At 40.5% G+C, this 65,777-nt stretch overlaps 1 protein-coding gene across 1 annotated transcript; it reads left to right on the forward strand.

Moving 5' to 3' along the window:
• Window positions 1-31,139: 31,139 nt before the first annotated feature.
• On the forward strand, window positions 31,140-60,701 carry stac (SH3 and cysteine rich domain). The gene is made up of 11 exons (XM_028818038.2): window positions 31,140-32,367; window positions 43,240-43,513; window positions 51,030-51,130; window positions 51,482-51,563; window positions 51,664-51,779; window positions 54,843-54,924; window positions 55,085-55,152; window positions 55,806-55,912; window positions 59,360-59,411; window positions 59,501-59,638; window positions 59,711-60,701. Exons 1-11 carry the CDS (start codon window positions 32,275-32,277, stop codon window positions 59,807-59,809), a joined length of 1,212 nt encoding a protein of 403 aa, XP_028673871.1. The 5' UTR covers window positions 31,140-32,274; the 3' UTR covers window positions 59,810-60,701.
• Window positions 60,702-65,777: the final 5,076 nt, after the last annotated feature.

Raw genomic sequence — 65,777 nt, forward strand, 5'->3', positions numbered from 1 at the left:
TCAATATTCTTTTGGCTGTGTCATTCTCAGGGGAGTCTGTCACCTTTCAAAAAGAAAGAGGGCAGGTTTAGCAGCAATTGGCACACTGTATAACTGCTGATGCAGCTCATCCAAATGTGCAGCACATGCTGGGAAAAAAAAAGATGAGAAAACTGGGCTTTTGACCACTTCTCATCTTGTGAGGCCCAGGTAAACCCACCTCATTGTTGAACGGCATTATACACCAGAGAGCTGAGTTCAGCAGAGCTGCAGTGGATGAGCCATATCATAGCCAAACCCTGGATAATATGGTCTGTCAATAATATCTAAAATAAGCAAAGATCTAAAAAGAGAGGCACAGTGGTCACTGCCTGAGGAGTAACCAGAAGAGACTGCAAACCTTTGGCAAGTACAGGATAGAGAGATCTGCCTAAAGCACAGTATATCCAAGGCTGTCTTAATCTATGTCAAATTACATGACTTTTCCAGTCATAGTCTTCGTGTACATAATTTTGGCAAATCAGAGGCAGTCATAAAGCTATTTTGACATAGCCAGGAACTAAGACCAATTAGTCTGCGACTAATTAAGATAAAATTTAAAATATTTTAATTTTGTCTCTAGTCGGAGGGGCAAATTGTGTGTGCCAGAAAGCTGACAACTAATAAATGCTTATTCAAATGTACATATGTAGAGACAAGGAATAACAAACAAACAAACATGTTCTGAACCTCAGAAACTGAAGAGATGTTCATATGTCTAAAGTTTTATATTTTACGTACAAAAACAGAATAAAAAGACTGACTGTGCCTATACTCAATGCAATGATTCATACAGCATTGGCTCTGTCATTTGACATGGGGACTGTGGCCCTCACAAACAGAAGAGGAGCTCCTCTGTCTAATGTCTTGTATTTTACATGCCAAAACAGAATGGAATAAAGAAATAAATTGACTGAGATTGCTGCTAAATTTACCACTGCTATTAACCCTTCAAACAGTGCCACCTCCATAAGGCAACAAGTAATTGGCTGTCAGAAAAAGAGGCAAGCATGACTGCACTGGAAGATCGGCATTCTGTCAGTAAGGTTGTGAATTTCAGACGTGTAATTTGACATGGTACAGCAACAAGATCAGTGACTGCATTGAGCAAACTGGACATACCTCCTGATAAAATGATGCGTAATGTGACATCGGCTTTAGCCAGAGAGATTTAGAAAAAAACAGGAAGAAAAGATGAGAGAATATTGGAGAGTGTATATATAAATATATATATATTGTCACAAAAATTAGACATACACAGATAAAGGTTTGGGGCAGCCACCCATATAATCTAGTATCCTGGCTGCAAAGTCGTTTTTTATCAAATAAAGAGCACTGATGTGCATACAACTGAGTCCAGAACAAGACTGACAAATAGGGAAAAGGTGTAGACTTTTAAAGAGGAAGACAGGAAGTGAGGTCATAGGGATCTGGCTCATGTTCTTCAGCCATTGGTTTGAGCCCGGAGGTGACATCACAGGGGCCAGAGCCGGTAAGGTCTTCTTCCATTGGCTCGGTCCCGGAAGTGACGTCAAGAGAGCCAGGTGAAATCTCCCGGAACTGGTCTACAGGTAAGGGAAAAAAAGAGTCAGTGCACTCTGCCACATCCCGGAAAGCCTCAGAACTGCCTTCACTCAAGCCCTTTACCTGCCTCCCATGCGCACGTGCGTGACAATATATACAGTATATACTGTATATATTGTAGCAGTAGAGGCCCCTATCGACCTCTTGAACCCTCAGGTACCACTCCAAACACCGGGTAAATGTACAATTATTATTTATTTTATAATAATAACGTGCACTAAGCACCCTCCACTCCACACTACTCATACAATACAATAATCAATCACTAATCACCAATCCTCCTCTCCCAGATGCGTTGCCACCCAGCTCAGCTCCTCACAGCTCAGCTCAGTGTCTGGGCTTTCCCACAGTCCTTTTATATCCCCTGACCCGGAAGTGGTTCCAACCCTACAGTACATGATTCGCTATCACTTCCGGGTCAGGTAAAAAGTCTTTTTCTTCATCCCGGAAGCACGGCGTTCCTTCCAGTCATGTGATCAGGACGCACTTCCGGGTTATAGGGCATGTAGCACTCTGCAAGCCTCCCTACAGCAGCTCCTGGTGGTCCCCATGGTATCCAGCAGGGCTGTTTATAAAAACTACAAGGTCCATAAGGCCCTGCTGGAATTCGGGGAACTTCCATGCTGTGGAAGGGCTCCATCTGGCGGCCTGGAGGTGTGGGCCGACAATATATATATATATATATATATATATATATATATATATATATATATATATATATATATATATATATATATACAGTATATATATATAAATATATATATATATATGTATTGTAACAAAGGCACTATATAGATGCTTGGCCTGGCACAGATTGGACACGGGAGGCATGTATAAAAATAAATAAACTTTTATTTTCTTCAGCTGGAGGCCACATCTTCCCCGTAATCCCCCCAGCCACAACACAGTCCCAAGCACAAACTAATACACCAAAACACGCCTCTCTTCTTCCACCACTCCTCCTCCACCTTCGTCCTCCTCGTCCCGACTCTGGACGTTGACTGGTGGTTGCTGGGTCCTTTTATGGCCCACCTGGAAGTACTCCAGGTGCTTGATCACCTGTTTCCGGTTGCACTCCCAGGTGGGGCTGAAGAGTCGTCCACTTGGGCTCAGGAGCCCATGCAGCGCCCCCTAGCGGCCACCCCAGATCCCAACAGGGCTGTGGAGAACTCCATCTCCCATGGATGCACCACTCCAACCCAGGGGGGTGGCCATCCAGCATCCAGGGGGACGTATTGCACCGTCCAGGGCTGCTCCCCCTGAATAAATAGTGAAGGGGTGTCCGGCCAGGTATGGGACCCAGCCGTCCGCCACAATATATACATATATATACATGATCAAGAGGAATGAAGCATGAAGGATGTCAAACCAAACTCATGAATGATCTTCAGGGCCATAGTTCTTCCAATGCACTAGATTATCCAGATATTCTTTGTGCCATCTAGATTTCAGTACATATTCTTCAGATACATCTCCCAATGCTGCTAGACAAGAAGAGGAGGCGAAATAAAAAGAACTGCAAAGTACAGGACAGTCAAACATATAAAAAAGTTGAAAAGCTGAAGTGGGCAGGGAAAGATAAACTATTAGAAATAGGATCAACCCACTTCCTGAAAACATATGAGCCAGTATATGTAGTGTGGGAACCAGCCTTGACAAGAACAAACACCAAGATAGCTTATGTCCAAAACACACATGTTTTATTTATTTCATCAAGTACAGTGCACCAGTTTTTTCACAGTCCTTCCTTCTTCTTCTTCTTTTCTTGCCACCTCCACTCCTCTCTTGTAAGCTTCATCACGCTCCCTCCCAATTCCGGCTCCCCGACTGGAGTGAGGCGGCCCCTTTTATACAGTACCCAGATGTGTTCCAGGTGCTTCCGGGAGTGGTGGAAGTGCTACATAAGCACCCGGGTGTATCTGCCTCCTGGCCTAGTAGCACTTCCTGGAATGTCTGGGCAGACCCTGGTGGTGGCCACGTGCCCCAACCGGGTGGAGCTTCCTAGCTCCGAACGTGTGGCCCACATTCACACCAGGGCGGTTGCCCTCTTGTGTCCCGGGGGAGGTATTGGTCCTCTGCAAGTCCTTCCACCTTCCAGGAATCCCAGCTGTGCAGACGCCTCAGCCATCTGTCACACTGCCCCTCCCCCAGCTGAGACACGTAGGGCGAAGTGGCCCATCCCGCTAGGGCTGGTTTCACCACTGCGGGGTGCCGGCATGTTGTCGTCCATGGTCTTGTCCTGCAACTGAAACCCAGGAAAAGGGTGCAGAGACATACCGATGCCACTCCATGGCATCCTCCAGATTACGGTATGGACAACTTCTCCACACGTGATCAAAGCCGTGGCACTCATTACATCGGCGTCCCCTAACCTGTGTCTGTGCCCTCAAGACGTAAAAGCCGGGCAGGTGCCTCTGCCCTGTCATTACCCCAACTAAGTTCAGGGCTTCTCTCTCCTCCTGTAAAGAGCGGCTTTTAAACATACGGGAGCACACAGGCCCCCGTCTCTCACTATCAGGAGACCCCGCCTTTTGCTTCCAGTTTCTCCTTCTCTTAGTCTGGGAAGCCTCGACGGTCTGGGTCTACCAACGGGAGAAGAAGAGACCCTATGCCATCTGCATCGCTGTAGAACAGTGTGAGGCTATTGTTAGCTCTTGGAGCGGAGCGCTTTGACATCCGGCACTCACCAGCCATATGTATGCGCCCTTGCCATTGCCACCCCTGCTGTACGATCGGTGCCCACCACCGCATCCACTGTTGGAGGTGTGGCTACTTGGCTACTGGAACGATACGCTACCGGTGCCCCTTTGCTCAGCCCTCCTTTATCATGCCTGTACTGCTGCATTCCTCCAGCTGGAGAATCCAGCGCCACAACACTGCAGCCACTCCTGTATCTCCTTCAGGGGTATGCTAGCCTTTTCCTCCAGCCCCTCAATCGTCTCCCAGAGGGTGCGTCGAACCTGTAAGAGCAACTGTATAGGCAGAAGGATCTCCTCCAGCCTACATACAGCTGAAATAAAATTCTGTGAACCAGCCAGTGGCAGACTCACAAAGCAATCATCCTTACCTTCCGGCTGGGAGCTGCAGAGCCTCTGCCTAGGCTCAGTCAGGACCTTGTGTTACCAATCAGCAGTGGGGGCACCACACACACCGTCCAATCCCCTGCCTGTTCTAGGGACGGTTATCTGATCCTCAAAGCTCCCCTCCTTCGTCAAGGCACTCGAGCTGGGAACGGAGTCCAGGTGCTTGTCCTCCTGTGTTCGTCATCCGCTGTTCTTCCTTGCTGTTCTCCTCCACCCCCTCCTCGCTATCGCTCCACGAGTCAGCGTGCTTCGGCCAGAGATGCGGATCTGGACAGTCCCCTTCTAAAAAGCATGAATAGAGGACAACAAGGTAATCTGCCTAGGGCTGACCACGCCTGGAACATCCTTTGGAATGTCTCCCCTCTGGGTGGCCTCTGTCACAGTCACGCTGACCTGGATGTCTTCGGCAACAGTGCGAGTCTTGGAAATGGCTGCTCTCAGGATCCGCCTGGTCTTCTTCCTCCCCATTAGCTCAGGTAGGGTCTTTGCGTGTGGGTATGCCATGATCTAGTGGCACGCGCATGTCTGGTTCTGCTGTGTCAGGCTGCCCATAAAATTATTTAATACTGGGTCCCTGCCTTTTAGCAGACAGAGAGTCCAATATGGGATGCCATTGTGGGAACCAGCCTCAACACGGACAGACACCAGAACAGCTTATGTCCAAAACACAAACGTTTTATTTCATCAAGTACGGTGCACCAATCACTCACAGTCCTTCCTTCTTCCTGTTCTTTTCTTGCCGCCTCCACTCCTCTCTTGTAAGCTTCGTCATGTTCCCTCCCAACTCTGGCTCCCCGACTGGAGTGAGGCAGCCCATTTTATACAGTACCCAGATGTTCCAGGTGCTTCCTGATGATCTTCCTGCAGCACTTCCAGGTGTGGCGGAAGTGCTGCATGAGCACCCGAAAGCACACTGGGTGTATCTGCCTCCTGGCCTAGCAGCACTCCCTGTTGTGGTGGAAGTGCTGCAGTCCACGTCTCCTGGAATGTCTGGGCAGACACTGGTGGTGGCCACGTGCCTCAACCGGGTGGAGCTTCCCAGCTCCGAACGTGTGGCCCGCATGCAAACCAGGGCAGTTTCCCTCTCGTGTCCCGGGGGAGGTATTGGTCCTCTCCCGGTCCTTCCACCTTCCAGGCAACCCCAGCCATCTGTCACAACAGATGCCAATTTGTGAGAAGGGACCCTGTAAATTAATATCCCATGTAGCCAACCACACCCTCTGATCAGCTTTGAGAACAGGTGCAGCCTTGTGTTTATCTATCTATCTATCTATCTATCTATCTATCTATCTATCTATCTATCTATCTATCTATCTATCTATCTATCTATCTATCTATCTATCTATCTATCTATCTATCTATCTATCTATCTGTCTATCTATCTATCTGAACAATAATATTTCTGGTGAATTTCACTAGAGCCAGAAAGTCAGCCCAGTTATCTTGATAAGCATTAACAGAACATCATACAGTAGGTACTTTTGAAGATTCCAGTTAACTCTCTTGGTTTGCAATGGCTTCTGGGTGATAACCAGATTTAAGATTTACCAAGCAACCAAGCCTTTCACAAAATATTTTCCAAAGAGAAATAAATTGTCCACAATCCAATAGAACAGAATGATCCAATAAAACAGAAGAAGAGAAGCCATGGAGATTAACAATTCTCTCTAAAACCACATCTGCTAATACTTTTACAGATAGTAAAACATTCCAAGTGAACATACTTAGAACATCTTTCTACTATTATTGAAATAGTTGTAAATCCCTCAGAAAATGGTACATCAGTAATAAAGTCCATGGAGCTATGTTTCCATAGACATTATGGTACCCAAAGGTAACTCAGTTTAAGACTAACCTAGAAGTTATCCCTAGTTATATTTTGCTCAACAGTAAGTTTCACAGGTAGTGATATAATCCCACATGTCTGTACATATTCCCCACCATAACATATGTTGAATAATACAGTATTTATGTTTTGAACAACCCCTGGGTGACTTAACATAGCACCTATCTTCTCAACTCAGGAGGAAAATGCAGTTTACCAGTTCGTATTTTCTCTGGCCTTGCTGCACAATAGTGAGTCTTAATCTGGGCCAACAGATTCTAGATATGACCAAGACTCCCAAACCTTTTTCACCAGGAAGAATAGGTTTGGTATGTAGTTAAGTTTCAACGAGTTAATGAATTCGAGATATGGCATCCACCTTATCATTTTTAATCACCAGTCTATAAAGGGCAATAATAATAGTAATAATAATAATAATAATAATGTATTTTATTTTTATAGTACCTTTCCCATGCTCAAAGCCCTTCACATAAACCCTTCACAAGTACAACTGTAATTTCTGCATAAAACACTACATAAAGATAAATACAGAATATACAAAGCATTGAAACAGAATAAGACAGTAAACCAGAATAACATTCAAAAATATCAATAGTACAAGAAAATCCCAAACAAATAACATCATTTATGGTACAAATACAAAATTTCCTGGGCATCTGGACAGAGTGGTTAAAATAATATGAAGGGTCATAAAGTTAGTGTAAGTTAATTGCTTTCCTGAACAAATGACTTTTAAGTTGCATTTTAAAAGAATGAATTGAATCAGTAGATCTAATCAGTTTAGGGAGGTCATTTCAATGTCTGGGCAGTGTAGAGGCTCTGTCACCCATAGAATGCAGATTAGTGTGTGGCACAACATGATTGCCAGAATAAGTGCACCTTAGTGGGCAAACAGGAACATAGTGATGAAGAACGTCACTGTAATCCAGTGCAAGGACATTTAAAGCTTTGTAGGTTATTAATAAAATTTAAAACACAATCTTGTAAGACACAGGGTGCCAGTGATGGCGTAGCAGGATGGGGGTTATGTGCTCACTGTGGCAGGTCTGTGTAAAGACTCTTGCAGCAGAGTTTTCATCTATCAGGATAGATAAAAGAATAGATAAAAGGAGTACATGCCAATTGGAAAGTACAGCAGTTGAAGCAGAATGTAATAAAAGCATGGACAAGCTTCCCAGCATTGGAAAAGAAGGGGAATAAGTGAACATGGGTATATTATGGAGGTGGAAGTAAGAGTTTTTTAATTCGATGAATGTGGGTAGAATAAGAAAGAGAGGAATAAAAAATGACAAGAAGATTCCTAGTATTAGAGGTTCTCATGACATCATCACCAAGGGTGATTGAGAATGAGCTCATGTTCTTAAGGTGAGTTTTGTTGCCAATTAGCATGACATTGGTTTTATAAGTTTAATTTTGAAGAGTTGTTAACTTCTCTGGACCAAGCTGAGAAATGAGAAATCAAAGACCTTTCACATATAACACTGAAACCGATTTAAGTATCATGTGCATATAAATGATAACCCAGTCCAAAGCTAGGAATGATATGGTCTGGGAGAAGCATGTAGATACAGGAGAGCAGATGGTCGAGGACAGAGACTTGACTCCTTGTGTGACTGGTGCTGAGCTACACCTGCATTTGCCAGGACTAACAAACTCTTTCCTATCAGTCAGATAAGACTTAAACCACTGGTGGGAAGTGTGAGAGATTCCAGGAATGTTCACAATTCTAAACAGTAACACATCGTGCTTGACGGTATCAAATGCTGCACTAAACTCTAATACAGTTAATATGCTGGTTTGCCCAGAGTCTACTACCATAAGCAAATCACTATTTACTCGAAGCAGAGCAGTTTTACAAGTGTGCTGTGTTCTGAAACCAGACTGAAAGGATTCCATGAGCTTATTGCAAGTTAAGTAACTGATGAGATGAGAGGCCACAACAATCTCAAGAACTTTAGACAGAAAAGGTAAGTGAGAGATGGGACAAAAATTGTTGAGAATGTCAGCATGAAGAGAAGACTTATTTAATATTGGGGTTACAGAAGCAATTTTCAAAGTAGCTTTTACAGAGCTGGTGTCAAGGGATATACAGTATTTATTATTGTCATAACAGTCAGGATAATAGCATGAAGACAGGATTTGAGAAGTGTGGAGGAGATGGGATCCAGTAAAGAAGTAGTGGGCCTATAGCAGACTAAGTCATTAATAAATGGAAAAGGAGCTGACAGGGAAATATACAAAAGGAGTATGGATTTGTATTAGTTGAATTATGTAGGTTTTTAATTTCATCATGGGAAAAGTGAAGGAATCTTTTACAGTCTTCAGTGGAAGATGTGACTGGACCAGATGCAGGCTGAAGTAGTTTAACCACAGAGAACAAAACTCACTGGTTATCATGGTCATTCTCTATTATTGTGCCATAGTATGTATTCTTGGCTGCAGTTAGTTCATCCATGCTAAGGTATAAAAAATGGCTAAAGAACAGTGTTCATTATACTTAATGTGCATTAAGACTCATAGTGGATTGGTGTAATAATAATAATAATAATAATAATTGTATTTACAGTATATAGCTAGTTAGTTAATTAGTTAGTTAATTCATTAATTAATTACATTTTGTAGCACCAGCTTTGAAGCAGCACAGGTTACAATTTAAGAAAACATGCCTCCCGCATTTATGAGACATCCATAAAATAATGGAATGAAACTAGAAATAATTATTTTATTACAGATTCTTGGTCCAATTTTTCTTGAGACAACAATGCATTTCCTGTTCACTTGTCTGCTCGCAGCCACTGTCATGACAACTCCAAAGGGTTCTTCAGTAGTTATGTGATGTGATGGCTTGTAACAACATAAAAACAGACAATGCACACTAAAATCATATGATTATTTTTACCTAAACTGTACTGACTTTTAGCACATTACGTGTTGTATTGGTTTTTTTCACAGCCTACACAAAGAGAGTCATGTTGAGTGGATGCAAAGTGAAAAGCGCACATAATGAGTTTCATTGTACAAGTAACAATAAATCTGAACTGAACTGATTTCGGTGCATTGTGTTTTTAATAAAAACCCTAGATGTTTGAAAGAGCCAAGCACCCTTTCTCTGAAAAAGGTAATATTTGTATTTGTAATAGAGCCTGAAACACCACTATCCAACTTTCAACTTTTTTAAATGTTTGATAAATCACTCTTTTTGAGGCTATGGTAATGAAAAAATTGAGGACCAAATATTTAATAAAGAAACTCACTGATCCTCACTCATACCATTCAATCTTTAAAGACACATGCAAATCTCATGCAGACCCTGGTGCTGTGAGGCAGGAATGACAGCTCTGCAATGTCACTGTGCCTTCATTAAAACACCAGTGCTGAACTTACTAAATTTCAGTCTGATTAAATATGGGTGAACTGAAATGTCTAAATTGACCATAGCCTCTGTGTGTGTGTGTGTGTGCGTGCGTGTGTGTGTGTGTGTGTGTATGCATGTGTGTGTGCGTGTGTGTGTGCGTGTGTGCGTGTGTGCATGGGTGTGTGTGTGTGTGTGTTCAACCTGCAAAGGACAGATGCCCTGTCCAGGGATCAATCCTTAAACTCCAAAACACTCCAATCTCTAACATTGATATACTGATATGAATGCACTCCAGTCTCAAAGGGGAGAATTAAATGTCATGTAAAATTAATAATGCATTGCAAGGATGACTGAGATGTCAACAACACAGACTACAGCTAGTAATTTTGTTTTACTTCAAGCACTGCCTTTAACATTGGTTCAGTTCTTATTACATCCTATGGGTTTGCCCAATATTCACTTTTAATGAAGCACATGAATCCATTATCAATCCAGCAGCAGTGAATTTTTGTGAAGTAATGAAATAAGCTTTCTTATACTGAAAGGCAGATTGTAACGAGTGACTTTTTTATTATTATTTTCTATTTGTTTATAGAACAGGGACCTCAATTCACATCTGGACTTCAACATTCAGTAATGTCATTAAAGGTGTTTTCTGATCAGCTTCTGAAGTGAATATACAGTATGCCCCTTGGACTGAAAGGTAAGCGAAGAGGAGGATGATGTAATGTAAGTAAAGTGCACAGCGGGTCTCCTTTTAAAATGGCAGAATATTTCAACAATGCTTTGCTTTTAGATTTTTTCCTTCTTAAAACTACATGGATATAACTTTTGCAATATGTAATCTTAAGGTGGGAATCAATAATGAATACCATTTTTTGTTACATTGTAAACTGCAAGAAAAGAGAAAGGTATTTTTAAACTTTATAAAAAACACTTTGCTTTAGGGCACAATTTCATGACTGTGAAGAAAAATATTTGACTTGAAAAATACCAAATTTATCTGGTAGCATCCTTAGCATTGTGTTTACCCATGGACAAACAAGCCAAAAACACTGATTTTTTTTCAACAAGAAAAAGTTTTATTATGTGTAGCATTAAAATGTAAATATCAAATCATCTCCATAATTACAGTAGGAAAAGTATGTCTAGTGTCCACTGCTGTACTGATAGAGATTTAGTGCACGTCCTTCAAGTGTTTTGAAAGACTCACCAACACACAACCCAATGTTGCAATCGGAACAGCATACATGTTTTTTTCTCACATTTTTCTTATATTTTTCTATTGCTTACACTTGAGAGGGTAGAATGACAGTGTCTGATTGAGACAATTGACATGCCCCCTGTGTTACTGTAGGCTACTACAGTCCAAGTCTTAGTGACTTCCACATTTCCCCTGACAATAACATTGACAGTTTCTGCATTGTAAACAGTGTTTAGGAGCTAACATCTTTCTTGCCCTTCTATTTGATTGCAAACATTTTGTGTTTTTGCCCACAAAAACACTTGCATCATGGCTAACCTTCATGTGACCAAATTTACCTGACATATCACGGTGTTTCAGTCGTCCAGTGTCGTGTGCATCACTTTCACTATCTTTGTTAACATCTGATTACCAATTCACATTTTCATCACTATCACTTTTTTCAACTACACAAATAGGAATCAGAAATAACTGTATTAATATAGAATTAAAGCCCAAGGGTCACTCAGAATAAATGCCAAAGAGGTTAAAGATACTTGTGGTATTTTTAACATGTATATCAATGTTCAGCTCATAACATTTTCTGCAGCTCAAGAATCAATTAACATTGTGACTGTTACATTATTGATTGTACAAGAAATTAATAATACATTTTGACAGAGGGTTTGACTACAAGAATATACCCAAGCAACTCAAACATAGAACAAGTTTTCTAGGTACTCATAACTAGCTGCCTGGAGCAGGGCAAAATCATACAGTATGTCCTGATTCATCAAACAGAACCATAAACATTCCTTTACTCTGAATTGTCTTTCCTTCAACCCAAATGAAGTTTTTCCTAATTCTATAAGCTCTGATGTTATTTTTGATTATTTTGGAAAGCTGGATGCACCCCTTTCAAACTTTTATTCAAGTTTTCTTGCATTTAGACTTGAACTAACTTTTCTGAACTGCAGCAATTAGTTTTTCCAAAGTATTTTCAAATTGCCTGATTTGTTAGCTCATCTTTTGTTTCAATGGACTGTCCCATTTTAAAGATGGAATTAAAGACACTTCATCCCATCTTACCTCAGCAGCCAACATATAAAATATCACTATTTACTTGTTAATAGGTTTTGACCCTTGGTGACAATTAAGCAGTCTATTATCAAAAATTTCAAATAAACTATTTTACTAAATTCTTCTACTAAACTCTTTCACAAAAGAGTCTAATAAATTACAGCATAGATGATTGATAAATCATACATGGTAGAAAACCATTCTAAAAGTTTTTTTATTTAGCAAAGACACAATGAACACTATACATGTATGACTATCATGCTGTAGATTGAGATTTAAAAATCATTCTGCACTGCCAAGGAACCCTTTGCAACTGTTAGGATCTTCTGCATACTAGTAGGATAAGGAATGGTTGGCAGGTATTTAATGTAACTGCAGCTGGCTATGATTTGCCGATTTGGAATGTTGCCTGCTTTCTGAATATAATAATTTGTAGCACCCACTATTTGCTTATACATTTGTTTTTATAAATCCTTTATTCCCTCCTGTAATGCCTGCATGTTGCAATAAATACACTTTATCTCTGAGTTGCTCATAATGTGATCTGACGTTTTGTTATATTAAATAGAATTTAGCAAATATTTTTACAGTGAGAGCAGGGGCCTCATATATAAACGGTGCGTATGCACAAAAATGTGTAAGCCCGTTTCCACGTTCAAATTGTGATGTATAAAACAAACTTGGTGTAAAGCCACGCACATTTTCACAGTAGCTCCAACCATGGCGTACGCAAGTTCTCCTATCGGTTTTGCAAACTGGCAGAACCCAGTGTCAAACCAGTGCTACTGTTCCAGTGTGGTTTCCCTTTCTTTTTTAGATCTGCATCCCTGATGCGGCTTTATAAATACACTGAAATGAACTGCATGTTATTTATTAGTTTAAGGCATCTGATTGTAATTAACCTGTAACAATATAATGGTCCACGGAATGGCCAAACTATTCCAAATACCATAGCTGCTTTAGCGTTGTTACTCTCACTGCACCTTCTTCTTTTACTTTCAGCTGCTCCCATTAGGGGTTGCCACAGCAAATCATCTTTTTCCATATTACTCTCACTGCATCACTTGGAGCAGCTGATCGGAAAGAGAATTATCGGTATACAGAATCAAGCACATGCTGCATCAGCCATTCGCTATTTGAACTGCTCTCATCCGACAAATGCTTGAAAGCCTTTCCTGTACGGTCTTCACAGTTCAGAAACAGTTTCATCCCAAGAACTATAAACGCACGCAATCAATCCATCAAGTGCTCCTTATAGAACTGTTTATATTCACAAGTACAATTACCTCAATGTAAACTTGCGATACAGTTATAATATTGCACAACCTGCACCACTTTATAAAGCGCATATTTACATATGATGACGATATCATTGTTAAGATGAAATGCAGCAAAATATGTTTATTACATTATACAGAAAAAATTTTAATGTCATTTAAATAATGTATATTGCTAATAATTAAACATGTGAGGACACGGTGTCGCAGTGCTAGCGACAAGCTGGCACCCCGACTATTCCTGTCTCACGCTGTATTCTTGCAGAGACTAGCGTGACCCTGGATGGATAGATGGATGGAATAATTAAACATGTACTATGGAGATATTTCAATGTTCCCTAAAAGTTTTGAAGAATCTGCGTTCTAAGCTTACAGATGGCTTAAAATCTATTACAGAGCTGATTGTGTGGCGATTGGTTACTTGGAGAAAGAAAAGGAAGGACAGGAGTTGGGGTTAGTATGTTTGAAAGAAACAGTACTGCTGCAATAAATTATTTCATCAAAGGTCGCACACAGGGCAGCAAGCATCTTGCGTGAGGCAGTCTCTGGACAGGGTGCCAGCTCGTCACTATCACTGCGCCACCGTGTTCCCATGTTTAATAACATGCTTTAATTCCTATCGTCATGAAAATGATATCAAGTATACTTCTCAGTATTTTAATTATTCAGAGAGCTGTAATATCACAAATGTAATGGATTCTGTGTCCTGTCGGAGGAAGAGAAAGCCCGTTTAAGAACAAGCACGTAGTGATTCACACACATAGAAGAACACATACAAACACAAAGCATTTAACGTGCTACTTTAGTTACGATGGTATTTGAGAAACTAGTAAATTAAATGATTTTAAGATGAAGTTTATGATGTTCTACTTTAATGACAAAATAAACTGCGTGATTGAAGTGGAAATTTCAAGATTAAAGTTGGCATTTCAAGCTTTTTCTCACTGTGTCCCTATTTTTTTTCTTTTCTTTGCACCCTAATAAGCTTTCATATGATACTCAGACGGTGGGCTTCGACTCGCCTTTTCACGGCGACTTTTATATCTGACCGCTTCTTTTTTTATTTCTGGCATTGTGCGACTTTGTGAACTTGAGCTTTCGAGTTTCTCGGATGCTCTATGTCACTCGATTAACTTTCTTTTGTTGATTATACCACTGTTTGAACCAACAAATAGTAAGTTTTTTCCTTGCCTTCACTTGGTATTCACTGAAATTCTTCTATTTTCCCCCATGCTTTGACATTGTCTTTTCACAGAAGGCTGAGCTTAAGGGCTATTTATATTGATTTGCATATTCAATTAGGTGTAATTCTGGGAGGAGTTGGGGCGGGACAGCAGGCACGTGCACATGTGTTACTTTTCACGCTGACCGGGATTTATGTAGCGGAAGAACGTGGAAGTTGGCGTACGCACAGATTTATGCATCTGGATTTTTTTGTGCATACGAACATTTCCGCTTTTGTCCGTACGCCATGTTATAGTGTGAATTCTACGCACAGCGTTATACATGAGGCCCCTCTGGAGAAGAAACATAGTTAAAAGTGAAAACAAGAGTAAAGGTAACAAAGCTAAAATGAGAGCAAAAAATCATAGTCAAAGAATGGAAGCAAGATTAGAAATAAAAAAAATGTTAAAATATGGTTTACACTATAAGGTTTTATAGCTATTAGACTATTAATAGGTCTTGTACTATTGTGTTCTATTTGTGAACTATTGGATTGTATCATCTTTGTGTACTACTGCATTATACAGTTAGGTCCATAAATATTTGGACAGAGACAACTTTTGTCTAATTTTGGTTGTGTACATTACCACAATAAATTTTAAATGAAACAACTCAGATGCAGTTGAAGTGCAGACTTTCAGTTTTAATTCAGTGGGGTGAACAAAACGATTGCATAAAAATATGAGGCAACTAAAGCATTTTTTTAACACAGAGTGTTTCCAGTTTTGGCGGAGCTTCCAGTTTTCAGTTCTTCCATGAGGAAGAGGAGGTTCAAGATGGATGGACACCGGAAGTGACATCAAAGGTATCATAGCTGTGAATCATCTGGTCTGCAGAGGAAGGAAAAGAGAAAAAGAATCAGGACACAGTGCAAACCCCTGGTGCAGCAGTAGAATTACAATCACTAGAGCCCTTCACCTATCCTCTATGCACGCACACGCACATAACACAGACTCCCCCTCACAACCCAGACACATCAGGTCAGGCAGCCCGAATCACAAGGACATGAGCCCAAGAAAGAGCATCAGCTTTGGTATGGAGAGAACCCTGTTAATGGAGGAGTTTGAATCGATAAGGCTGACGGTCCAAAAACCACCTGTTGATCCATGGGTTTGATTCGTGAAGTGTCATCCACTGTGGGGGTGCATGGTCAGTCACATAAGTGAACTCATGGCCCAGGAGTTAGTACCTCTGCTGGTTAATAGTACACTTTATCACCCAAGCTACTCTTCCAATACCCCCCCCCCCCACCCGCCCCACATAACTGCTCTCCCAGTCCATTAGTATCCAGCTAATGAGCATGACTGGGTGTTCAACCATTGACACTTTGGCTCAGCACAGCACTGGGACCTGTGCCTGAAAGGTTAGTCTGTAACATAAAAGGCAGAGAAAAGTCCTGAGTCATTAATACCAGGGCTAGTGTAAGGGCCTGTTTTAACTCACAGAATGCAGCATCTGTTTTAACATCCCATACCACTATATTAGTGACCTGCCTCCTTTTTCTCTTGGAGAACCAGGGAACAAATTGGCGGTAGTACCCCATTAAAATCCCAGCTTGGCCTTGCTGCTTGGCTTTCAGATTTGTTTTATGAGCAAAGTGTGTAACTTGGCAACCTTCTTGAATGTGTCCGAGGTGAAAGGCATCCCTTGATCTTTAGGACTTCTTTAATTATGCTGACATGTGCAAAGACCCCTGCCACTTCCCATGCAATATTTTCGGAATTGGCTACTCTCAGGAGGATAGCCTCTGCATATCCATCCATCCATCCATCCATCCATCCATCCATCCATCCATCCATCCATCCATCCATCCATCCATCCATCCTCTTCCGCTTATCCGAGGTTGGGTCGTGGGGGCAGCAGCTTGAGTAGCCTCTGCATATCGTGTAGCATAATTGATCATTACTAATATGTATTTATGGCCATGAGCTGAGGGTTCAAGGGGTCCAACAAAATCTACCCCTCCTTCCAAGGAATCTGTGTCAGTTGACATTCCGGATAGGAAGTGCAAAGGTGGCAAAGTTGACCTTCTCAGAACTTATTCTGCTCCAACATCTTCTCGGTTCCCAGGTGGGCACCTAGAAGATGAGCATGTGCTAGTTTGCAAACCTGCCACTGGTAAGTTTGTGATACTAACAGCAATGATCTCACCTTGCCGTCATGCTCAGCAACACGATACAATGAATAATTATTAAGTACAAAAAAAGACTAATTGCTAATTGTCTGTCTATCAGAACATCTACATTTCTGGCAAACTTCAAGGATCATCGTTCAATTGTTCTCTTTTAAAAGAGGCCAGTGTTTGCCAAAATTGAAAATGTAAGTCTGAGAGTGGGTTCTGGGTGACCTCAGTGGACGAAGCAATGGCCTGTGACAACTCACCATCCATCTCCATGAATATGTCTGTACGAGCCAGCGTTTCATTGCCCACATCATATTTATCCTGCTCTTCAGCTAGCTAACAGCAGGGCTTGGAGACATCTTGAGATTAGTTCTCACCATCTATTGCAAGGCCCAGTGTTTCAGATAGGGTGGTTTGTGCTTCTCCACATTTACTTTGTGACCAGACTCATCCCAGTATCACAGGTGGGCTGCATAAGAGAGCCACTTTGATCTTCCAAATTACTCCTTGATATGTGATTATACATGAGGCAGACCTGTACCATTGAGTTTCCCTGTGGATACAGGTTAGACTGGTCAATTGAGATTCCCATTGTTGCAGTAGCACATAAAATGTGTAACTTTGGAAATGTTGCTGCCAGAATCAACAAGTGCTGTAACATTGTGACCATTTATAACCACCACCTCATGTGTACTATCCAGATCCCTCCACATTCCCTTGTCAGTTCCTGGAGTCTCTTGAATCCAAAACCATCAACAGTCATGATTCTAGATGAGCCCAGCAAATAAGGACACACACATTCAGCAAGGGGTTGGTGTAAAAGTGCTCAGTGTTTTAATTTAGAATCCAAATAAACAAATGTGTTCAATAGTGCAGTGCAGCAAATGATCTTTAATAAATAAATAGTCTATAAATAAATAATCAATAAAATGTGGAGGCTTAAATGTCCAATAGATAATTCCAATAAAAAGAGGGTCAAACACAAGGGCAAACACTCTCTGTCAAAACCACAAGCCTTGGTGCTTCCTTCTAAAATCCAGCGTCTCCCCGGCTTACTCTTTTTGGATTCCTGTGCATGAGGAGATGTCCACCAACAGCTGCAGACAACCCTTTAATCCAGCTCAGGCCTCTTTTGCCAGTCTGTTGCCATTTACAGGGCACTGTGCCGAACTTTACTTCCTTGCCTCCCGAAAAATGTCACTGCACTATGGACCTCTTTTAACACCCCAGTGTAAGGAAGGGATAGGGGATTGGCAGTGAAACAATAAATCAGCTCATCAAACCAAGGATAAGTCTTGGTTGTATGGCTCACTTCCCCACACTTGTAACAGCAGAGAAGGGGCATGTGCTCCTCCTTTGGTTCTTCCAATGTTTCTGTTTCATGGTGGGTCGGCTTGGGAATTATGACATGTCCCATCCAGGACTTGTGGCTATCAACAGGCTATTCCAAGCACTCAACGTGTGTGGACACTCAGTGCTTTTCAAGGTCTGCAATGAGGCCAATGGTTGTTTTATATTCTAGGCACCAGACCAGCTGTTCGAGGTAATAGGGGAGGGCGTTCACCAGGAGGTCACAGGTTACCATCTCGACCACCGTTTTGGGATTGTGAATTTCAATGCCGACTCTGCCCCAGAGTTCAAATACTTGGGAGCAGGTTGGCCACTCTGGGTTGAACCTCCACTCCTGACAAAGCCCTTTCACACTGGACTGGACTAATAACATACCTCAGTAGAACATTTTAGTTAGTTATAACTAACCTTGGCAAACTGAGCCCGTTGTTCCCCAGCCCAGAGTTCTGCTACCATGGCCTGAAAAAGTGCTGCCACATCCTGTTGCTCCATCATTGTAGCAACAAATCCTGCTGACTACTGCTGTAACTGTAAGAGAAATGATACAACAATAATAAAGATTTGGGGTACCAGCCTGGTCACCCCTACCCTCCATATAATTCATTTGCAAAAAAAATGCAATAATTGTGGGGATGTTTTTTCAGAGTTCATAACAGAACTGACAAAGATGGGTGAACTTCCAGTTTCAAATCTTCCAGCAGGAAGAGGAAGAAAGAGAAAAAGCATTAGGACAGAGCACCAACCCATGGAACATCAGTAGAATTACAGTCACTAGAGCCCTTCACCTGTTCCCTATGAATGCCCACAACTCACCTCTAACAACTATGGAACATGTCCTGTTAAGGGGTAGATAAAATGGTGATATTCATAATATACATAAATGGTGGCAAAAATGACTTAAATAAATGTACAATTACTTTTTTTTTTATATATATTTTTATTTTATTAATTTTCATTGTAATCATTCCATACAAATAGATCAATTTATAACCCAGCAAAATTGAAGACAAATCAAATAAATATACAATTACTAAAATTCATATCATAGTAAAGGGCAAAATAGTAGCACAGTGGTAGTGCTGCTGAGCCACGGTAAGGAGACCAGGGTCTGTGTCCATGTGTGGAGTTTGTATGTTCTTCCCGTGCCCGTGTGGGCTTCCTCCTATTGTCCAAAGACATGTGGGATAGGTGGATTGGCAATACTAAATTATGTGTGGTTGGGGTATGTGTGTTGCACCCTGTCCAGGGTTTGTAACTGCCTTGCACCCTGTGCTTGCTGGGATAGGCTCCAGCACCCCCCCAACTCTGTTAAAGACTAAGCAGGTTAGAGAATGACTGACTGATATTGTAGTAAAGGACTGATGTCAGAAGTGAATTCCTGGACCTGTAAAAAACCATAACAAAAGCGTCAAATCACATAAAATCATGGAAATACATGTGTAAAAAATAATTATAGATAAATTCATAAAATCCCCAGGCTGCCAACTCCATGCTACTACCTACAGGCTTCTCTCTGCCCAGGCCTAAAATAGGAAGCTGGCTTTAAATGTTAAAAATATCTGAAAAATGCCTTATAAGTAAGGAGATAAGTGTAATCCTATTGTTTGATAAACAATATATAGACAAATAAAGAATCTTTAAAATTAGTTAATTCAAGAATAATTAAGAGTGAAAAAAACTACCAAAGAAAAAACTAAGCAAAAAAGGCAACATAAGACAAACAAGTTCAAATCTGTTAAACAAGACCAAAATCTGAGAAAAAAAAAGAAAAAAAAAGAAACCATGAAAATCAATAGAATATTCATGACAATATTTCAAAAATGATGAAAAATGTAATCTTCAGAACCAAACAATCATAACAGATTGTTTTGGCTTGACATGTTCTGGTGTGAGTTTTATATCTTATTTTCACTGTTGTTTGAATGTTTTTTTGCATTGGTTTTATTTTTGTTAATCATTTTTCCATTTTTTATGATTGAAACAATTCTTTAGCCGCACATAATATCCTAAAAGCATAAAGTATTCAAAAAGAAAACTACAAAGAAAGGTAACACAAAATTGTTTATATTAACAGGAAATGACAAACATTCCTACAACACTGGCTTTGCCTGACCAAAAACCACCTCACTCTACTAGCAAGAGCTGAAGAAAAATCATTTAACCATTGAAACGAAAATAAAAATAAGAAGATACCATATGTAGGGAAAGGGTGTTAGCAGTAATATACTTCATCCATCCATTTTCCAACCCGCTGAATCCGAACACAGGGTCACGGGGGTCTGCTGGAGCCAATCCCAGCCAACACACTTGTTCAGAGTTAATCTTTTTGTTATTGTTTCTTTGTTCCTTTTGTTTTTTATTTCCCCTTTATGTTAGACATTTACGTTGTTAGATTAATTTCCCTCAGGTGCTGCCCTCAGTCTTTGTGACAGTACTCAAAGGCTATACTAAGCACCTGCGTAGTCATTGCATTAGGATCATTTGTTCATATATCCACTTTGACAGAACATAACTTTAGATCATTGACAATGAATAGGTCCTGAGACTAACTGGTTCATTATGGACTGGAACATTTACATTTTAGTTTTGTAACTTTAAGAAGGAAATTCAGAGACATTAGAATACATTTTACCGATGTATGAAAAAATTGTGGGTTTGGCTCTTGAAATAAAAAAAAAGTTTCAATAAGTTTCCAAAGTTATGAAAACAAACCTTGGTCTTTTCCAAGAGTAATAAATTAAGTAAACTGGAATATCACAAACATATATTCAAAGGACTGTGTCTATATTTTGGGAAGTTAGTGTATTTTTCAAGGTCTTGTTCTAGTCTTAGGTTAAAAAAAATGATTGCACATCTTTCTTCGACTGGAGTTTGAAGTGGCAATTAATATAATGATCAAACCTTTAAAGGAATGTTTTTTTGCTGCCAATAAAATGGCATTAACAACTTGAGACCTTTCCTCCTTTAGATTTTGTTATGATTTGGTTTTATATTATTTCTGTACATTTGTGTATTTTTTCTGCCCTTCCTTTTTATCAACAGGGGCTTTGAAACCCTGCTGAACCACATTTTCTATTAGTTTTTAATTATGACCTAATTTTGAAAGTGTTAAAATATTGTTGCATCTTCCCACTGTGCCATCTTGGCTTTCTGCAGGTGCCAACGTTTTATGACTTGTCTTTTTAGATGTTTCTATGTAACTGCTATGCAAGAATGACAAGAGGGTACACAACACGTGACTTCATGAGAGCAATGGTATAAAGGTCAGAGCCATGCACTTCAAGTACATTTCTTTGTTTAATTTAGGTCTTCTGGTTGTGACCTTCATATTTCAAATTTCTAAATGTTTTGTGATTTGGCTTAGGTGGAATAGGCTTGATTCCAGGATTTTTAACTTAGCTAGACAATTGACTGCATCTTCCCTACTGGTCACTTTCCATTGTGTCTGCCTTTTCCCATTTATGGCAGAACATATTCAGGAGCTACTGAAAATTCATCAGCTCAGGTCTTACTACTCAACTATTTGTCACAAAAATTCCTCTTAAAGTCAATTTACAAATATTGTGTATAAATGGGTTTTTTAATGGTGGTGGGTTTTTAGAATGTATTACTCTCACCTTAAAGTTGCAAATACAAAACCTACATTTAAAAGATTTCATTTTCTTATAATTCAAAGCACATCCACAAGGATAATACTGGGTTACCCCCGGCTCAAGAAGCATAACTCTCAAATAAATTGTGTTTAATAGAAAACTGGAAGTCTACAGTTAGTCTTGGTTTAAGAACTATTGCTTACAGGGAATCAGTCAGTCATTATCCAACCCGCTATATCCTAACACAGGGTCACGGGGGTCTGTTGGAGCCAATCCCAGTCAGCACAGGGCGCAAGGCAGGAATAAATCCCAGGCAGGGCGCCAGCCCACCACAGGACACACCAAGCACACACTAGGGACAATTTAGGATCGCCAATGCACCTAACCTGCATGTCTTTGGACTGTGGGAGGAAACCAGAGCACCTGGAAGAAACCCACGCAGACACGGGGAGAACATGCAAACTCCACACAGGGAGGACCCAGGAAGTGAACCCGGGTCTCCTTACTGCGAGGCAGCAGTGCTATTACTGCTCCACAGTGCCACCCTACAGGGAATCATTTTTCCTACTTTTTGTTGCACTGTGGAAACATAGCCTTTGCACCACATACAGTATCATGACCTCATTGAGGTCTTCAGAATGAAAAAATCTATTGGAACCTCTAAAGTAGTTTATTTCCACATAGGCCCTAATCTGAGGGGTTTTTTTTTGTTTTTTTTGATTATTACTTTCTTTTGGACTCACTCATTTGATTCTCATTTTGCCATCTTTTTTTGAATGCCTTTCATTTAACATCTCCTGCCTTTGACTCTCTGCCTTTCTTGACTATGTATACATCTCCATGTATTTCACTTACATGTCTCTTAACAGGCTGTCTAGCATCCATGCCAGAGGGTCATCTTCTCGACTCACCTAATGTAAGTAGTACCACCCCAGGATAACAGGGGGTGTTGTCACCAACAGACCTGTCTTCTTCTTCCCTCGCAGCCTTAAGAAACCACCCCTTGAGGACAACAAAAATAAAGAAGCCCCACTCCTTCTGGTCTGAACAGTATAAAAGCAGAGCGACCACAAAGGATGGCATCTCATTTTGATGTGGATCCGGCTTCTGTGCTAATGCAAGCCTGAACCTATTTTGTGATCGTCCCACTAGGAGAAGTACCTTTTATTCAAAGTTGCACACTGAACTGCTTAATTTTCATAACTTTTTCTGTCTTTTTTGTTCAAATTAAGTAGGGTTTTGTTGCCCAGTTGGCTCCCAAGCAAATGATCTTGTCCTGTGCCATCATTTTACCCTGCTACATTGGCCTTGTCAGCATAATACTTTGGGGCAGAATGACGAACCTGACAAACATGCATAACATCGTTCAACAGCAGGCTGAGCAAGTCAACTAGCTAACCGCATTAATGATCAAACAACAATCAGAACTAGCGGATGTGGATGTTTGCTATGAAGCTGCAGAAGAGTCCTTTATGCCTAGGGTCCAAGGACTGGTGCAGCTACTCGTCCCGATGAAACCACAAAACAATGTTGAGAATGCTTTTTTTTGAGCGAACATCCAAGCAAAAACACTGCCTTCAGCACAATTGGGTGCATATAATCTGCCCATTTTTATAAGGTGGGGTGCAGAGCGCATATTACAATCTAGAAGAGCACACTGCATTTGACTACTAAACCCTGAAAAGGGAAATATTGCCTGTTATGGATTCAAAGCTACTTGCCAGGCCCTGCACTGTCAGAACTGAAAGTTCAACCTGGAGTGTTAGCCACGAGCCCAGGCGTTCAAGCACTCCCCAAGCATCATATGCTGTTACCGGTGTGGTGAAGTCACACAGAGACCATATAGTCATTAACTGCCCCGTCTAGCTGAGGCTATGGAGTGTGGATGCACCCTTGGAGACAGGTACTGTAATGTGGCCATGTCTAACCCTCTCATTGTTCCTTTCTCAGCTACAGCTTGTCTAAATGGACATAAAGTGTAAGCACTCTATGATATCGGCAGTAACATTACCATCATTGCTCGTAGTTACATCCCATTGCCACAATTTGATGGAGCCTGGGCCAATCTTACCTGTATGGTGTGGTGAGGGCCTACTCCACTGCAGTATGCTGGTTGTACAGTATGTACAAGGTGAGCTATGCAGGTTTCAGGTGATTGTTGCTCCTCTTTCACCATAGGCAGTGGTACTGGGAAGAGACTGGCCCCTAAGCAAAAGTGATTGGGACCTACTTCGACTGAAACCACTGGCAAGCTTGGCCCTGGACAGACAACTACTTCCCAAAGCTGACACCCCACCATGCAAGCAAGCAGGTAAAGGCATGGCAACCCAATATGACCCAAAATGACTTTGAGAATGATGACACTGACATCTTGACATTGATGATCTACAAACACTCATACACGTCAACATGTGCTAAGCAAGATCCCCTTGCCTCCATGTGACTTTGCTTTTGCTCCCTGTTCACTTCCTTTAACTGTGAGCAGTGGAATGGTGATATGCTAAAGTTTGCAAGGAATGGGCATCCCACTGGTGTACTATAGTGAGATATGTGACCTGGCTCACTCACACCTACTGGGGGCCCATCTAGTGGCTGAAAGAACTTCAGATTGCTTTACTGCACGCTTTTATTGGCTAGGCATGTATGAAGAAGTGTTCCACTTTTGCAGGTCTTATCCAGCTTGTCAGCTACCTGAAACACCCAGACAAGACCATGCACCTCTTGTCCCCTTGCCAATAATAGGCATCCCATTCAAGCAGATTGGAGTTGACATCATTGGTCCACTCAAACCCTCAGATAGGGGACATAAATTCATCCTTATCCTCGTGGATTACACCACTCACTACCAAATCCTGAGGAGGGTGGTGCGAGACTGGGACCAGCTCCTACCCCTTGTCTTTTTTGCTTTGTGGGATGTACCATAAGTTTCAACTGAGTTTTTCCCATTTGAGCTCTTATATGGTGAGCAGCCCCGTGGCCTGTTGGATCTGGTAGTTAGTTGGATCTGATCAGTTATTTGTATTTTCATGGTATGTTGGATATACTCATGTTATTATAGAGTTTATTGACAATATTTTGATTTTCTCCCAAGATATATAACAACATGTTTACAATGTTTAAAAGGTTTGTTCAGGTTACTGAAGTGCAGCTTTTTTGTTAAATTAGAAGAGAGCAAATTCATACACTTTCCATCATCTTTCTAGGAATAAAGATCTGATTTAAAGATTAAAGTCACCTCAATTCTTAATTGGTAGGTTCCAGAAAACCTCAGATATGTTCTATGGTGATTTTAGATTTGCAAAATACTATAGTTGATTTCTCAGAGATTTTAGTTCATTTTAGTTCATTAACTAAGTAATCTCAAATATTTACATGGATTTGCAAATATTTGCATTGCATAAAGTCCATTGAAACTTTTAAAGAATTATTCACCACAGCACTTATTTCATACTACTCGGATGTTTGGCTTCAAATGGAAATTGAAGTGGACACCATATGGATTTTCTGAGATGCCATTTTGTTACAATGATTTACAGACTCAGGATAACTATATGCTTGTGCCTATTTTTCTAAAATGTCAACCACAACCAAACAAAATTAAGATGTAGGTAACAGAAAACTTTTACCAATTCAAATCACACTAGAGAAATACTACCATTGGTTAGAAGAATTCATTATTTTTACAGACTATAATTCTCAAGGGGAATAGAAATCAGAAGGCAGAAATTTTATCAGGACAATCTGACTATGATGAAAGTTCTAGTAAACTGTAAATGTTCTATCCCTAGGAATGTTTTCATTGCTGCAATTATTGAAGATCTGGAAGATATTTTCTTTATTGTTGAAAGAGCTAATTGAGGTTAAAACATCTCAGTGAAGGCGTCCAAGGTCAAGTTATGCATTCCTCCATCTGAACAAGAAGTGTTACAATGGTCACATGACTCACTGGCCATTGCATGTTCCTAAAAAACTGTATTTGTAAAGCATTCTTTTTAGTAGAAAGGCATTTGTCAAGATATAAAAATATATATTATCACGTGAACTTTATAATCAAGAAGAACCAAGTCTACAATGATAAAAACTATCTATCTTTGGTACTGACCTACACCCTTTACTTGATTACACCACAGTATTGGTGATAGCAAAAAGCTGCTAAAAAAGCACCTATTTTGCACTTCTTAAAAAACTACCTGCAGGTAGGGAAACTACAAATTTGTTCATTAAAGAAATCTTTAATATTCTAAAATTGATCATTTCATATTGGGGATTTTAAAGGGTAATTTTAGTATTTTTCAAATTATAGCTATTTTTTAAAGCACAGCATATATTAATTTGCCACTTTTGCCATTTTTTACAAGTACCTTGCAGTCCAAAGGCAAAAGAAAAAGCCTTAAAACTTAAAAAAATTGCTCACTTTGAAATGACAAAAGTTTCAGTTTAAGAAAACATGCCTTCCACATTTATGAGGCATCCTTGTGGTAACAAGAGGAAATTTGAAATATACTGCATATATTTTTTTTAATCACAGATTCCTCGTATTATTTTCTTGAGGTAAGGATATGTTTCTTGCTTGTTTGTCTATTTTCAGTGACCGACATGAGCGGACTTGTGACAACTCAATGCTGAACATCCCTGTGATGATGCGGGTTCTACTCCAAGCTCCCATCTTGCTTCTGGGAGCTCTTGAACCCTACACCATTGGTAATGTCACAGATGAGCTGGACAGTGAGGCACAACAAAGCAAGGGGATGGTGCAAAAAGTGCAAGGTGCTTTTATTAAAACCAACAAAATCAAAGTGTCCAAATTAAATAAAGTGCAGTGTATCAAAATAAGTCATTAAATAAATAATCCATAAAACAGGTGAAAGGTGGAGGTTAAAATCCAATACAAAAAAAATCCTTTAAAACCCAAGGTTAAAATAACGGCTGGAAACAGTCTCTTTATCAACACAAAGCACGGTGCATCCTTCTTTAACTTGACATCTCCCCTGCTTCTCCCTTCCAGGCCTCGCAACAGGGTAGTCGCCCTACCAGCATATGAAGCTCCTTCAATACTGGTCCGATAGCCCTCCAATCCCTGGCTACATTGGGCTCCAGCCGGACCGAGACTTGGGCCTCCACGACTACGCACCTTTAGACAGCCAGTCATCTCCACTGCCGGTCACTCCAGCTACTCCCAATTGCTCAGCTGGAGCGACCGCTTCAATCTGCCCCCTCCGTGAGTTGGCCAAACTCCTCCAGGCCTCTCCTACCAGCTGCCTGCTATTGCTCAAGTGAGCTTGCTGTCGGTTGCTTGTTTGCACTGGCTCCCCACTTCTCTAGCCTTCTCTCCCTTAACCTCCGTCCTTCTCGCTGATCTCTTCTCTTCCCTCCTAGCTGCCTCGCACTTCTATTTATTACGAGGACGTGGATCAGATGTGGCAATTAGCAGCTCCCGGCACCAATTACGGATGCGGACGACTCCTCACCTGTGCACTTAAGTGAGGACAGTACGCATCACGCATCACCGCTCTGGCCACACATACCACGCCCCCTCTCTTAGCCACGAAGGCAGCGATTATTTATTTAAAAAGTGGCCTTTTTGACTTGAGCTGTGGACCCGCTACACCACAATCCCAAACCGATATCTTTTCATTACATTCTGTATTGTAATTTCACATAGTCTACAGAGTGAGAAGCACACTGAGTGGGAGCGCAGTGCAAAGTACACATATGAGTTTCATTGTACTTTGTAAATGTAACAATACATCTGAACCAAACTGATTACATTTTATTGTACTTTTAAAATGTCTTTTATGATTTTTGAAAAAGATAAGTCTCTTTTTCTATAGTGTGTCTTGTACATGCAAAAAAAAAAAAACTTTGAACATGAAAAAGGCAGAGTATACGAGAGAGCAGATTAAAACACCATAAACCAGTGATTTATTTTTACATGTTGAGTCACCCATACTGATGATATGGTAATAAAAGAACTGACACAATGTTTCTAAATGACTAAATTCACTGACACTAATGCCAATCAATCTGTAAGTACACAAGGAGAACATGCAGACTTCATGTATAACCTGGTGCTGTGAGACAGGAATGACAACCCACTCTGTCTGTGTTAAAAAATACTGAACTTTCTTAACTTCAACACGATTAAACTTAGGTGAGTTGCTGTTACTAAACTGTGTGTGTGTGTGTGTGTGTGTGTGTGTGTGTGTGTGTGTGTGTGTGCATGTGTGTGTGTGTGTGTGTGTGTGTGGTCTCCTACAATGTACTGGTGCTTTGCCCGGGTGTTGTTGTTGCCTAGCTCAAGATGCTTGCTGGCATAGGTTCCTGCTGCCTCATGACCCTTCGCTGGATATGCAGGTTAGAAAAATGGATGAATGGATAAATGGATTCCTATAATGTCTGTATAGTTCTTCTCACATGATTCCATGCTATGTGCAGTGCTTGAAGTGGAAACAAATAATTACCACTACTCTGTGTTTTTCTAGGTTGCTTGGTCCTCATCGTGATTTGTTACATCATTTCTTAATCAAGCAGGTGGGAAGGTCTCTTTCAGAGTTTTGACTGCACTGATAGAAGTATATCGATAAATCCAGTAATTTATAGTGCCTGGTATGGGCAGGTATGCAAAACAGGTACTTCACTGCTGATACAGAAAAATGCAGGTACAGTGTACCAGTGCATACCACTCCAATGCAAACATGCCTAAGTTCCTGCTCAATATTCTCTCCCATGTGTGCATTACCAGTCCAGTGGCAGCAGGCAATATGTTTGCAAAGTAAAGAAAAAAACTTTTGTATTTTTCAAAAATATAAATGAGTGAGTGACTTTCTTCAGTTAATATTTTCTAGTTGTCTACAGAACTGGGATGGAAATTCACATATGGACATCAACATTCAATAATGTCTATAAGGGTGCTCAGCAATGCCTTTCCAAGGTGAATCCAAGCCCCTCGCCCTGAAGGGCGCCATGGAGGAAGACAAACTTGGCAAAATCAAGGCACACAGCCGGTCTCCTTTAAAAATTGCTGAATCTCACAACAATGGTTCACTTTTTGATGTTTTCCTTCTTAAAATGAGATGTATATTCTGTTTTGGTATACTGTATATGAGCAATTTCAAGATGCTGATCAATACTCAGTAAAATAAATACTCAATAAAATGTTTGGCTTAAAAAATATATTTATTCTGTAACTTTTAAGGCTTTTCATCACATTGGGACTCTGGTATATAAGTCCATTATAAAGGAAGTGCTAGTTATTTTTTAAAATTGTGAAATAGGCTTTACATAAGAATGCTAGAGACTTTGAAAATGGCCATCATCGTGTTCCAGTGTCGATGGGCACATTATATGTGTATAGTTGATATGAGAGTTTATATTTTTGTTTTTAATTCTAATTTCATTTATTTCATGAAAAGTACTTTCTAATTTAGTTTTTTTTGATGAGTAATTGCTTTCCTTGGGCATAGTTGAATGTTTTCAATCTTTAATAAATTCTAAAGGGTCCCATGGTCATAACCTTTGTTCTTTTTGACTCCATTGAATACTGATCGGTGCAATTGACACCTGATTTTCAATTGTTTACAATTTAAAGTGTTTATGATTAAATTAAATATAACTACAACTGGGCAGCACGGTGGTGCAGTGGGTAGCGCTGCTGCCTCGCAGTTGGGAGATCTGGGGACCTGGGTTCGATTCCCGGGTCCTCCCTGCGTGGAGTTTGCATGTTCTCCCCGTGTCTGCGTGGGTTTCCTCCGGGCGCTCCGGTTTCCTCCCACATTCCAAAGACATGCAGGTTAGGTGGATTGGCGATTCTAAATTGGCCCTAGTGTGTGCTTGGTGTGTGGGTGTGTTTGTGTGTGTCCTGCGGTGGGTTGGCACCCTGCCCGGGATTGTTTCCTGCCTTGTGCCCTGTGTTGGCTGGGATTGGCTCCAGCAGACCCCCGTGACCCTGTGTTCGGATTCAGCGGGTTGGAAAATGGATGGATGGATGGATAACTACAACTAAGAGGCTTTCTTCAAGCACATCCTCAGTGGTTACACAAAAGCACTGATCTCATTTGTACCTCACCCACATGTGATGAGCAGCGACCACAATAAGAAACACACTGTCAAGCATTGTCCTAAACTTTGTTTCTGCCTCTTTTCTCATGTACCCCAAGACTTAGACTATGCCCATTTTGTTAAGTTTCCCAGTCACATGAGGTGAGTGGTATGGGAAGTAAAAGAAGAGCACTACCTTATAGAGGTGTTCTACAACTGATCACAAATGCAATCTCACTAAATAGCTGTTTAAACAAAAACAAGCTCATAACAACCTATATAAGCCACAATCCTTCTTATGACTATTTTATGTTATGTCCACAATTGGTAGCATGGATCAGATGATAATAGCAATTCACATCATCAAATTACAAAGGGTTATGTCTCTGAATGTTTAAAAACATGCTGAATATTATAGATGTTCCAAAATCAGAGCACATTGTATGACTTTGCTGAGATCTCTGCTGAAACTCAAGAGCAGACATATGTAGCTATTTTTCTCAGGAGAGAAATCTGGGAAGCAGGAAGCAAAAGAAAATGTCTCTATTTTATTTGTTTCTGATCTGACTGCCCTCTGGGAGAAACCAAAAAGATGTTACGAAGATCTGTTTTTTAATTTTTCATTCATATGGGCTGCCCAATCAGTTATGATATAGTTGAGACACCATTTGCACCTATGCTAGTCTATCCTGTTTGATTAAGCATGGCTCATCTCAGTCAGCCATTAACAATCTTACTAGTGGTGCAATTTTGGGAGAAGACAGAAGATTCATTTTCCATTTTACCTTGAGCTGCAGAACAGTTAGGCAGTGAAGAGCACAGCGTTGCAGGAAAGGGAAGAACATGACCTTCTATTTGGTCCTGGAGCAGTCTAGCCACAGCAGTAATTGGGCGGCCAGATGTCTATAAAGCCATTTACTATTGCAACAGAATATAGTTTGTTTGGTATTTTCTTGTTGAGTTGATCAGCTGTTGTGCATCGTCATATCCGATGTGCATTGTCCTCTGCACGTACTCTCCTTGTGTGAGGTGTTTTCCCCAGACTTAGCCGTCTGTAGCTGGTCGCTTTTGCCCAGCGTGATTGGAATGCTAAAGCGTCTGCGCCTCCTTGCTCATCTGCCTCTGCTTTGCATTCCCATGAAATCAGGCACATCGGCGGCGCTGAACAAAGCTACACGGTTAAGAGTGATAAGGTTCGCATTTCTAAAAACACAACAGCGACTAAATGTAAGGAGCCCTTTTTTGAAACATGACGTGGCTTCTATGCAGTTTGAAAATCATAGATCTATTCGTTTTCTGCGTCTGTCTGTATCAGTAACTCACTGCCGTGTTCGCTTATTTTTCACGCTGCACTAGGTGTATTAAAGCAGGTTTATGATTCTTCTTTGAACTGTAGAATTTCATTCCGGACATGGAAACAATGTTATATGAGAAGGTTTTGCAAGAGACTGGACAAATCCGAACGCCCTGGACGCCTGCCCTCTTCATCGAGGTACACGCAGATTTTTTGTCTGCTGTGTCAACTCGATTCATAGAAGTACATTTATGTACATTTAAGCGCCTTCCATTATACAGTACTAAACCTTGCTCGCGTAAATGAAGAGTACTCTTCCCCTGAGGTGCGGTCGGTTATTGGTTGCGTTTTGCTCAGTTCATTTTCACAGAGATGCCTGCACAGTAAACACTCAGCTATTATGGGCGTATTCTAGCCGATGGGGATAGACTTGAGCTCCAACACCCAAGGAGGGTCTTCGTGTGAACAGGGCAGTTGTAGCCATCTATCCGCTGCCTACCAGACTAATTTCTGGAACTTGAAGCACATTTGTGAACAGAAAAAAAGTTTTAAACGGAATGTCGGACTGCATACCAAAAGTGCGTTAGTGTGATATTAGAATAAAAGACAGTGTGTGAGCGCGTGCACGCAAGTGTGAAGTGTGGACGTCTGCGAGTGCATGCACTAACCAAGTGAGCGTGTATGTGCTGTTTAAATATAATAGACGGTGGGTGTGTGCGTGTGTGTCAAAGAGTCCCTGGAGCTCTGAGCGGGTGTACGTCTCTACCTGTGGGTACGTTTTTTATTCTATTCTATTTTATTTTCATTTGTCCCTCCTGCTCTCGTGACTGGCGGCTCGCACGTAAACACAGAGCACCGCTCTGGCAGCGACAAGCAGGCAACTAGGATTAGATCGACAGAAGAGTGGCACGAAGCCGAGGCAAACCCGAGAGGGTCCACAGATTGTGCAATGGACAGTGAGCGGATCCAGTCGTTTCCACGGAGGCAAGAGCAGCGGCAGCAGCAACAACAACCGGAGGAGAACTTTCAGATCTTTAGACAAATTCGCTTTCCGTCCGGGAAAACATTGTAAAGGACTTCGTCCGCGGTTCCCATTACAAAAGTCCAGATGATGCTTTTAAAGTAAAAGGAGTACAACCAAGAGAATAACGAACGGTCCAGCGGGATGTAAAGATCGACAAGCAGCGGACAGCGAGAGGAAAGGAGGTGTCCGGAGAGGCGACGAAGCATGAGCCCCACGGAGGATGAGAATGTGAAAAGGGAGAACGGGCAGGAGCAACCCTCGTCACCACGTTCTCCAGCAAGTCCGCATGAATCCAAGGTAAGAGCCGCCATCAAGGAGGTCAGGGTGCTGGAGCACCTGCGCACTCAGCAACCGTACACGAGGAGCAGGGATGAACAATAAACAGAGAGCATGGCACGTCGTAACAGCTAGCTGTGGGGCAGTGAGAACGAACATACAGCAGGCAGACAGAAACAGCCCTTCAGATGCAGGGGCACTGCAAGTAACAGGGATGAGGTAATCAGTATCACCCCCACCCCCACAATTGTCACTCTCGTACTTGAGCTTCAAAAGGCTAGATGTTAGACAAGGACCTGGCAGATGCTGCTCTCTCCCGCAATGGTCACCAATGTGTGATAGTTCATCCTTGCCGTCATCTCTGGGTTTAGACGTGGCAGGGTCAGTTAAGGCATTGCAGCTGCAATTTACTTCTGCTGGTGTAGAATGTGTGTCTAAAAATCTAAAAAATCTGTGTAAACAGTAAACAAGATCCTTATGCTAATAATGCAAGATGTACTCTTAAGAATATAATAACAGAAAGTGTTTGAGAAGATTTTGCCGTTTAGCCAAAGAAAATCACATATAAGTGCTGTTATTTCCATCTCTTCATCTTCAGATCTTCTTAATTAACTATGTGTTTCCTAGCTGCATCAAGCACAAGACAGGAGCTCCAGCCCATTACAGGTTGCCCTCTTGCACCCACGCTTATTCATTTTCATTTACTGTTACCAATCTAACATGAACTTTAATGGGATATGAGAGGAAAATTGAAATACCTTGGGGAAAATCCACATGGATTCAGAAGAACATGCATAATTACACAGGCCACTGGAGCTGTGAGACAGCAGCACTAATCACTGCACCACTATGCCACCCCACTACTATTCCACTAATTTTATGTTAAAATATATTTAAGGAGACATAAATAGGTCAACAGACTGCCACTCTCACTTACTGTAAAGGGTCTAAAGATGCATTCTTTTCTCCAAAAGTTACAAGGTGTCGTAGCATGTGAGGTCTGTAATGAGTTGTGGCAAGACATAACAGAGGGCAGCAAAAATCACAATGATCGACTTTCTAGCTTCATTTAAAACCAATGTGTTTTTTACCTGTCAAAATTAAAAAATAATTATACTCCCTGCCAATTTAAAACAAAAGCTTTGCTGTTTAGTCCAAGTTAAGTCTTCATGCTCCCATAGGTGCTCCTTTAACCCGCTCTGCTGCTTTACATTTCAATATTCTTTTAAAATTGCAACATGGAAGTGTTTTACGTGAAACTCCTGTGATGTTTTCTTGCTGATGATTTAGAGTAGGATCATTTCATTTATTTTTTTTAGAGTTTTGACCTTTTATTTCTGATTTTCACAGTTTGATTCATCAGTCTGTCTTGATAATGTAGCCATTGTGTACCACTGTAATGCTCTTGCTGAATGCGGATCTCCACTGACCCAGCATGACCAGATCTCAAAATTGCAGTATTACTGTTCTAGAGGTGCACTCTGCACAACAAATAGAAATCTGAGCATTCTTGGTAAATTTCTAGACACCTGTTAGGGTGTGCTGAGCTCAACGGTAACCTGACTAGAACAGTATGTCATGTTTTTCGTACTGAATCCCCATACAGTCAAACATTGTGATCCAATAGTCATACTTTATATTGAACTTCATTTATTACAAATCTATACGAATTACACCATGTGCTCATCTATTTATAAGGCAGGTGCTTCCAGCGTTTTTAATAAGCAACTACCAGAAATGAGAATGTGTAGGGTATAGCTACATGAGGACAAGAATGTATTTTTGCATGATATTATTCTGAAGGATAAAAACAGAAACACTAGAGGAGAACAGCATCTTGTAAATACCGTTATCTCAATCAATCAGATATACAGACTTGGAGTTTAAGTACCCAGTAGACCTTCTGGGATTCACAGGGGGTAATTGCTAGTGTAGAAACTGTATACTTGTTTCCTAACCAGTAGACATACTTTCCTGCCTCTGTTTTGCACAGTAAATGTAGAATTCCTGCTCATCACAGTTGTGTAATTAGTGAGCACATCAAAAGCTTTTTAAAAGTCCAAAGAGGTTGTATCAATTATCAAAAGGATGCCTTCTAATGAGTGTCTTAGGATCCTCAGTGTGACACCCTGCGCCGTCTGCTCATAACATTTTGCTGCTGCTTCACTGCTTTTCTTTTTCACATTGTTAAGTGGCCTGGAAGTTCCTGGTTCATTCCCAGTTCAGATATTATATAAAGGTACATTTGTGTCCAAATCTTTGGGGATCATCTAGTTTGGAGAAAGGGTCAAACAGCTGAAGTGAAATGTGGAAAGGTAATTGTTGGCGTATTTAAATAGAAACGTTTTTGCTCTCTTGTTTCTTTGTCCTTCTCATCTTCTGTAACAGTGACCTCTAAATTATGTAATATAACTTCATCACTGCCTGATGCTGCTGTTGTGCCTATGGCATCCTCACTTGTCTAGAGCTGTTTCGTTCTCATTTCTACAACTTCTCCTATACCTCTTTTACTGCCTAAATAGAAATGCAAAAATTTCGTTTAGTACTTTCTAGTGTCTGCTGCCATAGTAAGACATGTAATAAGTCATGTAAAAAGACAGATAGGCCCAGCTAGCAATGGATGCTTTGATGGTTTTACAGTGTCTTCCTTGAATGGTCAAAAGATTTAAAGAACCACTGCCCCCTGAAGAATGGATTGGTCCCTGTTGACAAGTTGGACTACTCTTTGCAAGCAGTCCCTGTTGACTGGTTGATTGTTCCCTGCTCACAGGCAGAATGCTCTTTGCTGATGGATACACTGAAGACTGGCAGACTGATCAGCACATGTCTTCATGTTGATAGTCAGCATCATGCTGATGGATGAGGTGGTCTTTGCTTACTCACTGACTGATAAATAACTCACTGTTGACAGACTGGTCCCCACTGATGAATGGACAGTTGTTTTCTGTACTCATATATAAAATGGTCCTTGCTGACAGCTGTTGCAAAAAACACACTGATCTCTACTAATGAACAGAGAGATGGTCAGTTTTCTGTTGACTGACTCCTCATTGTTGATTTCAGAGGACTCTTCACACATGGACCATTTTCTGCTGATCGACAGACAACTCCCAGCTGACAGACATATCACACTGACACATGAACAACATTCTGCTAATGAATTATCTGCTTTTGACAGCCTCCTTTCTTTTGATGGACAGCTCCCTGCTGTCAGGGGATTTTATTATCTCTCATTGGCCTTCCGCACTGCTCTCCACTGTACTGAAATTGCTCTTCTGGAAACATTTAGCACAGGCACTGTGCCATTAACCTTTTGTAGCCTCCCTCATTGGTCAGAGTGAGAGTGCATTCAGGTCAGTAATGTCAAAACATTACTCTTTTGCACTGAAAGACAAGTTTTCCAGATATTTTCCCGTTGTTGTGTGTGCACAGTTTGTCTTTTTAGCAGCTACTCCTGCTCATGTTGAAATCATCCTTCCCATGCTACCTACATGATGGCTAGAACATGTAGTTCCATCATTTTGAGACTTGGCTACATGTGGCATAACTAAAATTCAAAGGAGCAAAATATGTGCTTCCATGCCTGTTGTGGGTAGTGAGCCAAGTGAATAGTGTTCCATTACAAAGTTGTGTGTACGAGATGTGCTTGGTAGCAGAAGACAACTTCCTTTTAAATCCTTGAACTCGTCTTCATTGGTATACATTGTGTTTTGCTTTATAAGAGCCTGGCAATGATGATTTCTGAGAAAGGCACTCTATGTTTGTATATAAAAATGTAGGTACCTCTGGTCAAATTATGTTTTTATTTTATTTTATTTTTTTGATTTTCTAAGTGAAAAGAAGTTAACACAGTTTTTCCCAAGAAAAAATTTTATATTTTGCCTCAAAATGTAACTTTTAGACATTAATCTGAGTCAGATTATAACAGTTCCAGAGCTTAATCAACTTTCTGACCTTTCAAACATCTCATTCTTCATCTCTTCTCACTTCTACTGTATGTGGGGTTGATGTGTCTCATCAACATTCTCGGTCCTACACCTCTTCCCCAATCAAGATCCTTTTACTTTAAATCTTCTTTTACTTTCCCTATCCACCCCTGAGTCCAACTCCTCTCCTTTCTTTTCCCCTGTACTTCCATTTCCATCACTGTCATCTTCATTGCCTCTTCTCATTGTATGTTCATACTACTTCATAATCATTTCCTATATTTTCTCCTATTTTGTTACACCTCTGGGCGGCACAGTGGCGCAGTGGGTAGCGCTGCTGCCTCGCAGTTGGGAGACCTGGGGACCTGGGTTCGCTTCCCGGGTCCTCCCTGCGTGGAGTTTGCATGTTCTCCCCGTGTCTGCGTGGGTTTCCTCCGGGCGCTCTGGTTTCCTCCCACAGTCCAAAGACATGCAGGTTAGGTGGATTGGCGATTCTAAATTGGCCCTAGTGTGTGCTTGGTGTGTTTGTGTGTGTCCTGTGGTGGGCTGGCACCCTGCCCAGGATTGGTTCCTGCCTTGTGCCCTGTGTTGGCTGGGATTGGCTCCAGCAGACCCCCATGACCCTGTGTTTGGATTCAGCGGGTTGGAAAATGGATGGATGGATGTTGCACCTCTGATTGTCTGATTTCTTATTCTGTCATTCTCCATCTCAACATTCACTTTTTTGAGACATCCAACTTCTTCTCCTGATTTTCCTTTACTGCCAACATGTCAGGTCCATACATCATTGCTGGTCTTACTATTGTCTTAAATGCCTTACCTTTTGCATTTGTCTTAATTTTTCAGTCACACATAATAATCCTAAAACGTTCTTTTAGTTGTTCAACTCACATTGCACTCTGTGGGTTATCTCTACATTTAGCTCTTCATCTAGGGACTACCACTCTTTTCAATAGTTTTCATTGCAGGCTTGTATCTGAATCCTGGTCAAAATGAAATGCTCAATATTCTGTTCTCTTTCCTTTTCATTATTTTCGAAAGCCCTTCTTCATTCTTCCAACTTCCTCTCCACTTCCTCCTTTTTGGACACAATGTTATCAGCAAAAAACATGCACCAGGGGACCTGGGGCCTCATGTATAAACGGTGCGTATGCACAGAAATGTTGCGTAAGAACGTTTCCATGTTCAAATCGCGATGTATAAAACCTACACTTGGCGTAAAGCCACGCACTTTTCCACGGTACCTCATACCCTGTCGTACGCAAGTTCTCCATTAGGTTTTGCAGACTGGAGGCACCCAGCATCAAAGCAGTGCTACTGTTCCTGTGTGGTTACCCTTTCTTAGATCCACATCCACGACGGCGGCTCAAGTGCTCCTTGTAGAACTGTTTGTACTTGCAAGTTACCGTGAGGTAATTGTACTTATGATACAGTTATAATATTGCACAACCTGAGCCACTTTATAAAACGCGTATTGACATATGATGACGATATCATTTTTAAGATGAAATGCAGCAAAATATGTTGATTATATTATACAGATAAAACTTTAACTACACGGTGCCGCAGCGCTAGCAAGCTTGAGCTTCGTTCACGGTTTGTTCCTGCCTTGCACTGTTTTCATGCTGTGGCTGGTGCGACACTGGAAGGATAGATGTATAGAATAATTAAACATTACGAAGATATTTCGATATTCCTTAAAAGTTTTCAAGAATTGGCGTTCTAAGCTTACAGATGGCTTAATGTCTATTACAGAGCTGATTGTGTGGCGATTGGGTATTTGGAGAAAGAAAAGTAAGGACAGGAATTGGGGGTTAGTACGTTTGAAAAAGACAGTACTTCTGTAATAAAGCATTTCATTGAAGGTTGCGCATGGCACAGCAAGCATCTTACTGTAAGACATGAACAATCACTGCGCCACCGTGTTCCCATGTTTAATAACATGCTTTAACTCATATCATCATGAAAATGATATCACGTATACTTCTCAGTATTTTAATTAGTCAGAGAGCTGTAATATTACGAATGTAATGGATTCTGTGTCCTGTCGGAGGAAGAGCACGTAGTGATTCAGGCACATAGAGCACATATAAGATCAAATACAAAACAAAGCATTTAACGTGCTACTTTAGTTACGATGGGATTTGAGAAACTAGTAAATTATACGATTTTAAGATGAAGTTTATGATGTTCTACTTTAATGACAAAATAAACTATGTGATTAAAGTGGAAATTTCGAGATTAAAGTTGACATTTCGTGCTTTTTTCACACTGTGTGCCTTTTTTTTCACTGTACACTAATAAGCTTTCATATGACACTCAAACGTTGGGCTACGAGTCGCCTTTTCACGCCAACTTTGATATGTGACAACTTTTTTATTTCGGGCACTGTGTGACTTTGTTAACTTGAGCTTTTGAGTTTCTCCGACACGCTATGTCACTCGATCAACTTCCTTTTGTTGCTTATATAACTGTTTAAACCAACAAATAGTATGTTTTTCTTTGCCTCCATTTGGTATTTGCTGAAATTCTTCTATTTTTCCTCGTACTTTTGCCATTGCCTTTTCACAGAACGCTGGGCTTAAGGGCTATTTATATTGATTTGCATATTCAAAGAGGCGTAATTCTGGGAGGAGTTGGGGCGGGACAGCAAGCGCGTGCACGTGCGTTTATTTCCACGCTGAACGGGATTTATGTAGCGGAAGAACACGGAAGTTGGCGAACGCATAGATTCCTGCATGTGGATTTTTCTGTGCGTAAGCACATTTCGGCTTTTGTGCTTACGTCATGTTATAGTGTGAATTCTACGCACGGCGTTATGCATGAGGCCCCTGATCAATACATCCATAACTAGATCAAACAGGTGAGGACTTAAAAAAGATTCCAAAGTAGACCTACTTCAACTGGGATCTTGTCTGTTATCCTAGCACTGCTTCTAAACCGGATCCTCACTTCCTCTTACATATCCTGGACAATCTCCACATATTTCGCTAGTACTTCTTAGATCTCTCAACACTACCTCTCTTCTCTAAACTCTCTCAGAGTTCCACTGGTATTTCATCCACATCTGTTGCCTTTCCATTTGTCATTCTTTTCAGTACCTCCTTTACTTCCTCTTTCCTTATTCTTGGTACTAACCCTACATTTGGGATGTAATCCCCAAATACTACCCTTGGATTTTCTTTATTCAACAGTTTTTCATAGTTCCTTTTCCATCTATTCTAGATCTGATTAAGCTCATTTAAGACAACAGCTTCTTCATCATTCATCTGTTTTATCTGACTAAAATCCTTCCCATCCTTTTTCCTAGCTTTCACTATTCTAAAATTCATTCTCCCTGTTTTGTCTCCCTGTGCCTTGGCTTTTGCCACTGCCCTCTTTTCCTCTTTGTTTATCTTCCTATATATTTCTGTTTTTTCCTCCCTCCCTGATTGGTATCATGTCTTCTTTGCCTCTTTTTTATCCTTTTTAGCCTTTATCACATCCTGCACATCTCTGTTCCACCATCATATCTCATTATTCCCAATTGGCCTCTTTCCTTCTGTCCTTCCTAATACCCTTTTACATACTCTTAAAACATGCTGTCACATTAACAATCCATACATGCTGGTCCCATCCCTTTAACATTTGATAAAGTAATACACAATCAGCAACATGACATTCAAAGGAAGGAAGTAAAAACTGGATTTGGAAGTAGCACACATATTCCATAGTGCTAAGTCACAACACGCTTCATAGACTTACCATGGTTCTCCTCATTATCTATTTGTAGATTTTAGAGCTGGGTGCTATACAGGCTGCAGTATACATGTTTTCTAGTGAGTTGACAAGGTGACTAAAAATTGAAATATCACATTATGAGGCTTGCGGTATTTCATTTACACCAGATTATTTAAGAAAGTGATTAATTTAAATCATCTTCACCAACAATCACATGAGCATTTCGATAAAAGATTCATCATTGATAGACTCATTTCTACAAATCCAAAAAACAGCAGCAAAATCACAAGCTTTGGACAAAGGTGGTCCAAAGAACAGGAGCTTCTCATCACCAGATAGTTGTTATAAGTGAAGCAGTGTCAGGCCCAGCACAGAAATCTATTGCCCTTATTCCATTGTATCTGATTTTACTTATATGAGTAGAAACCAGATCAAGCAGAAACCAGATACTTTGAGGTAAGCCAGCTGACAGAAATGTGCAAGACAAGCTGGCTGATGGTGGGAGTTTGTTAAATACATGCGTGACAAGAAGATATTTAACAAACAACTGGAAGATGGCACGGCAGTATGTTTTCCTATTTGGTGCATTTCCAAGGGCCCCAGTCTGCTAATTTAAGTTTTCTTTGTGTCAAATTCCATGGGTAGGGATTTTTAGAGATTAAAGCAGGCCTGACCCATTGGCTTTAAGTTTATTTCAAAGCCACACATTTCAGTTGACAAAGGGGAACCACCAGAGAAGATGCACAGAGGCATGTGAAAGACACACAGGCTGATTATTTTAACCACATTCTATAAAAGACATAAATGATGAGAACAGGTGAAGATGTTATTTGGGTACAGTCCAGAAATAAACAGCTCATCTGGAAGTTCCCCCTATCATAACAAAAATTCTATGCATATGTAAATATGTGAGTGATTATAATGACGAGGATCCATCATCACAAAGTCAGAACCCGACCAAAGCTGCTTTTCTACTCTGCTGGACTGATTCATATAGCTGTCTCCCCACGCTGAAGACAGAATGACAACTGTATGTTTCATTGGCTTCTCTAAATATGTATATATAAATTAATTTTGGAAGTGGAAATTACATTTTTAAGCAAGTTAAATACATATGTCTCTTTTTGTACCACATTTCTCTCATGTGATTATTTCTACCATGGTTACAAAAGAGATGGGTATAAAGCTTCAGTCGGTTAAACATCAATAAAGAGTTTAATCCCTGACAGCGAGTGCCACTTTCTGGATACACCTGACTAACTCTTTATTTAACCTTGCTGGTTTAGAGACCAGACAACTCAACACAGTTTTGTATTGAACTAAGCAGCATGAAGGAGAGTTTATGCAGGTTCAATAAACAAGTCCAAACCAGTGGCATTGTCAAGTCTGTGCTACTCTGCTTAAAACTTTATTTTACTGTATTTGAGTTGATATGGAAAAACACTATGTTGATCCAGGGATGAGACGGCTAGTAAACTAGACCACCAGCCTTTTACTGCTCCACAGGAAGTTTCTTCACAAGCCAAGTACCGCAAGAAGATGAGAAGTGGAAAAGCAGGCTTAGCCTGAGCAAATTATAGGCTGTTTGTTTCACCAGTGTCTTCGCCTCAGACTGCAGAAGCAGACAGATGGGCAGATGTAAGTAGAAAGAAGAGAGCTTTTAAGTGCACTGCAAACTCTGATTCACTGGTGGCACTTGGGATTCACATTCACTCCAGGAAGCTTTTCATTTAGCATACAGAGCTCCTTGTGAGACATAAAGAGCAAGTTAATAGATCCTACTTATCCCAGAAAAATATTCCAATGCAGAGAACATTCTTCTGACCTTGCTTTTGCTATAACAATCCTGTGCCTCAAGGCGACATCAGCCGTACCTAAATGATTGCAAGTGGGGCAGCAGCAGTAAAAGGGACAAATAAAGGTTATTTCATGCTGAAAAGTATTACAAGGGCAGTATATTTCATTCTGTTGTGACACATATGTGCCAAGTGCAGACATTTGTCAAGACATTTGTCCCCATCCTTCCTGCTTTTTCATCTAGTCCTTTTCCTCCTGCCTAATGTTACCTCCTGTTCAGTTTCTCACGTGGTTCTTTTCAGCTTGCATTGTTTCTCATCTGTTGCTCTTCATCTTGCCTTATGTTTTTCTGCCTATCTTATATCCCACTCACTCCTTTTTCTCCTGGACCAGGTCACCTCCTGTTTTAATTCTAATTCACTCTTCTTCCCCCTGCCTTAGTTCTTTCTCACTACTCTACCAATTGCGTTGTTCCTCCTGTCTGTTTTTCATTTTCTCCCCATTTTTCTGCTTGTTTCTCACTTAGACTGCCTTCTCATTCTTTTACTTATTGGCTGCTTTTTCAGCCTCTAGTCTTCCTTTTGTATTGAATCTCATTAGTTTGTTATCCTCTTGCCTTCTCCTCTCTCTTTCACTTATATCTTAAACTCATCCCCGTGTTACCTCTCTCACTTTTTCACCCATCCTTCTCCCTCCCAATTTAGCTGCCTTAGTTGCCTTGTTTTTCACCTGGTCCTCCTCTTTTTGGCTTGTTTTTTATTTCCTCTTTTATCCCCTGCCTCATGTTTTTACTCTTTTTATTCCTTCGTTGGTTATATTTTTGTTTCCCCTGTGTTGCTTTCAATGGGTCCTCTATCTGTTCCTTCAGGTATACTGTTGTGGTAACAACAATCGTTTTGTGACAAATAAGCAATAATGTTGAAAACCAAATACTGTATACACATAGAGCCATCTTGAGAGGTTCAGTTGTGCAGGTCACTTTTCTGTCTTCCATTCTTTCTGAAAACTTTCTGGGTTTTTCTTCATCAAAATGTTGCACCTTGAACCCATGGTTCATTTTAGAGTATCTGTGTTCTTGCACCCTATTCAGCATTTCCTTGATTAGTCATTATAAATGAGAGATAAAATAAGAGGATGTTTCTCATAATGTTCTCAGATTTTCTCTTTCATTTGTTTCTATTTTTTCCATTCCTCCTATGTTGTTTCCCTCTAACCCATGTAAATGTAGTTCTACACACACCACTAAATGCACACAAAGCTATGCTGATTCATACATAAAACATAATATACAAAAACACACACAAGACACTAAAAAACTTCCATGATTCTCAACATCCTTGCTGCCAGGGCTGCAGAGCCCATATTAGTGGGTAGTGGGATTCTGTCTTTTTGAACTTCTCCCATTTCCAGGTGGTTTCAGTAACCTTATCTCTCTTTATGTATACCACAGCTCCAGAAGCTCAAAAGATCTCTCTCATTCAAAACCAAAAGCCTGAGGAGCAAGAGTGCAGATAACTTCTTCCAGAGAACCTGCAGCGATATGAAACTTCAAACAGATCTTCTGCCAGATGTGAGCGGCAGCACTGGCCAGTTGACAGGCTCCATCAGCCAGAACAGCACTCCCAGTAAAAGCCAGAAGCAGGTGGACATCAAGACTCACAGCTTCGTGGAGCACACATTCAAAAAGCCCACCTTCTGCGACATATGCAATCACATGATAGTTGGTAAGCAGCTAGCAGGTTTCAGAGGGGAAGCAAACTAGATGTCACCATTCTTTAGTCAGTCATTAATGCCTGTTAGCTTCTGATGTTTGACCACCTACTTAGACGGCATCCAGTGGTGGCAAGAAGTATGCCTGTGGTGTCAATGACAGAATCTTAGCAATAACTTCATATATGTCCTTGTTTAAACTGCTTCACATGTCCAAATTCTTTACTCCAGAAGTGAAAAACTAGGCCATCAATAAGATTTGTGTTTTAAGAGCCCTAAAACCAATTCACATAACCGCTCAATGCAACAGACAGAGATTAAATGCCAAATATTTGTCAGAGTGAGACCTTCTGATTGTACACAGTGCTGTGCCAATGGCATTCATTCCAAGGTAAATGCAATTCAAATGTGAGTAGAAATTAATTTTAGTGAGGTTTTAGGTTTTCATCATTGAGTTACTTGATTTATTCTAAGCACATAAGTGATGTGACCTCCAGTCAGAGTTTAGATGGCATTTTCCTAATCATTCTAGCAAGATGAGCAGCCTGAGACCCTAACCACAACCACATTGCAGGCCATCTAGAGGCTTGTTCAGCCTCTTCTGCCAACATGATAACCTGAGACCCCGGACATTACAGCTTTTTAATTTTTTCTTTTCTTTTTTAAATTTAATCTTTTAATTTTTACCACTTACTCAACACTGAAGCGGACCTTGAAGTTATTGCCCCTTACCAGCCTCACACTGACAAGATGGAGATTCACACTTGGAGTCAAATGCTTTGATGTGAAGAACAGGAGAATATTTCCCTGCAAATTCCCGACTAAGCTTGAAAATTCAATCTCTACCTTTTTATAATGATATGTTATTCACAGAATTTCCATCTGGAACACCTGACTGCACTCATCACATTGCTTTGTGCCTACTCTTTTCTGTGGATAGCACAGTGAGAAGAGTAAAGCGGGGTAGCAGAGTCTTTGGCAGGATGTCTCTTAGCTGTATTCTGATCACCACTCTTGATGTTACTCAGGTGAACTCGGCAAAAGCTATGATAAGGAGCACAAGAATCTGTCTTGTGGATTCCAAATTGTGTCACACTGCCTATTGAGATAGTGCTACAGTGTTTGCATTCGGCATTCCATTTTGGCTCAAGTAATCTCATTAGCAGTGACTCATTCCCTTGCGCTTGAACATAAATTCACTTCTAAGCAGACATGGTCCATGTTCTATCTCCACTGAGATTAGCCAGCATATAAGGTAGAATGAAAAATAATTGGTATGTGAGTGAAATTGGGAAAAAAAATCATATGGTACAGTAGTAGGGGTCTCCTTCAAAATGGGGAGATACCAGACAAGACACAAATGGGTACATTCATGTATTCTCATGCCCACACAGGCTAGTTGTCCCCTGTACTTCTTATTGCACTATTTATTGTCCTCATATTGTCCGATCTGAGTTCTCAATTGCCAAGATGAACAAATGACAAGGCCTTCACGTGAATGTTGTCTTATCTCCTCACTCATAAACATAAGGACAGAGTCCAGGTTAGTGCACCACTATTCAGTTATTCCAGTAAATGTGTTTCTCCCAGTGGGCAAACCTCTCCCATACACTGACAACCTTGTGCCAAACAAGTGCTTCATAGCAGTCCTCACTAAAAGGCTTGATTTTAAAGTCACCCACTTCCTAAATATTTTAATTTGTACCTCTTTTTTGGTGTCTTCTTATAACTCTTTCAAGTCAAAAGTCAAATCAGTCTCTTGCTTGTCTTTGTATTTTCCCTTGAGCTGTGGAGAGATTCTTGTTATAATGGAGTCCAGAACTGCCTACATATTTCTGAAGTGACCTTCAGTAGTGGGTCATATAGAGTTAACAGCACTTCCTTTCACATCCCACTAGCATGACTGTCTTCTGCATGCTATCAGTTTGTGGACAATGGCGAGTCTATTGGAACCTTCCAGTTTCAGCAGCCAATCTTGATCTTGTGATGACAGTTAAATTGTCTTGGTTTAAGTGTTTTCTACCTTCATTCTAAGACCCCATCCACACTGCTACATTTTCATTTAAAAATGCAAGCATTGGTCTCCATTTTTGCCTTTCATCCACACTACAGTGGGGTTTGCAACCCACAAAAATGAATACTACTGAAAAAGCCATCCAGCGCCAGATACTTTTAAAACCACCCCTCTGGCATTTCAGCGTGGATGAATAAAATCAAAGATTTCTGAAAATGCTCCGTTTGATTCATGCTTTTAACATGGTTCTTTCATGTTTGGATCCTGCTTGTTAAAATGGCTCATTCCCTGATTGGTCACCATTCACTGAAGAAAAACATCTTCCAACATACCAGGCACAGAGGAGTTGCTTCCATGGTTTCTGTTGTGTTGCTTACCTGTGTGCATCTAAATAACATTTTATACAAATTTTAGAAGTCGTGGTCAAGCGACTACTCACACTGTCCAACAGATTCACCAGTTGTATGTGTGCTCAAACTGCACAATTGTGTTTGGTCAGACTGACATACCACGACGTGGATGCTCAGTCTGTACATATACAATGCATACTCACTGCAGTCTCTACATAATGCATTTCAGGAAATTGATGGCAGCATCAGAAAATCACACTACAAGACAGTTGACTGAAATTTCTAACATGTCAGAAACTTTTCCAATCATGCGGCTGTCCAATTGTGAGAGGTAAATGGGCATCACCTCTACTGTCATACTGCATGTGATACGACAGCCACAGGAGCTGAGACTTGAGCTGACTCATAAAATCAGTCAGTGACTGCAAGGCAGGCTTAAAGTTGTGCTAAAATTGCACAGCGCATGTCCGTTTAAAGATGTCTGTATTGCACGCATGCCCAGTGTAAGTAAATGATTATGTCATATGTATTTTCAGTCATTTTAGTATGGATGAAAGTAATTTCATAAATAATGCGAAAATGTTAGTATGGATGAAGATTGCTTACATTTAAAAACATGATTTTAAAATGTAAACATAGTAACATGGATATAGCCTGAAAGGTGACATCTCATCCAAAGAATAAGCACAACAGGCAGTCAGCAGTGAAGTGACCATTGCAAACCACAGAAGTTGGTGTGTTTTACTGATATTTTATATAGCCATGTAAGCACAAAATAGGATTAGGATATCATGAAACAGCATTGTAAAAAACAGCACACCCTGTGCAAGTAAAGGTTGTAATGTTATTGAGGAACCCTAACCTACCTTAACCAACACCAGTTTTAAAAGAGCAGTATGTTTGGCAAATGAGTATTTTTGGCAGGCTTGCACTGTAGTTAGTGCCATAGCTGTAGACCATCTGGATCAAATCCTGGCTTGTGTAGAGTTATTGCTTGTGTAGAGTTTTCACACTTTTTCCATGTCCTCAGAGCTGAACCTAGGTTACAAAATCTAAGTGCTACATTCTTCTTTTATATTTATGTTATTATTATTATTGATATTTTTACTTTTTTCTCAACATGCATTTGTAAAGCATAACAAGCACTTTTGCTTAAAAGACATACATGAAAACTGAAACAAACTGCTCCCTTAAAAACGCAACCGTTGACAAAAATTGGCATTTCTGTGTGCACAAAGTGACAAGATCAAAAAGAAAGTGGAGCCCTGCCTGCAATACACAGAAGAAACCTGACAAAATTACTCATGAGTATTCAAACATATTAATATTGCTTTTACCTGCCATGCTTCTTTTCCTTCCTGGATGTCAGAAGAATTGTGACTGTAACTTTTCTTTTATATACTGTAAATGTCTGACATGTATCTAAAGTGAAACAATTGAATGTATTTCGTGAGCTATTTTAATGGTCTTTAATATTTTCTCCAAATTACAATTATATATTTAGCAGATGGCTTTCTTCACAGCAAATTACAAAAGTCCTGAAAAATTAGTGTTTATCAGAAAACGATTCAAAAAAACATTTCAGATAAAAATGTAAAGGAAATCACACAGACTGTAAACAATACTGTAGATGGGGAACATATGGCCTGGCTTGAAACTTTTTAGGACGGTACTAGGAGCACTTGTGACATAAAATCTATCTATCTATCTATCTATCTATCTATCTATCTATCTATCTATCTATCTATCTATCTATCTATCTATCTATCTATCTATCTATCTATCTATCTATCTATTTTTTTAATTATACCTAATTGTTTCAGGCAATATGAATCAAATCAGCAGCCAGTTCAGTGTGATATTGAGTGTTAGCAGTGGTAGCTAAATGAGCATTTGTAACACTAAACACTCTTTAAAATAGACATTTTAAAACCATTAGAATAATAAAAAGAAAGTCTGAAATATGGCAGTTACAGTACTTCCTTTTGTCATAAATGATTAACAAAGCCATCTTCTGCATGCTGTGATGGATACTTAACAGTTCTATCGTAAAAGAGGAGTAAGTTAGGGAGTTTGGAATCAGGAGCAAAGCAATAGTTTCATGGCACCTTAAAAATATATTTTTAGTACACTTGTGGGTTAAACAATAGAGAAGTGAGGGAAAAACTAATTCCTAAAATGCTTTATGGTAGAGTGTGCTTAAGAAGCAGAAGACTGACTCTTTTCTAAAAACAGTACCACCCAACTAATCAAGAATACAAAAAGGCTTATTATGGAAGTGATATATAAAAGCAAATATGTAAGGTATAACAATATTGCATAGCATATCTGGAGTAACATCCATCCATCCATTTTCCAACCCGCTGAATCCAAACACAGGGTCATGGGGGTCTGCTGGAGCCAATCCCAGCCAACACAGGGCAGGAACCAATCCCAGGCAGGGTGCCAACCCACCGCAGGACACACACAAACACACCAAGCACACACTAGGGACAATTTAGTATCGCCAATCCACCTAACCTGCGTGTCTTTGGACTGTGGGAGGAAACCGGAGCGCCCGGAGAAAACCCACGCAGACACGGGGAGAACATGCAAACTCCACGCAGGGAGGTCCCGGGAAGTGAACCCAGGTCTCCTAACTGCGAGGCAGCAGCGCTACCCACTAGCCACCATGCTGCCCCTGGAGTAACATGATAATGAAATTAGTGTGAGGTAAATGAAGCGACTGTCCTTTTAGATTTGAATGTCAGTTCTTAGCTTTTATACTACATCTGAATTATACTCAAATAGTGTAAATCGATCTGACAGCCCTATGCTGGTTGCCTCCCATATCCCAGAAATATGCAGGTTAAGTTGTTTGGTGACTCAAGATTGGTTTGGTATAGATGAGTTTTCCCTGTGAGGAACTGCAGTAGCATCTAGGTTTACACATTTTGCATCTAATGGTGCTAGAATATCTTCATCCCCCTCGATCCTGTACTGGCAAATAACTTAAAGTTAGTAGACAGTATAATTTTTACTTAATAGAGTATGTATATAAGTGGTAGAGTGTGCTGACAGTCTTCCTTCTAGGACTTTCTTGGCTGCAGACATAAGACTGTATTATTTTCAAAAGAACATGACCACTTGGTATCATTTTGTTACTGTACAGCACTGCATGTAAGAGCGGATGGTGGAGCAGGAGTGCCTGGGAGAGAAGCCAGCTTGACATCATGCATACATGGAAGTGTGCTGCTTGCAGCTTGCAAACTGTCCCATTCACAGGAGCCGTGGGACTTCTCATATTATTCTGCAAGAAACAAGTAACTTATAGCTTCTGAGTGTGTCTTTGTAACCCGAAGGTTGATAGCCCATCTCCTAGGCATGGCTCTAATGGTGCCCATAACAGAACAAATTCTTGAACTAGGACACACCTCTTCTTCTGCAATGCTAGGATATATGTTTTCTTACTCTTGAAGGTACCTATTCCAAAACCTTAAGGCACCAGAGAAGGGCTGAGCACCTCCAGTCCACTGCCCTTCATGTGATTATTTGCAGAGTCTTCTTGCGTTTTGAATTTCATGGTAAAAGTTTTTCGCCACATGTCTTCATTCCTTACCTGCCTTAGAACATATTTACTAATACATCTAATTCAGATGCACATTTCAGTGTTTTTTTTATTGCTGCAGCCAGAGCATGGATCTCCACCACTATCCACTTTTGAGGTGGACTCATTCACTCCATAATTGTGGCTTCCTGCATTCACACAACTTCTGTTCCCATTAGCCTTATAGATTCCAGTCAGACTCTTCTGGCTTTCAGAATATTTCCTCTGCCTGCCTTCTGTGGAAAATTTTAGATATAAGGGCTCATTTACAATGCTGATCTGTCATTTGTAGGATATTCAGAGCAAAGGTTGCACAAGTTGCCTTAATGGGTTAACAATTCCCTGTATCCACTGCTGCTAAGTAGCACATCTCCCACTTTTCCCACTTTATCTTTCTATAGAGAGATCTTTGGATTAGTGCTGAACTTTTCAGATTTAATACACTCCAACCTTTGCCTACTGGTAAAGTCGGCATTGTGCTTTGGAATCCTAATATAGCCTCCTGGCAGCTGCTTCTCAAAGTCTCATCTGAAAGGAGCCAATATTCCCTCAGAGCTTGTGATCCCATATGGAACAATGAACAGTGTTTGTTTTTATTCATTTCTACCATCTGTGCCCCAATCTGAATGCAGATAATAAGGCTAAATCTGCAGCTGCAAAGCCCTCAGCTCATCCCCATGAGGTCCACTGGCCCCAAGGATGGACTACATTATCAGTCTCATGGAGTCCTCCAGCTGGACAGTACAGCCCCCTGTGCCCTGCTTTGACATTCCTATAGACAGATAGCACAGCTCTGGGTCCCCCACATCAGAAGGATGGATAATCCCCTGCAAGAGTCTGCCCACCCAAATGGACTGCATAAGCCCCAGTTCTCCCCAGAGAGTGGCAATGACGTACACAGGATGATTCCATTAATTTCTTCTTGCAGGAATATTGCTATGGAGCAACCTGTCAACTGACTCATTTTTATGTGGTGATCTTTACTGTTTTTAATGGTGCTGTCAGTACTTTATCTGTAAATCTTATTATTGATTAGACCATCTGCTCAAAAGGGTATGAATTATCTGAAGATGGTGATTGAATCTTGGCAGGCTACATATTCAGCCTGCTACTTCAGTATTATATTGTGAGCATGAATACCCAGCCCACTGAGTGCCAACCAAGGAGACAGAAGTTTTTCCCTGATGTGTAACTGAAACTTTATCACATCTGTCAAATGCCATCTATGCTTGACAAATCCATTGCCATGTTCTTATTATGCCAAACCTGTTGTAGTGTGATATTTCCTCAGTGGAAGAGAAGAACAATAGAAATATCAACAAGCAGGTTCCAATAGCCTCTCACATTCCTGACAAACACTGAATAGCAGAGATGCCTCTTCCATGTTACACATAAAACTTAAACTATAAGAAATGGAACTCTCCCTCGTAGGTCTCTCCTTATATCTACAGCCTGGTCCCAGCACCACTGTGAGACTTCACCAAAGGAGTTTGGCACCACATTCACTGCTTCCACTCCAACTGGTACCATGGGCTTATTTTTCCCTACATATCTCTCACTCATTGCCTTTGTTTCTACAGGAGTCAATGCTAAGCATGGACTGCGCTGTAAGGCCTGCAAGATGAGCATCCATCACAAGTGTGCTGAGGGTGTGGGCCCTCAACGCTGCATGGGAAAACTGGTAATTAAACATTTCTGGATCATGACTTAACTAACCTTGTCTGAGAAGTGGCTTGAAGTGGTTGTAACCCTTAAAGGTTCTATATAATTGAAAATGTCTGGCTTGGCTAGGTCTGGCTCATCCCCTCTCTGTATAGTTCAACACTGCATTTGGAGAAGAATCAATTGAGCAAAATGTAAGTACCAGCTGTGCCAGTTTTTTTTTCCTTCCCTCCAAATCTCTGGTGTCCTGCTGGCTTATATTGAACACGATTAGCTGCCATGATATAAACACACTACTTTTCTCCCTGTCTCTCTCTATCACTCTATATCTCTGACTCTATCTCTCTCTTTTCCTCTCCCCTCCCTACAGCCTAAAGGCTTCCGCCGCTACTACAGCTCCCCACTACTGATCCAGGAACAGTATGGCTGCATTAAAGAGGTCATGCCTATCGGTGAGTATTGATTATTTCTGACCTCACTGCTCTGGTGCCTCCAGACATTGTTCATTTGCTTGTCTCATCTAATTTGTGTGTTTCTTGTGCTCCTCTACAGCCTGTGGAAGCAAAGTTGACCCAGTGTATGAAGCACTGCGTTTTGGCACTTCACTGGCACAGAAAACCAAGCGCTCAAGCACCGGCAGTGGATCTGAGTCTCCGCAGCGAAACTCTGTAAGTTGGTGGTGTTTAGCCTGCCCATTGACAGAAAAGTGCACCAGTTTATTGTTAGGCATCACAACAAAACCAAAGCAAATGTGAACACATGGCATACTTTGTATGAACTTCACACCTTTACACATAGCAGAGTAGGCACAAGAAAAGTACAGGCAGTTCAAGTAATGTGCAGGAATGCTCATGCTAGCATTCCAGCAGAGAAAAGGAAGGCCACTCTCAGGTAATTCATGGGAAGTTTAAATAAATTAGTAGTTGAGGTCCTGGTATAGCAGAATAAAGTCAGGTGAATTCTAAGTTACATACATGAAGGTCAAGCAATTCATGGAAGAGCACATCATACAACTGTATGATCTAGGTTATGGAAAGGTGTAAATCTCAGAAAACTACCATGAATTTCTGGTAAATCTTATAAGCATAGATGAAGGAGAGGAAGTGAACCTGAGCAGTTCACACATGCTTCTTGTATAGTAAATCTCATTTGAATCAGTGCTGCAGGTGAGATCCAGGTGTGACAGGCAAAGTGGGCCGAGATCTGAGGAACCACATATGATGTTCAAGTCAACTCCAGATGAAGGTATCATGCAGAAGAGTAGAAATGAAAATAGTTGGATTAGAAGTGAATCTTAGAACACTGTAGGAAAGTTTAGGTAAAACCCCTATGCTGTAGATGAGATCCTGGTGTAACAGAGGAAGTGTATATACAGTAAATCTTTCCCTATTTCAAATTTAAATAATTTATTGGAGAACACATAGTGTAGATTAATTATTGGCATATTGAAGCATGTAGTGAGGAATCTTATTCAATTCATACATAGTTAAACTCAAATCTTTAGTGGACACATACTACAGCTGAGAGCCAGGTGTTCCAAAGGAAGCGCAGAAACTGAAAATTTCCATGAAATTCAAGAAAATCCCAGGTGAACTCAGGACACAGGTTAGGTCTGGCTGTTATTGAGGAAGTGCTAGTAAATTACAGATGAATTCTTCCTGCAAGGTCAGAACCTGTGGCTTAATTTATAACACTTTGTGTGTATTTGAGTGTGAAAATATGTGCAGTTAAAAAAGAAGAAAATGCATATGGCAAAAAAAAAAAATCAGATTTATAAAAACTGGTGTATGCACGTTTCTATTCAATTTGCATTCATAAATCACCTTGTAAATCTGTGTATATGACTGCTCCTTGAACACTGCCCTGAAACATCCATATATGAAGCATGTGTTTCAACCTCATACATATGGAGTCATGATGCTGTAGAGCTGGTAGAGCAGCCTCTCACCCGATGTACTTTGACCCACCGCCTTCATTCAAGAGTATCTTGCTGTGTCCTGCAACTGAGAGCTCAAGATCATTTGTAGCAAGATAGCTCCTCTCCTTTGGGTTTTGGGGATCAGGGTGAGGCGTAAGACACGAGCAGGCTGCTGCTGTCTCCTAGCACATGTAATGCTGTTTCAACAAATGGTACAGGAAATAAGAAAAACTAAGGTTTCAGCCAGTTACCTTACCAACAAGCCAGCCACAAAGATAATACCATCACGTCTGTCAAAGATACTTTGTCATAAAATAAATGAATCACGAGACGATCCAGGCCACTGAGCTATGAAGTTTGTCATTCTCATCTTGGCATCACAAATGACTTGTGTATTAATGGAATGTCACTGCTCACGGTTAGCAAAGACCTCTTCATTCTCACTAGTTGCCCTTATTGTAATATGAGTGCAGTAAAGTGTTCTTATTACATTAGGAGAACTAGACACTGCTGCAAATTGCCTTTTTATATTGCAAAAACGTGTTATGTTTTATGTATGTATGCCCCAACATACAACAACAGGATTAAGTGCCTTGGCAATTGGTTAAAGGCTTTATGCACAGCAGGCATAATGGATTGAAGCTAGAGTGAGATATTCCTGATCTGTTGGCTCGGACCATGAGAACTGACAACAGCCTTCTGTATATAAACTAACAAATAACCAAAACAGTGCAAATATGCAGCAGTGGCCCTCTTGAAACTGAACTAACATACAGTCTATACATCACTTTTGAGGTGTCATATGTTTGTCACATCAACACAGATTATAATAACGGCTTGGTGATATTAATTATTATGTATGCCGGTTGTAATTTAGCTGGTTTGGCTGGATTTACCAACTTGTCCAAGGGTGTTGTCATTTCCCATATGCAAGGATTAGAATTGCCCCAAAAAAACAGGTTTCCCCGTCAAGTTTTCTTTTATAAGTCACAGCATTTTTGTGGGGAGTTGCGTGCACACATTTCAAGCCTCTTTTTGTTTGTATGCAAGCTTAATAAATGAGGCCCCTGATGAAGCAGAGGAAGTGTGGAATCTTCATGAATTTACATGAAATCCAGGCAGTTCATAGGTGAGCGTATGCTGCAGATGACACTAGGCATATTAGAGTAGTACTAGGGTGTTGTACCATGTTAGCCATTATGAATGTAGAGAAAAGTCAAGCAAAATGCCAATAATATATATGTTATATAAAATATATATTTTAGCCAATATAAGGTGTCATTTTGCTTGACTTTTCTCTGCAGGCATATTAGAGTAAATTGTGGTGACGTTTGTGAAGTTTATTTAAATCTCAGGTAGATACATGATATAGATAAGATCCAGGTGAAGTAGTAGATGTGAAGGTGAATTTTAATTATGGTGAAGATATTCTGCAAGTGAGGATAGATTCAGATAAACCTATGATGAAGCTAGAAGAAACACAGGGCAGGAAACACATACCATATTCAGATAAATACCAGGTAAAAACATGCTACTTGTGAGCTTCAAATGTAAGCAGTGGACATACCAGTGAATTTACATAAAGTTCAGTTCAGTCTTAGTTGAAAGTTCACAGTAGTTAATGCATTTTTGCTTAGTTAATTTCTTTAGTCCAACTAAACTGATCATTCTGTGATGAGTTTTAGGCTACGGATGAGTCTGAGGAGACTTTTATTTTTACATATTTGTAGTCTCAGCTAACTGCAAATGGTTTTCTTAGAGTCAATCCTGGGATCACTTCTTTGTTGTGACTGGCTTGATTGTTTCTCTGCAGACCTCTGACTTGGCCGAAGTTCCTGAAGAAATTGATAGCCACAGCCATTCTTGTGACTCATCAAGAAATCGCAGTGATTCAGGTGGGCACCTTTCTCCACATCCTAACATGAATTAGTCACCACTGTACCTAACCAGATAGGCCTACCCAGCTTACTTGGCAGAAGTAAAGCAGATGACATTGCACTCCTACCGGCCACTCCCTAGTCCACATTAAAGCGATTTTCTTTTCACATTTTTCAGTATTTACATCTTTGGAGAATCAAACTGATCCTTCCCAAGATAAAGAAAACAATCAAGAAAACATTCAGGTAAAATGCCAGGTTGCCAAATGATGTGCTGCTGCAGCAGGACTTCTGGTTGATTTTAGACATGAGTGTATTGTAATAATGAATCATCACTAGGGTCTACATTAAACTGAGGGCACCACCCAGTTGTAGAGTAGTGCTATGTACTTACTAGGTGTCAGACTATTAGAGTCATCACCAATTTATGGAGTAACCCCATCATCATCTAGATTGGTGTAAAGTAGCAGTCAGCTAGAACCTGCTGTTTTCTCTATGATAATTATGGTGAGCCATAAAGGACACAGTTTAAATGTCCTGCCTGAATATTTCCAGATTAAGTGAGGTCAGGGCATGAGAAGATATGCCCTCAGGTAGATAACCAACTAGGATTTGTCAGCTTCTGTGTCATATTGCTTCTCTGCCTATTTTTTGGCCTGAAGGTGTGATTTGGAAAGATAACAGGAGTGTTTAGTAGCTTAGATCATCTCTTATTATGACTTCAGTAAAACCCAGTTAGATGGCAGAGACTACTTATCTTTACATATTTAATCCTGTGAGCTTTAGAGTGCAGGGTGTTAATAAGGCAATGTATACTGTCTGGCACTCAGCAGGCCCAAATTCACATGGTGCCACGTTGGATAAGCTTTTACTATACTTACTGTGCCAATCTCTTGCAGGCCGGAAGTGTGCTGTCCCCTTTTCCCCACAAGGATGTATTGCAACTTAACACATATGTGGCCTTGTACCAGTTCTTGCCACAGGAGAGTCGTGACTTAGAGCTGAGGTGAGACCTGCTGTTTGCTTGCCAACATATAAATCTCAGTGGATTGATTTTACTTATCCAGGAAAATCAAGACTCTGAAACCTATTTATTGCACATCAAATGTTTTGGAAGTGAGGGCAGGTTTATTTTTAGGTCAGAATGCAAATCTGTACCTGTTTGATGTCCTTACTCAAATCTATCTGTGACTGTCATTCCCTTACAGTATATAGTACCTTCTAGGAAAATCTTGATGTGAGTCATGCATACTTAAGCTATGGATCACAGTCAAAAGGGAAGGAAATTTGTGAATTTCTAGCTATACTGAGGCACAAGGACTCACACTGGTTATTAGCAAATTATTTTTTTAAATACGGAAGCCAGGACACCACTCTGTCTGGTCTGTCTTGCATAACCCTTCCAGAGAAATGTATCATTAAACTATTTATAAATCACATTAAATATACAGAATTATTTACAAGACCCACCCCAATAAACCACAATGACAGTAAGCAATAAAAAGTTAAAAACACAAATACAGTCCAGATACCAGATGATATTGAGTAGTACTGGATATAGCGCCAAAGTGAACAGCCTTTTAGAGATATATCAACCTTGTCCTACTGTGCAGATGAATGTCTGATGTTGATTTGATCCATAATAGAAGGAGTGCAAGACAACTCCAAACAAACAAACTGAAGATGAACAAAGAGCATTAATCCAAGAACAACTGCAATACTCAGAGTGATGTAAAAAATAAATAAGAAAAAAAGATCTGCTGTAGGTGTGTAGGGTAGAAATGCAAAAAACATTTGTCCAGCAGGCATATTTTTAAAATGTGCATTTTAACTGGTGTCCTCCCAGCAGCCCTTGCACAGCAGGCCAAGGCAATTTGGTGGTGCAATAATTCTGATGCATGCTGGGGGATGTGGTTCCTTTTAGGTAGCGCTGTCAAACCTTTGTGTTATTTGCAAAGCTCACAGAACTCAAAAGGTTTTCTGCTGGTAATGCAATATGACATGGCAAAGGATAAGGGTGCAGAAGATAAGATGTCGTCAAAACAAGCTAAATGTTGAAACCAGATAATTACTAAACAGCAGCTTCAAAGCCAAAGAAAGAAATAAAGTTGTCAGAAATTTGAGATCTATAGTTCATAGACAGAAAGTTGAAATAGCAAAAGTACACTAAGATTAGATTGTTTCTGTGTACAGACTGGTCACAGTGGCAACAGTTTAGGAAAGAAAAAGAATTAGGTGAAGCCACAAAATCAAAGTAACAAGCCTTGGCCCATTACTGTGAAGATGTGAATAAAGTAAACAAGCTTAGGACATGAACCAATAATTGTAGCTAGGAAGCTGTACTGAATAATCAAAGCCAAATAAGGAACAGGCAGCCAGAGCCAAATCAACGTGATGTTAATCAGAGTAAGGGAACAGAAGAATATTTTATAACCTGATTAGAATGAATGCTAAAGGGTTTTGTAAGAATAATGTGCAATCTCAGATAACAAGCAAGTGTATGTTGCTGACCTCATACAGTCATACTAATAACATCACATGTCACACACTCCCTGCAGTCTTACTGAGCAGCAGCATAGCAACTGTCAACTAAAATGTCAGCACCCATAACAACAAACACATGGAATCACAGAAAAATCTAATTAATTTTCAACATTATTAAAAGTGTGTTGAAATAAAGAAATTAATGTACCCCACAGATTCCTTGGTATTTACAGATTTACTCAATCGATTTGACATATTTCTCACACCAAAAATGCCTTTCTCACATCTGTTCACCAAATCCTCACAATAACAATGCATGTGGTCACAGAACACTCACATTTCCCTTTGTTTTTGTTTTGCAAGCTGTAAATGCAAATGCATTGTTCAACTCTAAACACATTCTTCACTGTGTACTGTACTGCATTTCTCATTCGCCTCTGAGAAACTTATCTTGATGGTTAGAACATTCGTCAGTCAACTCAAAAACCAATTCTGTCACACAGAAAAAGCAGCTCTTTGCTGTGAATAACAGCATATAAAACAATTCATATACAGTATGCAGCTTCTGCATAATCCATTCACGCAGGACAAAGCCAGTGAGAAGAAGCACAGAGCAAATGTTTCTAGCAGTGTTCTGCACGTTCACACCTCAAAAGAACTAACTGAAAGTTCAGTTCATACAAATTAAAATGAATAAATTTTCAATTTTTAACTAGTTCATGTTCAGTTCATTTTGTATTTTTTAAGGAGTGAGAATAAATGACCCATGAGCTTACTTTTGCATGCCTTATATTAGGCTATTACAGTGTTCTTGAATAAAGTACAATAATTATGAAGACTTTTTTTTATTTAAATACACTTTACTGAGTCATACCCAGCAACAAACATGTATAACCATATATGTTAGTATCCTCCCGGTCAAAAAAGAAATTAAGTACATGCAAGTATACATACAAATTACCACTGTATTTCCAACCGTGTGACACAAATGGTGACTGTGGAACCAGCATGTAGGTGAACTAACCTATTACACTGCCAGTAAAAATTTGCGTCACATATTGCATGTCCAATGAGGAAAAAATATCAAGTTGGCCTCGTGAAGTACAACGTTATCCTAAAAGCAAAAGCGGAGCTTGACCATGTGCTTGTGTCAGCGGGAGTGCAGCTTAAGCACAAGCAGGCAGACACAGACAGTGCCTATTTGATTTTATGTTATATTTTCTGAATGCAAATAAATGGCAAAAAATTCGTACAAAACAAATATTTGTAAAAATCCACTATTTGTGCTTATCTGAATACCATCTTCGGATTTGGCTCCGCACCTACTTTATAGGGTAAGGCAAAATGTTTAATCTGGACCTAAACCAGATCAAGAATGTCACATAAAAGTGAACTAGCTCACGTTCAAGTTCTTCACTTGCAAATACGTTACGTTAAGTTCACCATTCTTAGAAAATGAGCTTGTTCAAAGGAATAACTTTGACTCCTTGTATCCGTTTACAGGGTGAACCCCTGAGGTCATTTGATGTGGCATGCACAACTTCAACTCCTTCTGGTTATTTTTGCTGAAGACCCCTCTTTATCATAAGAGTGTAATTTCCTGTACAAAATATGGTCCAAAAATGACCATATAGAAACAGGCATGGGGATTCACCTCTTTACCTGATTAATTGTTCTCCACAATCCAGCACTGGACCTGCCCTACATCCCTTCTCATGATCCGTCTTGACTTCTACCACTCATCCAGCCTCCAACCTTAGCCCAGGTTCTTAACTTAGATTTCAGATTCCAGTCCAGAGGTTTTTACTCACTCATGTAGAAGGTCAATAAAACATAAACTTCACATATGTTTAGGTGCACCCCAGACATTGGTGTGTGGGTCTGTTACACATGTAGGTGAAGTCCTTTGTGTCTTTGTTCTGTAAGTTACTGGTGCCCTATCACAGATATTTGCTGGCATCTCTTTTAGACCTGGTGATCGCATCATCTTGTTGGATGACTCCAGTGAAGACTGGTGGAAGGTAAGATGGTAATTTCTGCTAGGAGATGTCCAGGTCAGGTTGTGGCTGGCTTGCTTTCAAAGCAAAGTGTTTCCATTTTCTCTGCTCAGGGTGCAGTACATAACAGAACAGGATTTTTTCCTGCAAACTTTGCAGAGCAGGTGAAGGCAGGCGGCCGAGTTTTCCGCTGCATGAGAACTTTCATAGGCTGCAAAGAGCAGGGCCAGATCACTCTGAAGGAGGGCCAGGTAAGCGGGGCATGTACGGGTGTCACTGAGACCTTCCAACATTCTTTGCTCACTACTCTTTCCATGTTGCAGGTGTGCGTCACTCATGAGGAAGAAAAGAACGGCTTCATCATGGTGTCCAGTGGTAAGAAGAAGGGCTTCATACCCTGTGATATCTTAGAAAACATCTGAGCTGCTTGAACCCATCTTCAGTTACACCGGGGGAGAAGCAATGTGCCGACAAAGACACAGAGAGACATGTACCAGTGCAGACAAATCCTTACTGCTGCAAATGTGTACTCTCATGCACTTCTATGTATCTAGCCACCTAGTAATATACTAATATGTATAGCACCTTCAACTCTCAGAGTGCTTCCCAATAGAAGACTACAGTTCCAAAGAATTCAGAGAGGAATGTGATGATGTCCCAGCTAATAAATGAGAGTATGAGGTAGATGGGCATCATGCATTGAAATGTAGTGCCTGACAGCTCTGTAGGGGGAGAGAGGCCTTTTTAAATTCTTAAAAATAAATATGAAAGCCCATTTGCAATAATCCATTGACACATTTATGTCATTCTGAGGTTGGCATATGATGTAAGGCCTCCCGTAGTAACACAAAATCGCTGATTATTGTATAAACTCTGCTCCCATTTGTAAACATGAACTCAACACATATCTAGTACACCACCCACAGAGAACAAACTCTGCCCACAGCATGTGAACCATCAGATCTGCACCCATACTGAAAAAAAAACATTTCTAATCCACTGACATCCGGATGTATGCTGCTGTGTTGAGGGAGCAGAGAAGATCAGGTGAGGCTAAATAAATTGAGAGCAAGATGTGCATCACATCATGAAGGTCTGTAGGCTGAGCTTTTTATCACAAAATGTACTGCCTCTCGTGTGCTACACTAATGCCTTCCTATAGCAAGACCTGGTCTTCCAGCAGACTACTGTACAAATCTGAAACATAACTTGGACTAGAACTGGTGGTGACAAGAACACTCAATAGGCTGGTCTCTGAAGCAATAATGGTGGTCCTGCTGCTTTAGTAATCTTCAAATGGTTGCTGGGGCTACTGTGACTAGTCAGGAGATGCCCATGTGGTGCTGGCATATCTACTGTGTGGTAAGAATACTCAGTGACCTCATTTTCAGCTGACATCTCCACTGTTCATTCACTGCATTTGTGTTCTCTTCTCATATCAACAGGGTATGGTGAATACGGTGTTGCAGTAAACACCAGGAGTAAAGGAATGGCATAGAGTCCACAAATGAATAGTCTACACACACACGTGGCTCTCCCTTTAACTCAACTTCCAGCTTTTCATTTCTCTTCTACTTTCTTAGCAGCTGGAAGGCATGTGACTTTCAAGTAAGCAACAGACCATCAAGCAAAAAAGAATAAAAACAGCATCTATTGACCACAGTTCCATTGCACCACATGGAAAACTTGGTTTGGTTGTCCTGTTGCTGATAATACAACTTACAGTGTCTTCTTCAGGTCAGCTTTTCCTTTTACTGTATTTGCAGTAAACCTAAGAGCAGCAGTCACATCAGGATATCAGTTAACTGATCCGATGAGTCATCTGAGTAGAATATGTGCTCAGATTTAAATTGTTATTGTTGTTTAACCACCAATTATCTTTCTATCAATCTTACCCTGCTAATCCCTAGACTTTGTGATGCTGCTTAAGGACTCATCCATGTGTTCACATTCCTAGGGAAGGTCTATCATATTAGTATACGTGTGTGAGGAAGTAGGGGAGGACACATTCTCATTTGGGAAAATACTGAACAGCATCCTCTCAATTAAGTGAGCCAGTCCCTGGATGGCATCTCTGTTTTCTACAGTGTGAGTGGTGGAGGGTTTCTTCTTACTTTTTAATGTCTTGAGAACTTCATGTCATCCTGTCTCCTTGAACACTGCTCATCTCATCAGCATGAAGATTCATCACTCAATTACAATTTTTGTATAGCACTCTTCACTGAGTGCAGAGCACAGAGTGCAGTGACAGGTACAAAGTTTACAAAGTAACATTTGCATAATGAATGCACATAAAGAGTACTGATTAACGTAAATGGGACTCAGCAACACCTGTCCACTAACTAATTGTTGAAAAATGGCCAGTTTACAACAGAGGAGAGGAAAACAAAAACATCCCTGGAGAAAATAAACAGCTGGGCGCTCCATGACTAGGAAGAATGCCAGTTATAAGGTCAACTAGTCACTCATCTCCTCATGAGCATGCCACTTTAGAGTCAGTGTTGGGTTGTCTAATATGACACAGCTAGTCAGGAGTTCTAGTCAGGGCATGCTAGACTAAAGTAATGAGTCTTCATCTTTGGTTTAAGGGCTGAGATAGAAGGAGCATCTCTTATATAAGCAGGCAGATCATTCCACAGCTTTGCAGCCCTCTAACTAAAAGTTCAACCTCCTACTAATATTTTATTAATCCTTGGAGTCTTTAGTAGGTTTGCATCTTGAGATCTTAATACACAATCTAGTTTGTAAGTATTGATAAATTCAGAAAGTAGGCAAGGCCTTTGTTATTTAAGGCTTTATATGGAGGATGGAGATGGAGGATTTGGAAATCAGTTCTAAGCCTACCTGGAAACCAGTGCAATGACTTAAGAACTGGAGTTATGTTGTCATTTATCCAAGTTCATGTAATGATTATGGCAGCAGCATTTTGAATTAACAGAAGACTGCATAAAGAGTGATTTAAACAGAATGAGAATAACGCATTGCAGAAGTTATCCTACTAGAAATAAATGCATTAATTAATTTTTCACTGTAATCCATTTAGAAAGTGTTAATTTTCCATTGTTTTTAAATTGAAAAAATGCTTTAGGTAGTTTTATGATTTGTGTTTTAAAAGACAATGGTGTTAAAGATTATTCCTAAGATTCCAGCTGAGAATACATTACAGGGTCCCATGCATTAACCTGTCAATTTAGTGGTTAGTCACTTGATAGCATCTCTACTATGGAGTCAAAGGGCCCTTCATAGCCCTCTGTCCCAATTAGAAAACTGATCCATGAAGTTCATACACACAAATACAGAAGAAGGAAAGCAAGAGAATTTAATTTCTTTAAGGGCCCCACATATCACGATTCAATTAAGGGATCAACACTAGGATGGTGCCAATTTCATGTATAGCTGGGGTGAAGTACTTCATATCTCACTGTCTACACTGGAGGTCATCCATATAGAACTGCCAACAATTACCTGACTCCTTACATCATCCTCTCAGCTGAGGGGGTCAGCATCAGTATGAGGTCTTTGTTCTGTTGCTTGTTCCTTATAAGTCCTCCAGAGAAAATCTTCATGTCTTCCTTTTTCCTAAGGATTGTCTTCTAAGCTGTCACATTTTTCTGAGAGTACCAAATGCTATCACACCCGTACAGCCCATCACAATCACAATCACACTAGGGGCCCTTGGTGACTGAATAATTGTGATTTAAGCAGGCTTCATTGATAACATGCTTGCTTACTTAATATCAGAATAAAAAGGATTATGGTGTTACCATTCCGCAAGTACATTAAGCTTAAATATGATTATTCACCTTTTAAGTAGATTATATACTTGGTGTATCACATTGATGGTCATCATTTTTGCTTTGTGCCCTCCCCCACTGTAATCTACAGTCTATCTGTCTGTGTCTGTCTGTGTGTTGCAGTTTCTTGAGGATAGTCTAGAGCTGAAATGGCCAAATGGAAAAATACTAAACTCAAAACTTAAGCCTGCTATGAGATGTGCTGATTAGTTTTTGAGCCAAATTGTGCAAGAGGAAGAGGCACACTACAGCAACACTCAAATACCGTAATTCTGCAATTAATTTTGAATTCTCCTCGTCAATTGCTATTACAATGAACTATTTTATGACAACAAAGTTCAGCATCAGAGCAATAAATAATTACTGAACTTTATAGAACTAGCCGACGCCCGCCATAGCATATGGCGGTATAAGAATATGAACGGAAAACGGTGAGAAAGGAATTCAGAAATCAAGAAGAAATATATACTTCTTGAGAGACGCAGTTGTGAAATCAGGCTTTCCGAATTTATGTACTATGGCCATGGCATCCTGATAGTTTTGTTGCATGTATCTTGCACTTCCTGGAAATATGGATGGTAATATGATCATTTTGCCTACACGTATGTTGTTATTTTCAGCGTTTGCTTGCAGTGCGTCTGATAGTCCTTTGTATTGTCCCACGTGCAGATCTTGTTGATGTAATCTGAGATAGTTGAGACGCGCACCCTCTGTTTTAACATACGCATCTACGACGTACGGTTGGAATAGTTTGCCACTGGAGTGCAAAATACTAAATGTATTCCTCATTGATAATCTGTATGTGTAAAATTGGCATTGAGTAAGCCTTATTTGCTTGGCGGTTCTTTTATCGGGAACATGTTGTAAATCTTTGTGCCAGCCAATGTCTCCGTAAGGGAATAAAAGTGGGTAAACCATAGGATCGCAATTCATATTGAGCATGGAAATCTGTTTACAGGAGTTGCCTATGGGATAGATGCAAATGTCCCTTACAGCAGGCGGTTCACCATCTTTTCCGACGAAAATCGTTGCAACATTGATGTGACATGTGACATGTCAGGGCATTGTATCGTCATAAATCCTGCCTAGGGTTTTCCTTGAAAACCATTCGTACAGATGCTGTTGGGTTGGACTGAGCGATTTCATGCATGTGTTTGTATGATTTAGCGAAGGGGTTGATGGTTCTGAGCATGGAATCTAGCTGGAGAAGTAAATTTTTGCTGCATGCAGAGTTTGCTTTATTTTGTAAGCGTACTTCAGTAGTTTGCACTGTGTCAAAAACATACAACTGTCCATATCCTGGAGAGGTAGAAGTGTTGGCGTATAGTGGAGAGATTTGGTGATAAATTTGCCCGTGCTTTTAAAACAGTATGGTCCGTGGCCAGGAGGTTGAGTTATCTGTGTACCCATGGAAGCAAACGCTAGAGAAGAGTTGTATTCTCTAATGTGTTCGCGATAATTTTTAGCTTCTGATGTTTGCTGCAAGAAGCTGTTGTAAAGACACAGGTGGCTCCCGCAAAGGTGGTAAAGCTACTTTACCATTGTGGCAGCATCTCGAGGACTTTTTGGATGTATTACGCTCAGCAGGCCAGTATAGTGCATGACAGTGTTTGCACTGCTCTTCTGGAGTCCCGATGTTGTACTCTTGGACGGGAAGACAGGAATGAGGTGAAGAAGTACCCGTGGTAATGGGAAGAGGATTGTGTGCATGTCTGCTGAGACTGCGTTGGTTTGGAAACGTTGCTTTGCAGATGTCGCATTGCAAGACTTGTAAATGAGTTTTGTTTTGTTTAGTCAGACAATCCTGTGTAGTGAACTTCTTATTGCATTTCTGGCACTCATATAGTTGCTGGGAGGAATGCCTTTTCTTGTGATTAGCAAGTGAGGTTCGCGTTTGAAAAGTTTTGTTGCAGGAATCACACTGGAAGAATGTATTACTGGAGTGGGAGTCAGGTAATTTTTCAGCGGAGTGAATTTTTGTGTGTTTGTGAAGATAGTTCTGCATTGTGAAACGTTTTGTGCAAGTGTGACACTGAAACAATTTGTCATTGCAGTGAATTTTGTTGTGTTTGGCAAGGCTAGGTTTTGTTTTGAAAGGTTTACTACAAATGTCACAGAGGAAGGTTGTAGCAGTAGACGAAACTGTAGTGTTTTGTGGAAGAGAAGAATGACTGAGGACTGATGTGTTGGTGTTATCAGACATTATATGCTGCTGTGGAGACATGATCGGAATTGGTACGAGGGCTTCATAGCGGCCACTGTCCAGTTGTCCTGAGTACAGAAGGTAAATGAAGAGAGTATTTCCAGAATTGTAAATGCAAGGCGGGATGGTCGTGTTTGAAGTAAATGACAATGGTACCATGGAGAATCTCTGAAAGAGCTTGAATTTCATCTTCACCACCATAAACTCCAGATGTTGCCATGTATTGATAGTACTCCTGACTTGTTGTGATACCTCGATTTGCGTTGGAAAGAACAACAGGAAGAATGTCTCCAAATCTGTCCCAATGTGATGCAACGAAATCTACTGCCCTATGTCGTAGTGAGAGTGCATTGCCTTCGTCAACTGTTTGTGTCAAGAAATAACCCACTGATA

This window comes from Erpetoichthys calabaricus, chromosome 13, assembly GCF_900747795.2.
Source record: "Erpetoichthys calabaricus chromosome 13, fErpCal1.3, whole genome shotgun sequence".
Classification (NCBI taxonomy): Eukaryota; Metazoa; Chordata; class Cladistia; order Polypteriformes; family Polypteridae; genus Erpetoichthys; species Erpetoichthys calabaricus.

Coding starts and splice junctions, on each gene's coding strand:
- stac (XM_028818038.2), top strand. CDS start 32,275: ATGAGCCCCACGGAGGATGAGAATGTGAAAAGGGAGAACGGGCAGGAG. Junction 51,131..51,481: donor AACGCTGCATGGGAAAACTG/GTAATTAAACAT, acceptor CCCTCCCTACAG/CCTAAAGGCTTCCGCCGCTA. Junction 51,780..54,842: donor AGTCTCCGCAGCGAAACTCT/GTAAGTTGGTGG, acceptor GTTTCTCTGCAG/ACCTCTGACTTGGCCGAAGT.